The sequence below is a fragment of the Armigeres subalbatus genome, unplaced genomic scaffold (genome assembly GCF_024139115.2).
Source record: "Armigeres subalbatus isolate Guangzhou_Male unplaced genomic scaffold, GZ_Asu_2 Contig1707, whole genome shotgun sequence".
NCBI lineage: Eukaryota > Metazoa > Arthropoda > Insecta > Diptera > Culicidae > Armigeres > Armigeres subalbatus.
Window position 1 is genome coordinate 1 of NW_026942514.1, and position 55,417 is coordinate 55,417.

At 39.4% G+C, this 55,417-nt stretch overlaps 1 protein-coding gene across 1 annotated transcript; it reads right to left on the reverse strand.

Moving 5' to 3' along the window:
* Nucleotides 1–16,941: 16,941 nt before the first annotated feature.
* On the reverse strand, nt 16,942–34,222 carry LOC134203236 (T-box transcription factor TBX6-like). The gene is made up of 3 exons (XM_062678116.1): nt 33,956–34,222; nt 33,661–33,798; nt 16,942–17,911 (listed from the first exon to the last, which is right to left on the reverse strand). The coding sequence occupies exons 1-3, from the start codon at nt 34,217–34,219 to the stop codon at nt 17,114–17,116; spliced, it is 1,200 nt and encodes a 399-aa protein (XP_062534100.1). The 5' UTR covers nt 34,220–34,222; the 3' UTR covers nt 16,942–17,113.
* Nucleotides 34,223–55,417: the final 21,195 nt, after the last annotated feature.

A 55,417-nucleotide genomic window follows, 5' to 3' on the forward strand; every position in this document is an offset into this window, starting at 1 on the left:
CAAAAATTACATATTGGTTAGTCTGCCAATTTCAACTCCTTCAAGTTCCAGCAGTTAAAGTCAAATTTCTTCTTTTTACCGTTTTCAGTACACTAATAGGCCCGGAAAGCAACTCACAATCAACTTGATTCGCAAACTTCTGCAAGGGCTGTGAGACAAAAGGTCGAAATACATCATTTTTTCATTTATTTAGTTAACATCTAAACAGATAACACTGAATCAACAATTTGACGCCACAATGCACGGTTCGAGGCCGCATCTCTCCATTCTCGGTTACGCCCCACGCTCGCCAAGTCGTTTTGCACCTGGTCTGCCCATCTCCCTCGCTGCGCTCCACGCCGTCTCGTACCTGCCGGATCGGAAGCGAACACCATCTTTGCAGGGTTGCTGTCCGGCATTCTTGCAACATGTCCTGCCCATCGTACCCTTCCGGCTTTAGCTACCCTCTGGATACTGGGTTCGCCGTAGAGTTGGGCGAGCTCATGGTTCATTCTTCGCCGCTCCACACCGTCTTCTTGCACACCGCCAAAGATGGTCCTAAGCACCCGTCTCTTGAATACTCCGAGTGATTGCAAGTCCTCCTCGAGCATTGTCCATATTTCGTGTCCGTAGAGGACAACCCGTCTTATTACCCAGTCAACACAAGATCGTATATGATGTCACATAAGATGCTAAAGTGGAGGCCATATAGGTACTTCCCCATACAATATGTACGTATATCGCCTCCACCTTAGCATCTTATGTTGCACTGTATACGATTTTGTGTTGACTGGGTAGCGTCTTGTACATGACACATTTGGTGCGGTGGCGAATCTTTTTCGACCGCAGTTTCTTCTGGAGCCCGTAGTAGGCCCGATTTCCACAGATGATGCGCTTTCGTTTTTCACGACTAACGACTAACGGTCGAAATACAAAAGGTCGAATGAACAAAATTTAAAAAAAATCAGTTTTGTACACATATTGACAACAAGTTTGGCCACATGCTTCTGCAAGTGATTTCTCCTTATTAATTTCATGGACAATTCTTTAAACAATTTACAATGGGTATGCAGTAGACACCGAGCAAGTATTATATGGGTTTTCCTAGTTTCGAGATGGTGTAGATTGGACTGTTCTCCCAACTAATTGTTCCACATAGGCACCCCTTAAGCTTTATCGATGTTTTCATGATGAGAATTGGTCATCGCTCTCACCGACAGTCTGGAGGTTGGATAACAAAATCGTCCAAAAAGGTGTCTTATAATTTTGTTTTCTTGCCCTCAAATAATTTCTATCTATTCTACACGCCTTCTAAGTAGATGAAACAGTGACCCATTCTCACCCCCATTTGACCCATTGTCACCCTCGACAACGGTATTTAAAATATGTTTTAAAAATAGGCCTGAGACAAAAACGACTGAATATCATGTGAAATAATGGTAAACGTATGGTTCTTTGTTTTATCTTGGTCTTGTTTTGTCGGATTGAGCGAAAATCTATGCATAAAACAATCAGGATGACCCTCCCTCTTCTAGAGGGGGAAGTTTTGAGGTGTGGCATAAGTCATTTTTTGAGCAAATGTTTAGTATTTTGAATTTTTTAACGTTGTGAGAGGTGTTTTATTAAAAATAATTAATGATCAATGTGAATGGTTGACAACATCGGTCAAATAGACATAAATTGACCTCCGGATGACCTCAGAATAGGTACCGGAAACCCGGAATATCCGGTATAAACGGCCAGCATAGAATCACCGAACATATCGGTCTTCCGACAGCTTAAAATTCTCAGAATCTCATAGGTAACTTAGAAAACGCCATAGTTTCTTGGTAGGGTAAAACTCGTCGTATGACAAGGGGTAAAACTGGCCATTTGATGACCACGGAACAGGTTCCGGAAATCCGGAATCTCCGGTACAAAAGGCCAAGATAAAATTACATAACAAATTAGATGTCCGACACTTTAAACTTCTCAGAATCTTATGAGTAATTTCGGAAATGCCATAGTTTCTTGGTAGGGTAAAACTGGCCATGCGATGGCCACGGACCAGGTTCCGGAAACCCGAAATTTCCGTTAAAAAATGGCCAACATAAAACTACAAGAAAAATTAGGCTTCCGACACCTCAAACTTCTCAGAATCTCATAAGTAACTTAGAAAACCCCATAGTTTTTCAGTAGGGTAAAACTGGCCATGCGATGGCCATGGAGCAGGTTTCGGAAACCCGGAATTTCCGGTATAAAAGGCCAACATAAAACTACAAAACAAATTAGGCATCCGACACCTCAAACTTCTCAGAATCTTATGAGTAATTTCGAAAATGCCTTAGTTTCTTGGTAGGATAAAACTGGCCATGCTAGGGCCACGTAACAGGTTCCGGAAACCCGAAATTTATGGTAAAAAATGGCCAACATAAAACTACAAAACAAATTAGGCTTCTGACACCTCAAACTTCTCAGAATCTCATAAGTAACTTAGAAAACCCCATAGTTTTTCAATAGGGTAAAACTGGCCATGCGATGGCCACGGAACAGGTTCCGAAATCCCTGAATTTCTGGTACAAAAGGCCAACATAAAACTACCCTCTCAGAATCTCATGAGTAATCTAGCAAACGCCTTAGTTTGTTGGTAGGGTAAAACTGGCCGTACGATGGCCATGGAACAGGTTTCGGAAATCCAGAATTCCCGGTAAAAATGGCAAACATACAAAATAGATTAGGCCTCCGACACCTGAATTGAAATTTTGTTATATTTAAAACTGCCTAACTTTTTTTTTTTCAATTGACTTATCGCTTGACTGATTATCCCCTCAAATTAAAGTTCTTACTACTGACTTACCGCACGACTAAGGAGGGCCCCAACTGCGAGACATCGTATATAAAAAGCGGATTAAGGTTACTGCCCGACGGAGCTCTCGAGTTGTTGTATACAATATTTCCGACTCTGGCAAGCCTATCTTAACTCGAAACAAGACGTTAACCAGGTAAGATATGAACCAAAGCACAGAGCTACCATGTTCCACTGTAGCGCCGCCCTCAAACCTATATACGCAGTTTCAATCTGCCATCCTGCGTCCAAGATACACATACCGTTGGAAGTAAACTATCCCAAACTCGTTAAAACAGATTTTTTACATATTCAAAGATTTTCAAAAATGTGTAAAATCTGAAACACCCCCAAATTTGCCCAGATTTAAAAATAAGCATGAGCATGATGACCGTGCATTTAAATATAACCAGAACAATCGGAATGGCATGGTTTAGTGAACTTGTTGAAAAAGAACGCGCGGAATAGTGAAATTTTCATGTCGCAATATTTTCCGCGACGAGTAGTATATTCGTTATTTTTTTTCTGTGTGTTTAAGCGCATTTTTCGGAAAGAGATATTACAAAATTACAAAAGGGATCTTTTAGCAAATTTTGTCATAGGGTAATTCGCCAAATGTTGAACGGCTAATTTCTTCGCCTATTGTTGAACGCACGTGCATTTCTTATGGGAGTTCAACAATAGGCGACAAAATTAGCCGTTCAACATTTGGCGAATTACCCTAGTTGATTCCAGAATGCAATGACAGAACTATAATAATAAATGCATTAGCGTTCGTTTAAATAAAACATCGAACTAGTACATTATTGAAAAGAAACAATGTGACTGGATTCCACGTCGAATGAAACATGTTGCGGACGCGGTTGTCAAACCCATATGTAGATTACATACGCAGACATCACCTCAATCAGTTGACTGCTACCTGCAGGCGTAACAATTCTCAGCCAAAATTAGCGAGTGTGTATACACTATAGTGTCTCTTAATCGGATTTAAACTTTCTACATACTTACATACACAAGAAATGCACAGTTGCAATAATGCAGCCTTATTGGCTGATTAAATGGCTAATCGGTTCGTGTTGTATGCACTTTTCAATCGAGCATTGATTTAAAAGTACTATAAGGTTGCAGTACACAATTCTAGCGGGCGATTAGCGCTAAGCATTTGATTTCAAATTGGATTTATATTTGCATTGTTAGTTAGAGAAATCATATGACTTTTTTTTTAGTGATGATAAAATCAAATAATTTTTGTTCAGTGGAAAGTGTCTGAAACATCATACTAGAATATTGATCGCAAATTTACAATGGAGCTGAATCATTACCGATTTCAATCTTACATTTAAACCAGTTTCAAATTATTTTTTGAAGTTTAAGTTGCAGAACTAATTGTAAATATTCATAAACTGTACTTAAAATAAATTCAATGACCAAGATTTTTTGTGTCTCCCCAATATAAACCACAACGAATGGCTTAAAATCCTCGTGATTACTTTGTATTTGGTTATCTTGACCGTTTACCAAAATATGCGCATTTCAATTCAGGAAAGTTCAACTCTCGTAGGCAAAAACTCACGTGAATCTTAACTCCCAATTCAGCAGTATTATAATATACAACATAACAACTTGAGCTTAGTAGGTCAGCAAGTCACAAACATTAGGTTTCTTTTGTTTATCGCGTACAAAAATCTCAGACGAACCTCATTGGATAGGATAGACCATGATTGGTATTAGCATTGATGTAATCAGTTGGCGTATGCATGTAGAACAGCGCAATTAGTTTGTAGTTAGTCACTGGAGCCCACCGCGGCCGTGTAACGATTATATAATTGATAGGTAAAGCAATGTTGGAAGTGGGGATTATGCTTATTCCTGCGACAAAGAAGCCAGCCAACAAAGAACAATACTTGGCGGTGGCGGTAAGGAAGAATGGTGCAATATGCACATCCTTGTTTTTTTTATTTTTCTGCTTGAATTTCTGAATACATTGTGCCATCCATTTCAGATCATTTCCTCACACTATTTAAAACGGCTTATTCTGGCATAGTATTATGATTGATCCTCACGTGAAAGCAACCATGCGTTACCCATCGACAGCACAAACTTAAAACGTATCAAAAGCATTCGGTTTCATTGTAGCGGCGAGTTTTAAAGTAGATAGTCATAGGTCATAGTGCAGTCCTGTAGTCCTACAGTGCAGCAGTGTACAACTCAACAGATGAAGCGTAATAAGTGAATTCAATTAGTGATAGTTATTAGTTTAAGTTGAGACTAGGGACATTGATTAGATTATTAGTCTTCTTGTTTTAGAGGCTCAATCTCCTTGGTGTTTTCACTTCACTTCAAGTAGTAAAAAAGCGGATGTTTCCAACAAGAAAAACTGCCTAAGCAAAGTCTGTTCAATGAAAATACTAATTTAGGATATAACTTCCATAAAAATATTTAGTTTATAAACAAGACTTCCAGAAACTATTATGAAAACTAAATGTTACTGGGGATGGAGCGAATTCAGAACGAGCCCGAGGAAAGTCAGATTAAATACAAAATTTGATGTCAATATTATTTAATAAAAATAATATCGAAACTTGTTTTCAATGCTTAAAAGAATAATCTAATAGAATACTCATTTTGATGTTGAGAGATATCCCTAATCCATGCAAAACGAGTCACGGCACTAATGTTTCGTCCAGGGTGGGACGACCCTACGTTGTGTTTAACTTCCATTTGGTTTCCGGGCGGTGATCAAGTAAAAACGACTGCAGACTGAACTTCAACTGTTGATTTATTACCTCCAAGAGGCAGCGTGCCAGCTCGGAGGTTACGATAACGATACTGTACAGAACATGGTTTGAGGAGTCGCCTTTTATAGGCGACTTATAGTATGACGAGACAATTATATAATATTACAACTATTGGGGACGTGTGCACAAACATTCAAATTTAAAATCTAATTGGACTTACAGCGCGCCAACTGCTACGCACATAACGCGAGCAATTGGCGCGAGAACAGAGAACAACGAAAAATACACATGAATAGCAGCTCACACGCTGCACTGTTGGGCTTCAACAGCAGCTACGACGGTGAGCGCAGTTCGTGATCGAACAGATATCATGACAGAAAATTTAGATTTTAATTTGATTTCAAACTTTGCTCGGGGAAAAAATACCCGTTCTTCTGACCAAGTTTTCGTTTAGCAGATTTAATTGTTCGCAAATCATATCGGATATCTCTCAACCCCATATCTCAAAACAAATGTGCGTGTGAATTACACTGGATTCTGTTTTTACACGATTTACATTTTTTCAATTTTCCGCTCATCCTAAATGTTAAACGTATATTAATTATCATGTGATTTTTCTTTGATTTATTCTGGATTTTTTGAAACATGTTGCGAAGAGTTTGGTGGCAAACTGAAGTCACACGATCAAAAATACGAGCGAAAAAAAATCGTGTAAAAACAAAATCCTGTGTATAGTGAAATCATTTCATGATTGATTTGATTTGATTTTAATGATTTACGAATTCATATATCTTGGAACACTCGTAACATGTGATAATGACTGAAAAGCTGTGTTGTGGTATTGTGTTGTGGCGGAGGAATTCTCGGAAGAACTGACGGTGGAACTCTCGGAAGAATTTCCAGAGGAACTCCAGAACTCTCGCAGGAATTCCCGGAGGAATTCTCGGAAGAACTGCCTGTGGAACTCTTGGAATAACTCAAAGAGGAAGTCTCAGAGAAATTCCCGGAAGAACTTTCGAAAGTATTCCTGGAGGAATCACCGGAGGAATTTCTGGAAGAACTACCGGAGGAATTTCTAGCCACGGCCTGAATGAATTCCTCAAAGAAAGCCTAAATGAATTCTCGAAAGAACTCCTGGAGAAAATTTCGCAGGATCTCTTGGAGGAGCTGTCGGTGCAACTCCCGAAGGAACTTTCGAAGAAATTCTTAAAGGAATTCCCGGAGGAATTCTTGAAGGAACTCCTGGAGAAATTATCTCAGGAACTCCCGGAGGAACTCCCGAAGGAATTCTCTAAGGAACTCTAGGAAAAAATTCCGTAAGAAATACAGGAAGGATTCCCAGAGGAACTACCGAAAGAATTTCTGGAGGAATTTTTGCAGGAGTTTCTAGACAGATTCCCTACGAACGAATTCCTGGAGCAGCTCCTAAAGGAATTATTTGTGAAACTTCTGGAGAAACTTCCAGAGAAAATCCCGAAGGAATTACAAGAGCAATTCCTGGATTATCTCCCGGAGAAACTACAGGAGAAATTCTAGAATAATATGCCGGTGGAACTCCCGGAGGGATCCCTGCACGAACTCCCGGAGCAATTCCAATAGGCACTCCCTTGTCATTTTTTGGAGGAACAGCCTGAGGAATTCTCGGAGGAACTTTCGTAGCAATTTCCGAAACGAACTTTAGGAGGAATTCACAAAGTAACTCTTGGAGGAAAAATTCCGAGACGAGCTATCGAAGGAATTCCTGAAAGAAATTCTCGAAGGAATTCAACGAAAATTCCATGACAAACTACTGGAGAAACTGCAGAAGGAATTCCATGAGAAATTCTTGGCGGAGCTCCCGGAGGAGGAAATTCCAGAAGAAGTCTCGGAGAATGTCCTGGAGGAATTCCCGGATGGAATCCTGGAAGAATTTCTGTAGAATATGTCTGATTTAGTCCGAGAAGAATTCCCGGGTGCATTCTTTGAAGAATTGCCTGGAAGATGTCATGAAGGAACTCCAGGAAGATTTCCCAGAAAATACCGGCAGGATTTCTCAGATAAATATTTGAAATGTTCAGGCCCAGTGGATATCCTGAAGGATTGCTTGAGAGAAATCCCGGAGGAATACCTTAAGAAATTCCTTGAAAAATCCATGAAGAATCATCGGAGGAGTTCCCGGGGGAATTCCTGGAGGAATACCCAAATGAAATCCTGAAGGAATTACCAAAAAAAAACCTAAATGAATTAAATGAATGCCAAGGGAAATTTACACAGAAATTTCTGGAAGATATCTCGAAGGAATTCCTGGAGGGATTCCCGGACGAACTCTCGAAATAATTCCTGGAGGAACTTCTAGAGGAATTTCCAAAGGAATTCCTATAAAATTTCTGAATATTTTTCGGAAAATTATCAGAATGAATTCCGTCCATGGCTTGTGAAGGCGATGAACCGTAAACGCGATGGGCTTTCGGCCTTCGAGGTGGCGACGGAACAGCTGGACGCCATCATCGACTTTTGCGTCATCGAAGCATAATATCAGTAAGGAACTCAAGAGGAGCTTGCTGAAACTTCGAAAGTCGATGGTGGACGCCAAGCTGGAGGGAGCGGTTGGGACGGCCAAGTGTAAACCCGTGAAATCCGTGGAGTCGAGGTCTACCCAGACTGAGGCCCAAGGGTTCGCGGACTCGGGCAAGGTCGAATCGACAGAGGGCGTGCCAGCGAAGACGGTGGTGCCAAAGTCTACCCAGACTGAAGCTCAAGTATTTGCGGGCACGTCGGGGGTGACTGCTCCAACGGAGCAGACACAAAAACAGGGGAGACAGTCTCCAGAGGATGAGCTCCCTGGGGGCCGCTCCAAAACGCGGAGGGTTACTACCACGAACAAGGGTAGTGCGGCTGGGAAGCTGAACCCCGGCCAGGTACCTCCAAAACCGGAGGAGGAAGGACCTGGAAAGGTTCGTCTACCCAGGAAAGACGGTGGTAAGGGGTTACGGCAGGCTGAGAGCTCTCAGCCGCACCAGACCAGGGAAATAGAGGGGGATGACGACTCCTGGACCCTGGTCAAGAACAAGAGGAAACCGAAGACGTCAAGGGCCGAAAAGTAAGGGTATGCGATAACACACTTTTTCCTAACGAAACGATACGAAACGAAATTTAAAATGTCTATGTTGATTCGGATCGAAACGAAACGAAATAAAAATTTCTTTCAGGACTTCGAAACGATACGAAATTAAGGTTCAATTAATTCGAAATTTTTCGAAACGAAATTTTATTTTCTTTCCGCGGATTTTTTATTAAATTGGTTTTACATTATGTACGCAATCCTGATTCCACTTTTTCGAAGTTGAATAACTGCTTTGCGACTAAAAGAGTTACAATAACAGAAAAGGCACTATGTGATCAATCGCCACATTCTTGCCGTATATACCATTGGCGATAAGACAATACCCCAGCATTTGTGTCGCTTTCAAAGGAATTTATCGTGGAGCGTGTGCTCCCGAATTTGATCAATTTTATATCAGTTTTATATCAGTGAATATATAAAAAGGAAGAAATTGTGGGATTTTTCATATGCGGATTCAAACCACCCCATATAAGATTCAAACCACCCATACAACACTCCAGTAAAATGCTAATATCTTTGCCAAATGTACTTTAATCTTCTTATAATTTTCAGCGTATACGCAGATAGAGAATTGATATAACTAGACCAACATTTGAAACGAGCGTTTTAGCCAAAATGTTTATTTATTTATTATCAGACTAAGGCCGGAGTGGCCTGTGCTGCACATAAAAGTCTTCTCCATTCAGCTCGGTCCATGGCTGCACTTCGCCAACCACGCAGTCTGCGGAGGGTCCGCAAAGCGTCCTCAACCTTATCGATCCACCTTGCCCGCTGTGCACCTCGCCTTCTTGTTCCCGTCGGATCGTTGTCGAGAACCATTTTCACCGGATTACTGTCCGACATTCGGGCTACGCGCCCGGCCCACCGCAGTCGCGGTGTGAACGATGGATGGTTCTCCCAACAGCTGATGCAACACGTGGTTCATTCGCCTCCTCCACGTACCGTCCGCCATCTGCACTCCACCATAGATGGTACGCAACACTTTCCTTTTAAAAATTCCCAGTGCGCGTTGGTCCTCCACGAGCATCGTCCAGGTCTCGTGTCCGTAGAGAACTATCGGTCTTATAAGCGTTTTGTAGATAGTCAGTTTGGTACGGCGGCGAACTCTATTCGATCAGAGCGTCTTGTGGAGTCCAAAGTATGTGCGGTTTCCAGCCACTATGCGCCTTCGAATTTCTCTACTGGTATCGTTATCGGCGGTCACCAGCGAGCCCAAGTACACGAATTCTTGAACCACCTTGATTTCGTCACCACCGATACCAACTCGTGGTGTGTGGCTTACATTGACCTCTCTTGAGCCTCTTCCTATCATGTACTCCGTCTTCGACGAGTTGATGACTAGTCCAATCCGTTTAGCTTCGCTTTTCAGTCTTATGTAGGCTTCCTCCATCCTCTCAAAGTTACGTGCCATGATATCAATGTCGTCGGCGAAACCAAATAACTGAACGGACTTCGTGAAAATTGGACCACTCGTGTCAATCCCTGCCCTTCGTATTACTCCCTCTAAAGCGATGTTGAATAGCAGACACAAAAAACCATCACCTTGCCGTAATCCTCTACGCGTTTCGAAGGGACTCGAGAATGCCCATGAAACTCGAACTACGCACATCACCCGATCCATCGTCGCCTCGATCAACCAAAATGTATTCTTTCTTATTCTTCATCTACATATACTGTATATATAACATACATTTGCTCACTAGAAGAATCCTGTGCACCTTTCTAAAATACACGAAGATATGTATTTCCGATTGAATTTCACAGACCCATAGTCTTATATACAATCAGCTCGACAAACTGAGCTCTTGTCTGTATGTCCTTGGCGTATGAGAACAGCTGTTATGGTCAGTATGAGCTAAGAACAATCTTAAGTAACGAATTTGCAGCAATTTTAATGATCTTTTAACCCGTTCTGGATTTTTTTTTTGCAAATTCCATGCGAAGATCTAGAAATGCCCACAAATCTGCAATGTTCCTCACATATTGTGCAATAGTCAAAGAAGAGCTTATAAGCTTAATTAACTGTACACATCGTAATTGCTAATCATGATTGGCCGAGAAACAGCAAATATGCACAGCTCACCAATTAAATAATATTCTTGAAGAAGTTATTCTTATTGTATACTTGCTTCGTAGTTTCAAATTCATGACCAATAATTATGCTGGTCACGTGCTTTTTAGTCAATTTAGGATTAGGAGAGGAAAATTAATTTTACACTCATTGTTATACGAGACCGAGGAATGCTCTGCATCTCCGTGAGCGCTACGGGAAAGGAATCATTGGTTAGTTGAGAAGGTAATTCGTGTGAAACCCCCAAGTATTTATTGTAAATGAAATTATTAAGAAAATTTTTTTGAGCTTTTTAGTGGAATGTCTTCATTTCAGACGAAAACTGTGTTTCAAATCAATCCAACACAAGATCAATCTGCTTCGTTTAATAATCTTCTACAATACGATCGATTCCGTACTAAATAATGTTGTGCTCTTCGACGCAGACATTAGTTTTATCACTTCACGTTCTCCCACACTAGCTGGCGTGATCAGCATCAACACGATAGATTGCACACTGGTTAAACAAATTTCTGCTACACGAGTTAGATTTTTTTCACTTCGCGTTCTCCCGGACTAGCAACCGTCCCATGACCAGCATCCACACGATCGTTTCCGCATTCATATATAAGAAAACTACATACGAATTTGTCGACTAAGAATGGGGTTATTTAGTAAGCGTTAATAGGAATATTAAAGTTTTGAAAACAACTTTACGATTTTGTTCAGCGGCGCAGCCAAAATTTTTGATAATATAAAGTATGGTTTAAGTTGAAAATTGTTTCGAAACTCCGCGGAATTCCGTTAAATTTCGTTAGAAGCTAGTTTTTTCTAGCGAAATTTTTGTAATTTTACGAAACTAAACAGAAGGTGGCGCGTGGACTCAAGGATGGCTAGTTCAGGCGCAAATAAGAGGTGGTCCAAGGGATCGGAGTCGGCTTCATGGGTCATACCGGTGGTCATTCTCTGTGGTCGAACTCGATCCTTTTAACGAACAAGTGGCCGCGTGAAGAACAACATGGTATCGTCGCTTCCGCGGCGTCGGTCAACCGGGCGTCGGTCTCTACGAATAGGAGGGGGGGTGGTTCGGTTGTGGGCACCCCCACGTATCGTTTGACAGAAAGCAGATACTGTTATTCTGACATCTGTCATTCATTTGCCATGTAAACAAGAATACCGAACTAAATAGACACCTCTACTTTGAACTATGAACAAATAAATATTTTTCTACATAAAAATCAACACGAAAATTTTGTTTGATTGTGTGATTGAATTGAAAAAGTGATTTCTAATGCATGTTCATACGGGAAATTCAGTCTATTTTGTGGTTCAATAACGATTGCCATCAAAATTTCAGCTCGAAAATTTTTTCATCACTTTCCTGAAACGCTGCAAAACTATCAAGTATCAACAAACTAATTTTTATTCCGTTTTTATGCATTTTCTTCGAATTATTCAGTCATAATTAATTGTAATAAAAAGTTTTATTATTTATTTGTTTTTAAGGCGCATCTAACCATTGTATAAGCGCTTTTTGGAACTAAGCGTTGACTAATCTACACACAACAAGTTGCATTCGACGGGGAATTTAGTCTTATTGTTTGCCATTTGAAATTGGACCTTTTAGACATTACCTTCCGAAGTTGTTGACAAATTTTCATTTATTTTCATAGGGCCCCATAGAAGAAAACTCGAAATTAAAAAAAAAATATTTTTGTGCTTGCGATGTATATTAATGAATGCAATATATGTAAATTGATGGAAAAAGTTAAATCCAACTTCCTAAAGTGCTGTTTTTGACCTTTCTTAAATGATTGTTTTCGTTACCTTCTTCAATGCATGAGAAAGGCATCATCACTGCTAGGTGGATTAATCTAGGTTTTATTGTTTCATGACAATTAAAACTAATAAAATACTTTTGACGTAGAATACGTCTTTCGGGAAAACATAGGGGGGTCATTCTGCAGAATCAAATTTGAGACCGTCACGAAAAGTGGTCAGAAAGTATGGGCTAATAACTCAACCATCTTCCAACCGATTTTGATGAATTTTATATCAATCGATGGACAAGCTCTTTAAGATTAACTATTAATAACAATTGAATAAAGGCGCTAAACTATTGAAAAAATGAATTTCGTCAGGCACTGTTGAAAACTTGTTATACACAGTTAATTGCCTACATTTTGGCTATTAGACGCTGCACTCTAATACGTAATTCTACGTTGATTTTGCGGTCATATCTCTGATACAACCTCCTACTTTTTTCCTTAAAACTATGTGGATTCCATTTGTTATTCTTCATTATTAGCCGGATTTTCAAGGGTGCAAACAATCGAACCACAAAACTGAAATGTCCAAAAATTCCAAATTTGCGAAATTGACAATAAAATCTATAACCAATTTCTTCTCTAGTAGTAAGATTGTACGTCTAGCTTTCCATTTGTAAAAAAATGTAGACATAATCACAACTAGAACCAAAGTTTTGGACACAATTCAATAGGGTGCCCAAAACCGAACGTCCTCCCCTATGCACTTATGAAGTAAAAAAAAGTTGGTTTCTGTTAACCAAAAAACAAAATTATAAGTTGAAATTTTAATATTTTAAGGAATTAACCATTGAAATTCCATTATTGAATGTAAAAGTTCATTGAAATCTTTCAAAACTATTCCAATAGGGTAGAGAACCATTTGGGCAGCACCCCCTATTGCCGTCAGCAACGTTCATTACTCGAGCGCATTACAACCGAATTACTTGTTTTTTAGTACATGGTTACCCAAGTAACATTTTAGGTTTTATGATTCATTACAAGAGTTTTTGAATCCTACTGCAATAAAACCCTAGTCAAGGTAGATGTTTCTTCATCGCTTACACCAAAACCTCTTGAAGAGCAGCATCTGCCTAGTTGGCCCACCCTTGAAATGGTTTTGAAGAGTTAATGTAAGACAGACTTTAAAATCAGAATATGACAAAACATGAACACGAACTCGGCATTGAAAACCTTTCGAAATCGATTTGATAGCTACTTTAAAAGTAAGTTGGTATTACTTAAAACCATTTCTAAGCTACTTGATCTCGATACATGCGGTATTCTCTAGATTAAACTATTTCGCTTCGATAAAATCAACTATAAAATCATAATAATTAGATATGATATTCATGAAGATCGACTGGCTGTTATAAATGCCGGTTGGCCATTTTTCAACTTATATGATGACCATAATTAGAGGAAATTTGACAGTTCAAGTAGATCAGAAAAAAAAAACAAAGGGCATATGGATAGATGTTACGGATTGAGGAATCTAATTGGTCATTTATTACACGTAAGTACAAAATAATGCACTCCGCTATTTATCGTTTGTGTCGGCTACTTTGTGTCACCGTTAATGTCGCCGTTAATGTAAAAGTGAAACGTTTAAGTAGACTGAGACGGGTCTACGCACCATGTCATATTTCCTCTATGTTAAGAATCTATACAATTTTTCGCCTCGCGATTTCGGAAGTGCAAATTTCGATATGATCATGATTATTGTAGCTGGAAATGTGTCAGCATATACATTGTGAGTAAGCACGCAGCTTCATTATATTTCGAAGCTATATCTATGGTAAGAATGATGTTTCCAGCTCTTACTTAAAAGTTAGGCGAATCTATTTTTGTTTTTTTTTTTCAATTCAAAGTTTGCGTATTATGAGGCTTTTTATTTAGCAATCATAAATGATCTCAAGTTAAGCCAATTGGTTCGAAGGTAACTTTCATAGTTACAAAAAGATTTTAAGAATTCTTTGATAGTGACAAATAAAACAAACATTAAAGAGCTTTATTGCTATTTCCCAGATGGGCTTAATCAAAACATGGATTGCCCTAATAAAACCCTGTTTAAAATTTTTTACTATCCAGAATTAATTACCTGCTTCAAAAGGTTTTGACAACAGCTAGAAAATCAATACTAATTTATGCGTGTTAAATGCTTTTTCTAAACTGAAGAGCATAGCTATTGCCACAATAAAACCACAATAAAAAACTTCGAATGCCAAAGAGTTGTGAGAATGTTACTTGGGTAGTTTCTGTCGATATCTAGTGATATACATACAAAAGCCATTTGGTTGGAACGCGGTCGAGTTATTAACGTTACGGGCGGGAATAGGGGGTGCTGCCCTAATGGTCCTGTCCCCTTTTTTTTTAATTTCCAAAAAATGCTAACAGAAATTTCCAAAAATAAAATATAAGGTCAATATAATGCAAACAATGAAACTGATAAATAAAATTCTACTTAACGAACAGCAGCTTGATTTCTCGACGACTAGTATGGAAAATCAGCGGCCAGCGTAAAACACCACCAACAAAGATAAACGAATAATCCCTCCATTGCCTCTTGTCCAATCATTTTCACATTTAAATCTTCAATATTCTTCAAACTCCGTTGTTCTGGAATTCTTCACATCTGAAATAAGGAAAAAATAAATTCACAAATGTCAACGCATAAAAAAACGATCCATCACAGTCGAGGCCTAGTTCGCAATTTCCTCATCAATGTGAAAACTTTCTTAGAGATCATAAACTAATTACGCAATTGTTCATTGCCTTCCCATGGGGGAGGATGTCTATAATTTTCTTATGCTCCATCAACTTAAATAAAGAAAATGTTACTTGTTAATTATTCATAAATAGTGGGAGAGAAATTTTGTATAGAAAACCAGTTTTAGAGCATGGCTTGGTTGGCGGTACATCTTTACTTGTCATAACGAGGCACTGAAGACGCCCTTACTGTTAATGCATCTTATGGCAAAAGAAATTCAACCTTGTGAAGGACATCTAATCTGACTAAGAACTGCGTTCAGATTAGAATAAAATCTTCTTTTTCGAATCTTGAAGAGCACAAGACTCCTTGCCATGCAGTATCGAAACCCTGTTGTGTTTTATAAGAAGCTTCTCCAGACAATTGCTTCGAGTGGTATCTATTCACTACTCTCCAGAACAATAGTGCTGGTGCTCGAACTACACCAAAGATTCTCTCCACCATTGTTCCCTTGTACGAAGCTTAGTCCTCTTCAGCTCGTTCATTCCTCAAGTAGGACCTTCATTGTGAACCATTCTACGGTGAAATTAAATTATTCGGTAGCCTGAGCAGCTCAGGCAAATATTTGTTCACTATGACAAAGAAACTGGCATGCAAAGAAACTTTCCTTTTGAAAGAAAGAGTTCTTTCTCTTGTCCTGGACCTCAGCCCTAAGACTCCGAAGAGCCACTCAAATAATAAGTCTTAAAATTGGAAGATAATTGTCATCCAGTTTAAGTAGCAACCGATATCTCCGATGGCCACATTCTTCCAGCAGTACTTACCCAGGAACATGAGGAGACGATGATCGATTCCAAATCTCCAGACAACAGAGACCCACTCTTGAAGGTCTTGTCTTGAAATAATGAAATCCACTCGAAAACTGAGCCAGATTTCATTATTATGTTAATACCGGAATTTAATCCATTTTAATGCAGATTAGACCCTGACCATAGAGGGCTGCCGCCGTCGTAAATCGGTCGGGCAGCAACCGGTGTTGAAAATGAGACTAAGGAGGAAGCAAACGCCTCGTGACAGGCTGCTGCTGTCGTGTGGAAAGGTCCAAAAGATAGCAAAAGGATCAATAGATGAAAAGGGATTTAGCGATGATACCCATTTTTAGGTCTCTCGAGAGGACTCGTTGTTCGGATGGTGAAAGGAGCTTAGCGGCAGTGGAGCGTGCGCCCGTGGGTGTATTTACTGCCGGCTTTTTCGTATGAATTGTTTGGATGCTGAAGTGTTTTTGGATGCGTTGGAATCCTCACGTGACAAGCGCAGCACATTAGGGACTGTAGTTAAGATAGGTGATGACTTAGTACTGCATGTTGAATTTTTAGAATCTGACCCAAATTACTCTAATGAAAACAATATGGCACTTGATTAAGTGAACCTAATTTTTTTCATTCAACAACAGGATTTTACATTTTCTTTCAATTTTCTATAACAAGCAAAATGAAATCTGCATAAAAACTTAGCTTTTACAGTTCTTAAACAGAATTGATTCTTTTATAAAAATATAGGCAAAATTTTAGGGTTCTGTGCAATTGATAAACGAGTTTTTCAACCTTCCGGGAAACAAAATATTCAAAACAAGCCCCCAAAACATGAAGTTTGATATGTGCTACTTGGTCAATACCATCTATCTAATAATTAACAGGGAGAATTCGAAGAATCATTAATATAGTGAGTATTTCATAAAATCAAATAATATCATTTATTCAAAGCAGTAAATCTTATTCACAATCTCAATACATTCACAGAAAATGCAAAGGCACTTGATAATGAGGTGTCCGAGGAGTTCATAAATATACACACGGGAGTATTACATCAGATATAAAAATCTAAATCACACAGGTATTCTCCTACAGAAGCAATATGGATGCAATACTGAAATTCACTTTTTTACTGTCATCGTTCCCATCTCCCCGCTGTTCGATAGGCGGATCATCCTCAGCGTGGCTCCTCGCCGATGAAGACTCCACCACCGAAGCGGGTGACGATCGAACCGGATGCACATCCTCCGAGCTCAGCGGTTGTGTCACACTGAAGGCGGACGATCGGTCCGACTCGGGAATGGATTCCGTGGGTGATATTTGCGGTGGCACCGGTGCCGGACTCAACTGATGATTCACCGTCACCGGTAGAAAGGGATGTCCCAGCTGATGGGGTGCATGTTGCGGTCCCAACCCTTGGTGCGGATGGTACGGGTTCCGGGCAAAGTACGGCATCATCAGATCCATCCAGCTGGGATTGAACATTTGATTGTACTGACGCATCAGTAGTTCGTTGGCGGCGGCAGCTGCCGCACTAGAACCCGGCGGAAACCTTCGATGCATCTGCAGTCGCAACGCGTCGGGCCCCATTCCGTGCTCCAGTCCACCAATTAGCAGCCGGCCGGGGTCCATCGATTCCGACAGCTCGTTTGATCTGGCCCGCTTTGCCTCATGGAGCTGTTGTAGATCGTTGCGATCCTCGTCATCTGTCATTTGGCCACATGTTCCGGAGGACGACAACGATGACGACGAGGAGGATGACGTTGATGTATTGCTGCTACCACTGCTGCTGCTGCCTAGTTTCCTCTTGCAGCGCGACTGGCCCGTCTCGCGGAATCCTTTGGCAAACGGGTTGTTATCGATCTTCAGTTTGGTTATTCGATCGTTCTGCAAATGTTGGAAGAGAGAGAACAAACATAGAGGGATGATAAGATCGGTTTATTGGACTAAAATATAAACTCCCCCTAAAAAATTAGAAATTTTCTATAAAAAAATAGGAAATCGCTAATGAAAAAAGCATGAGTAATAAATAAATAAATTAATAAGCGTTTAAAGTTTATAGAAAATGTCATCATATTTATTGCTTTTTTTAAATGGAAATTTTCTTATTTTTTATTGCTCTTTATTGATTATTTTATGGAAAATTTTAATTTTTTTATGAAAAAAAAAATATTTTGTGGAAAATTTTTTATTGCTAATATTTATTTTTTTTATGGAAAATTTGTTTTTTTTTGTTCGTGGAATATTTTCATTTTTTAATGGAAATTCTTCTTTTATAATTGCGATTTTTGCTTTAAAAAGTGTTGTTTTTTGTTTTGTGTAAAATTCTTAATTGTTTATGTTATTTTTGCATGATTTCCGAAAATTTTATATTTATTTATTGCTCATACCCTGATTTCTTTATTGGCAATTTCCTATTTTTTTATGGAACATTTTTTAATTCCTAATGGACATTTTATTTTGCTGCCGGTTCATTGTGATTCAGAGTGAATTCAGTTCAACTAATGTGTATAGGGTGTCCATAACACGTGAATGTACAATAAATATTTGACAAAATGAAAAATCGAAAAGTATTTTTTTGCAATTTCTGATCATAATATCTGGTTTACAGTTTACCGTTGAGTCATAAAACGGCCTACTTTTCCATACCAACGAAATAGCTGCTTTAATGAACATTAGTAACTCAAATGGGTTGCATAATATTCATTATAACACTCATTTGGGTCCTATAATGAAAAACCAACATCAGAACAGTAGTTACATGACTACATTTAGCTGAATTAGGTTGGGTAAATGTTCGAATAGTGTATTCTCTGCGTCGCGTAATAAATGAAATAGACAAATGGACATGACAGCAAAAATTTCCAAAAGCAAGTACATCTATCGCTTCACGGTTTATCGAACAATGCAATGTGGCGCGGCAACATGGAATCTCTGCAGAAACATAATTCATTGGCAAGAATGATCATGTGGAGTAAATTCTGGAAGGAATTAGACGAATACAAGCATAATTTTGGTACAGATTTGTCATAAAGTCCATTTGTCGTCATTGCAAAAAAAGCGTGTGCAACTCGTTGCAAAACTCGTTTTTTTAGCACTCGTAGTTTTTATCTAACTCGGCAAGCCTCGTTCGATAAACGTACGACTCGTGCTGAAAAAAATCATCTTTTTGCAACTTGTTGCACAAACTACTATTTTGCAATCACCGATCCTGGTTCACAGTTCGTCTTTGAGTGGTAAAACGGCCTACTTTTCCGTACCAACGAAATGGGTGCTTTAATAATCACTATGCAACTTAAATGAGTTGCATAATAGTAGTTTGTGCAACAAGTTGCAAAAAGATGATTTTTTCAGTACAAATTGTATGTTTATCCAACGCGGCTTGCCGAGCAATATTATTATAGTACGGCATTTTAAAATGCAGTCTCATCCCAATTTTGACAACAAAACCAGATTTTTGTTGCCAGAAATAAAATAAAACATGTTGTACCGAAAGGCAAGGGATTACTCCTAAAACGAATTGTTGCTAGAAGGCTCGGAGATCCATAGTATTATATACTGATCGACTTAGCTCGACGAACTGAGGTGATGTCTGTGTACAAATTTTGAAGACTCGCTTTTTGGGAACTTAGCATTACCCGGAATGCATTTCGAAATTATTGAAAAATAGTGTTTTTTTTTTCAAAATCGAAATTTTTTTCAAGGTTGGTGGCAATGCATATTAATGCAAAAACATGCAGAATATTATAGGAAAAATACGATCTATTCCCGTAATGTGCTTTTTTGACCTTGTTACCTTGACCTTTTATGTTTTTTTTATTACATTTTATGATGCACGAGAAGGGCATCATCGCTACTAGGGGGATTAATCTGGTTTTTCATCTACCTTTAATTTGGAATGGTCATTGACTGTGAAACGTTACGGAGCCCAATTCGAAAGCGAAAGCACAGCAATTCGAAAATTCCGCGTCTTTTGAAGGAAAAATATTTAAAAAATCTGAGGGCACCTTTCTAATTTTATCAAAGCAAGTTCTTGGAGAGGGATCAATTTCCCTCGAATATTTTAAAAGTCGATTTTTGACACCACTCCAAAAAATCGATTGTGTATCAATAACAACAATAATTTAAGGACTGTCATACATCAGTAAACTTAAATACTATATTTCTTAGAGTAGAGAGTCTGTGTGGAAATTGCGTATGTTTATTTATTTTTGGAAATCAGAAAAGGGAATCAAGTCTACCCAGTCTCCCCTATTGTATGGCGCACTGTCGTGAAATTCCCAGAGGTTTTTTGGAAAAATATCCAATATGCTTCCTAAACAAATTTCTATACAGTGAACCTTCCATGAATCGATGTTCTTAGACTCGACTCATGGAAGCAGATTATGCCATATTAAAAAATATTTTCTGGGTTACTATGATGAACCCTTCAAACAGCTTTCCGAAGATTTCCTATTCCACATTTCGATATTTCCATGAGTCGATGGTCCCTTCAATATCGACTCATGGAAGTTTGACTGTACTTCCAAAATGTGTCGTTGGTTGACCTATATTTGGCGCAGTAGGCATAAAACATGGTGATAAATTTTCACTCAATATGGACATGAAATTTTTTTTTGTTAGAAAAACTTTTTTTCCTTAAATGTGTCACAGGAACATTATTCCCAGAAAAGTTAGATAATTGAAATACCTATCTGCAGGAAAAAATCATCGATTTCTGAGATGAGCTTTTTTTGGCAATATCGATTTTAATTTTTTAAATTTTTTTTTTCAGTGTAGCGATCGGTTTTTTTATTTTCTAGATATTTTTCCAAAAAAGCTTCTGAGAATTTCAAGACAGTCCGCTATACAACACTTTTTTATAAGTCTTGTCAGTTTAGAGATACATCGATTTTAAAAAAATAATGAAAAAAATAGACCCTCATCAAATGTTACTCTTGACAATTGTTGAAAAACTAAGTATGTAGTGTGGCTTAGAAATACAATATCTTTATGCCCACCAAGTTTCATCCGATTCTGAGATGGTGCTGCCTACCACTGGTCGAGTTGGCGCGAAATTCGTTATGTATGTATGTAGTTAGCCACCATCCTGGCTGGAGTCTTGCTCAAAAAACAATTTTTCATGATTCTTATACAATAATGTCACTTTTAGGGAACCGAAAGACCATGGTTGTAAAAATTAAATGCTTCCAATCATTTGAAGGTACGAACACATAGGATGTTCAGTCACAAATGTTATAGTAGCTTCGTATTCTAATTCAACAGTTCGTAGAGCCAATCATAGGACTGTCCCTTGTAGTTTTTTGCTCAGCTATGTCAAACTGGTTTTTAGAGGATTTTATGTGGAGTATGGCCCCCAATCAGTTCATTATATAAAGATTCGCTTTGGATTCAATCTCTGGTTAGTTTTAATCCATCGGGGAAGCGTCGTTTGACCGAAACTCATCCGGCTAAAAGCCATTTGGCCAAAATCCATTTGGCTGAAAGTCATTTGGCCGAACAGGTCATCCAGCCGAATAGGTCATTTGGCCGAATAAGTCATTTCGACGAATGGAACATTTTGCCGAAAAGGTCATTTTGCCGACTAGGATATTCGGCCGAATAGGAAATGTGGGACGAATAGGACATTTGGCCGAATAGAACATTTGACCGAAAGGGACATTTGGCCGAATAGGCCATTTCGACGAATGGGACATTTAGCCGAAATTGTCATTTGGCCGAATAGGACATTTGGCCGATTCGGAAATTTGGCCGAATCGGAAAATTGGCCGAATAGGATATTTGACTAAATAGGACAGTTGTCCGAAAGGACATTTGGCCGAATAGGTCATTTGGCCGAAAAGGTCATTTGGACGGAAAGGTCATTTGGCCAAATAGGACATTTGGCCGAATCGGACATGTGGCCGAATAGGACATTTGTCCAAAAGGGACATTTGGCCGAAATAGTCATTTGGCCGAATAGGACATTTGGCCGAATAGGACATTTGAACGAATTGGATATTAGCCGAAGGATTCTGCTACCTGTTGATGGTGTTGGTTTGCGTGGGAGAGCTATCAGATTCGTCAAATAGTGGTTTGAATCTTTGTTTCTTCTTCTTCTTATTGGCATTACATCCCCACACTGGGACACCTCATAGCTTAGTGTTCATTAAGATCTTTCACAGTTATTAATTGCGAGGTTTCTAAGCCAAGTTACCATTTTTGCATTCATATATCATGAGGCTAACACGATGATACTTTTATGCCCAGGGAAGTCGAGAAAATTTCTAATCCGAAAATTTTGTCTTGAAATATCTTTTGACCAGGTGGTATAGATTCTTCGTCGTCGGTAAGAAGGGTTCGCCAGATGAAATATCCTGTCGGGGATATCAACTGATTTCCTATTAAATATTTATTCTTTTTATGAACCCATCATTCTTTGAACAATGTGAATTTTTGAAATACCACAATACACTCAATATTTTTATTACACGGTTGGTATTTTTTAATTTCCCGGTCAACCTGATTTTTCACAGCTTTTTAAATACCACCTGAATTTTCTTTGATTTTTTGTGAATTTTTTCATGGGGTTAACTCATAGAGTCATCAACGCTGAAGGACGTAAATAACTAAAACCCACCCGTGTAAAAAAAGTACCGGGTGTAAATCGTTTATTTTCAAATTGGTTTTGACTAAAGACCACCTTAGAAAGTTCCTTTCTTTTGAACATCTATTCGACGAAACGTCATTCGACTAAATGTATCAAGATTATACGTTCTAGAATCCGCTTTCGACCAAATAGACGAAGATTCTTCTTTCTGAAATTCGATTTTGACTAAATGTCCATTCGACCAAATGTTCATTCCACGTGATGTCCTTTTGACCAAACGTAATTCGACCAAATGTTCTACGCTTCTAGTGGACTTAAAATTCATTTTCGACTAAATGGTCGAAAAAACGTCCATTCGACGTAATATCCTTTCAACAAAATGCCATTCGGCTAAATGTCATTCGACAAAATGGTATAGATTCGAATAGGACAATTGACCGAACAGGACATTCGGTAAATTAGGATATTTGGCCGAATAGTATATTTGGCAGAATAGGACAATTGGCCGAATAGAACATTTGGCCGAATAGGACATTTGACCAAAAAGAATATTTGGCCGAGTACAACTTTTAGTCGAATATAACATTTGATCGAATACCCGAGCAAAGGCAGATAACTGAAATGATATCAAACTGATAACACGATTAGTTATCCTTATTATCATCTTGATATTTAGTTATCAATCATGTGATTAACTGATAACTGAATAATAACAAAATTTATTATCAATACATATTTGGTATTTTCTTCTAAATTTCACGTCGTTCAGATATCGGGCTAAGCTATTCTTTCAAACGTATTGTACCGCGCATAAAAAAAATCTACTCATCCGCCTATTTTTCGACGCAATAAAAAATAAGGTCCAAATAGTCGCCTAAGAAAAACATACCTGTAGCAAAAAAGCTACTTTGATAATTTTATCGCCACGTGGTGGTGATGAATGCTTTGATAGCACGTGCTGCGGATAAATTTTACAGATCTGCGGAAGCCTTGAAATCATGAAAGTTGTCATTTTGCTCAAGGCACTATACTAACTTCTACTAAATGTACCCGGACCTATGCTATGAATATGTGTGTGACAAGAACTGTTTTCAAACACTAAACTGAAATTTTCATCTAAGCAGACGGTGATTTTCCCCGTTACCAACGATTTGTTTATTTCTCTGTCAACAAAGCAATTTGCACAAAAGTTGAAATTTTCTTATTTGTTTTATACTATGGTTATTAACTTTACTTTCATTTCAGGTGTCGTTGAATAATGAAACATGTATCTGAGCACCAAGCGTTGTAATAGTACTTAAAATGGCCTTGCTGCTCCCGGAACATATTATCCAAGGGCATGTGCTCATTCAGGAACGGTGAATAGTCTTGACTCGCAATATAATTCGTCTTGAGATTCACAGGGCTTATATATGGAGAAGCGGAAAATTTAACTGGAAGTGTCGGATAATCAAGAAATTACAACGATGTAGTGTGTTGTGGAGAAAACAATCACTATTGACAATTTAAACCTAAGTTTGAAGGCAAAATATAAACCCCGGCAAGACCATCTGGAGTCAAACCTTTAATAGTCGATGTTAAAAGTACGGTCGACTCATGGGAATATCGAGTTGTGAAATAGAAAATTCTTTGGAAGCTGTTTGAATGACCATCACAGAGTAGCCCAAACAATATTCCTAACTAGTCGGCAGTGTTTATATATGCATATGAAAACATGAAACATTCCACTGTGAAATACAAGGTAGTGGTTTAGTTTGAACAAAACCTATTACCGAAATCGGTTACCAGCATGGCGCTGCTAGCAACCTAGATTGACAATAAGAGAGAGAAACTGACTTAAGCCACAACTAGAAAAAAAGTATTCAATGAAAGGATGATGAACCGTATTTATCCTAATTGATTGCCGATTCGCTATTTTGAATTAAATTATGGTAGTTCAACCAAAATGATAACAATTCTAGTTATCAATATAACTGGATAATTAGGTTTGTTATTAATAAGTTATTCTGCTTTGCACGTGTCAAGCCTTGGTGGATTATAAATAGTCTTCAGTAAATGCAAGATTGTAGAAAGCGTAATGCTCTTCTCTTCTGCTCCTCAAGAAAGCGCGATTGGGTGAATGCTTAGAGACAACGCCGTACAATCACTCGATTCGAGTTCAATTCCAAGTGAATGCCAACATTTTTTTCAATGCGTAACGAAGTCGGCAAAGAAGATTTAACTATTTTGGTCGATAAAACAGTGATGGCTGATAACTAAATAATAACTAAATCAGTTATTTGAGTAAATAACATGTATAACAAAATGTGTTATCGATTTGGTATCAGTGATAACCTAATTTGTTTTCATGTAGTTATTTCAGGAACAAAATTCTGGTATCATTTTTGTTATGTTGGCTCTTAACTCAGCCAAAATGATAACAAGTTCAGTTATCAATATGTTCGATAACCGGATAATAGAATTTGTTATCAATTAGTTATTCATTTTTGCTCGGGTAGAACATTTGGCCGAATAGGACATTTGACTGAATAGGATATTAGACCTATTACGACATTTGACCGAATATGTTATTTGGCCAAACAGATCATTCGGTTGAATAGGTCATTTGACCGAACATGTCATTTGGCCGAGTAGGAAATTTGGCCGAATAGGTCATTTTAAATATGAGAAATGAGGTGTGAAAAATGAGACGCCTGTTTATTTTTCTCTCCGCTCACTGTAAAAAGTGGAAAGTGAGAAGTGAGTAGTGACTGTGAAAAGTGAGTAATAAAACGTCGCACTTCTCATTTCCCACTACACACTTCTCACTGTGAAAAGTAAGTAGTGAAACGTCTCACTTCTCACTGTGAAAAGTGAGTAGTGAGACGTCTCTCTTCTCACTCCTTTTTTCTCACTTCTCACTTTTTACAGTGAGCAGAAAGAAATGAGAAGTAAGTAGTGATACGTCTCACTTTTCACACCTTATTTCTCACTTTTCAAATGACTTATTCGGCCAAATCACTTTCGGACAAATCACTTTCGGCCTAATGATTTGTTCGGCCAAATGATATATTTGGCCAAACAACTTTCGGCAACAAACATTGTAAGTGTACACACTTTAAATGAATCGCAGAATTTGGTAAAATTTTACCGAAATCTAAGTATCAAAACTGTTCGATAAATAATGTTATACATTTTCTATGATTTTGACAGTTGAACAATGAAAAAGTCATAGAAAATCTTTGAAATAATTATCGAACAGTTCTTCTTTTGAGATTTTGGAATTCTGTGAAATGAGTTTAGTGTGTACCTTTCACTAGGAAAAGGATATCATATCTAAAAACTTTTAAACTTAGGCTTAGGAGGCTTAGAAATCCATCTTAGTGATCAAATCAAATAATCTGGGAGTGATTTTGGATGTCAAATTGAACTCGAATTCTCATAAATATCAAGTGTTTTCTGGATATTTTCCAAAACATTTGGAAGGTTATGGGGCTTAAAAATCTAAAGAGATAAATTGGAACTTACATTATTCGTCTAAAATTGAAATATTATGTATGCAGCTGCTTTTGTTTGGAGATCAAAAACAAAAGAGGCTATTGAACAGAAGAAGCTGACCAAACTGCAGAGGTTACTGACCGTTGCTATAAAGAGATCGATGTCTAGCACTTGTTAGATGCTTCTAAAACTGAAACCGTTGCATAAATTTGTGAGATTATAAGCTTGTCACAGCGTTACGCTTCATACAAATTTTAGAACCGATTGTAATTTGTGAATAAACCCATAGTGTACGAGTAAGGCAAAAGATTCTCTTCAGCTTAAAAATTGCTTCATATTGTCTCACATAAATGAGAAATGGGAATGCAGGCTTCATATTTCCATATCATGACCATATTTCGATTCTATGACAAAAGGTCGAATGGACAAAAGGTCGAAGGGACAAAAGGTCGACGAGACAAAAGGTCGAATGGACAAAAGGTCGACGGGACAAAATGTCGAAAGGACAAAAGGTCGAATGGACAAAAGGTCGACGGGACAAAATGTCGAAAGAACAAAATGTCGAAAGGACAAAAGGTCGAAGGGACAAAAGGTCAAAAATACAAAATTGGTTAAAATTGAAAAGCCATAGTATTGAGAACAATACAAAGGAAAACTATGATGTAAGTACCGTCATCGGGAATGACACTTGGCCAAATAAGGGTCAGGTTTTTCAATAAGGGTCAGGTCAAATTCAGCACAAGGAAAATGTAATATAAGATACCTTTTTGAGCGATTCAGATAGCCGACCTACAGACTGTTACTACACAAAACTCTACCACCAATATGCAATATGCATAAGCACATTCATTCATTTATTTAGTTTACATCTAAACAGAAACCACTGAATCAACAAGAGTCTGCATTGCCTCGGTAGGTACAGGTTCGATGATCGCCCTCGATATCGTTCGCCTGGCTCTGCTGTTGCGCCTCGATGTTGACAACTCCAAAATGCTGACATCGATGGGAACGTCGATGGAATTCCACAAAGTCCGGTCGGCAACGACGTTAACTCACGGTTCGAGACCGCATCTCTCCATCCTCGAATACGCCCCACGCTCGCTAAGTCGTTTTACACTTGGTCTGCCCACCTCGCTCGCTGTGCCGGATCGGAAGCGAACACCATCTTTGCAGGGTAGTTGTCCGAAATTCTCGGAAGATGCCCTGCCCATCGTACTCTTCCGGCTTTAGCTATCTTCTTGATACTGGGTTCGCCGTAGAGCTGGGCTAGCTCGTGGTTCATTCTTCGCCCCAACACACCGTCTTTTTGTACACCGCCAAAGGTGGTCCTAAGCTGGGAGCTGCGGATAGAGTCGAAACGATTGTCAAAAAATCTCCAAAGCAAGCTGTCAAAAAGTATCCATCGCATCGAGAGAGTTTGTAAGCATTCTGAGCGCAGCACAGAGGGACGAATCCTTAGAAAGAGGGTCAAAAGGTCATTTTTCAAAATTATGTATTCTATTTTTTAAATATTTTTCTCGCATTATACAGGTAATGAAACATTGTAAATTACTTTGGTTGAGTCAATTTGACGATATTGTGCCCATTTGGGTACCTTTGAAGTTGGCATGAAAACTGTTTTTAACACCATTGATAATATATAAATATGAAGTGTGATATCTTTGCAATATTTTTCAAATTTGTTATTCAATCATTTCAAACTCAATACATCTTCAAAGATAACATAATCAACTATCAATTGCATACATTGTATCACAAATTCATGAAATGTTCACCCTTGGCTTATGGAGTTGAATTAAGGCTTAGTTTGAAATTTACTCATTTCGTGGTGTTTTCATGTGGTCAGAAAACAATTTACCCATCATTACCCAGCGCTGAAAATCGCATGGCTACTACTTTACATTATATATTTGCAAACTAAACCAAATTCAGGGCCCGCCAGGGCCCGCGGGTTTTTTCCAAGGCATTTGAAAATGACGTAAAATATATGAAAATTTATGTATATGTACTGAATGCTACAATCACAACAATCGTTATCAATGTAGTTGAAAATGATAAAATTTCATCACAGTAAGTATTATAAACCCATTTGTTCTCATTTTAAGCCATATTTGTACTTTTGACCGTCTTTTTTTCAATCCGTCCCACTGTGCGCAGCCGAAAGAGTACACGTGTAAATCAACTCATACTAATTATAGTTCATTTCTAACAAAACTCAATTATTTGGTGTCATTTCAAACCTATCGAGGAATTTTAATAAGTGAACAGCATGATTTAATTTTACAATCGGCACAATAATTTATGCAATGCAGTAAATCAATGAAATCTTTGAAATTATTTTCTAAAAGATAAACATAATGATAGTTCGATGTGAGAAAATCGTACCGTGTACATTGAACACTGAGAGCTACTGAGAGGAATTTTTCGGGTCTCAAGCAAAATATCTTGAAAATTAGAAACGATCGAGTCCGCAGCTCCCAGGTCCTAAGCACCTGTATCTCGAATACTCCGAGTGCTTGCATATGCACAATCATGATTATATCCTGGAACACTAATGCAGGATCGTTCATGCTGTGTACCATGAGAAATATTTTTTCGTTAATGTTGTACAAAATGCAACATCACGTATGTTTGAATGTTAATTAAAATGATTCGTACGGTTGAATCGCCGAATAATGTGCATAATGTAAACTGTTATGTACGGCTTAAGGCCAGTCTTTGTGTACATGCTTCAGTGTTTATTTCTTATTTAAATCCAATAACAACGTCACGCTGAATTAAAACCAATAACATCCCCATCTAATACATTATGATGAGTGGAAAATGAATTTGACACACATTTATACAAGAGACTGACAATCTTCTGATTCTCCATGATCGACATCGAAATGTAATGTATAGGAATGTATAGGAAGTCACATTGGCGAAATAATTAATTATACGACACTGAATCAAAGATACAAAAACCAACGTATTTCAATCAAACATGCACTAAGCGACACGTGTTACAAGAGCACGATATAACAAGTATTATTTTTTCGGTTATCGTCCCGAGAACTAATCAAAATCATAGAATGCTCACCCTGGCTGCTGAATATTCACTGTAAATTGGTTAAAGAACTGCCCATGAAATAAAGAAGGAGAAATCTCTGGGAAATGTAATAAGCTAGATTTTTTTCAGAAACATGTTTTCAAACTTGTCGTATATTTAGTATTTTTCATGTATACAGAATTATAGATTTTTAAATTTTGCCCGTTCGACCTTTTGTCCATTCGACTTTTAGTCCCTTCGACCTTTTGTCCCTTCGACCTTTTGTCCCGTCGACGTTTTGTCCCCTCGACCTTTTGTCTGTCCTGTCGACCTTTTGCCCTTTCTACCTTTTGTCCCTTCGACCTTTTGTTCTATCGACCTTTTGTCCTTCGACCTTTTGTCCGTCGACCTTTTGTCCTTCGACCTTTTGTCTTTCGACATTCTGCCCCAAAGCCCATATTTCGACGCTAATGAACTAGGCCTGTTGCGCGAGTAAGACGAGGCTTTTCATGTTTATTTCACACTATCCGGTAACCCTATCCAGTTTGAAAGCGCCAAGAAGGCGTACCATCAAAAGTTCATTTTCCATCATAATTAAGAGCCTAAAAGAGTTATTTACCAACAAACGCTAACCAGCCGTCATCATCAGCCATTGGATGTTGAACCTCGACAAAAAAAACCAACTCCAACCATCAACAACAGCAGCAGCTGTCCAGTAGATTCGGCATGTTTATGCATAAGTTCAACCAAAAGCGGCTTGGCGGCATGGCAGTGGCGTGAAAAGAAACCAGTGCACCATCGGGTTTCCCCCCATCCATCCTCGCCTTGAAGTCCAGCCACATCTCCGGTATGTGATGAAAAGCCAGTGAGCCCAAAATATCTTGGGACGGGTGAAGCGAACAAAAAATCCATCGCAATCGAACCACGACTGCCAATACTGGACAGAGCCAGAAGAAGAGGGGCAAAAATGTCGTCATGTATCATGTTCTTTTATCACCTTTCAGCTTTGATATGATCGTACATCAAAAATGAGTTTCCATTCCGCCAAAATAAATCCGATCGAACTCGGTGAGTGAGCATTACGATCAGAGGGGACCCCGAAAAAAGCCGCCTTCCGTAGTAAAGAGACACAACCGGACTGGGTGCTGGCGACAGGGCAAGATGGATGGGTGGCGGATATGGCGGCTACGTTTCATAAATAATGTGACACAGCACAAAGACTGGAGTGGAGCAAACGACGACGGCGGCGACGACAAAAATCAACCAAACCGATCGAAGCGTGGAGAAACAATATTCATGCTGCGAGAGCGGCAGAACAATGATAAAATGATCTGATGACCACTTCGGAGATTATGTAACGGAGAACGGAGATTAGGCTCCGTGGTTCAGGAAGCAACATTGCCAATGCGGCGACGGCGGCACTTTAGTCGTTTGAGGCAAGATTATCGCTCGGTTTGATCCTGATCTGGGATTTCCTCTTCTTTGAAGCTTTGAGGCGGTGCGGCGGCGGCGGCATCTGTTATCAATCAATGTTGGTTTATGAAATTGATGGGATAAACTGCAGAGACTTATTTGTACAACGACGATGGTGGCGCCACCGTAGAATAAAGGAGGTATAGATGGAACCAAAATGAAATTCACTCTCACCAGCAGGGACTAATTACCTTGAATTATTACATTCCAATACAAAAATTATAAGCGTAGATCAATGGATTTTTAACCTTTAAATTGAAAAAATTAAAAATGATGGCAAAATATATGGTTAGGTGCCGTACACTTACTACGTAAATATTTTTCTAAGTTTTTCGATCCCTTCCTGCTTATAAGATTTCTTTCATACAGGTAAACTTCGATATAACGTACATATCGATTTCAGTTGTACGTTATAGTTATAGTACGTTATAGTTGTACGTTATATCGAATTGTACGTTATATCGAAGCATGAGTAATCATCCTTATTTTACCCTACTTAAATGTTGTACTATCATGTACTTTATGGGCGAATATATTTTTTTTATATAAGGCTCAGCTAGCAGTGTTAAACAGCTTTTCTTGCGAACAATTCCTACAAAATTGTTTGTTACTAAGAAAAATGACCCGAGGAATTGAATTCTTCATTATATATCTATATAAAGCACACGCTTAAAGGCACAGTAAACACAAGGCTAATTTATTGAGCGATCTTTAGTGGATTTAAACTAGGGCACGATGGGGCCAAATTGGATATGTTCGCTGAAATTTAATTATATACGCTATTACATTATTTTAAAAAAATCTAATATCACGACAAATTTAAATAATTTTATTCCAAATTTCCGATGGAATTTGTAGAGAAATTCCGGAAGAAAAGTCTGGAGAAATATAGGATTTTTCATCGGAAATTTCTTTGATATTTTTGTCAGAGATTCTTTAGGAATTCCATTCTTCAATAAAACCATACAAAATACCTGAATTCTATGCGATATTTTGTTGGATGTATTATTCCAGAAATTTTAATACTTACTTGAAGGTATTTCCAATAGAATGTTTGAAGGAATTTTTGATGGAATTTTCAACGAAATAGTCGAACATTTTCCATGAAATTCCAAATGTTTCGGAAGATATTTCCGGAGAATGTTTAAAAAGATTTCGTGAATATATTTCAAAATGCATGATTCGAAGTATTTCCCAAAGAATTCCAGAAGGAAGTTTTGAATGAATTCCGAAGGAACTCCTGAAGAAGATTCTGAAGTAATTCTTAAAATTCAGTCTTTCAATTTTCGAAGAAATATTGGACGAATTTAAAAATAATTTTTATTTTTATTTCCAAAGTTGTTTCCGGAGGATTTTTCAAAGAAAACCCTGGGGAAATTTCTGAAAGAAATCTTGAAGCAATGCCCAAAGAAATTCTTGCAGAAATCTAAAAATGTCGGAAGTTCCTTCTGGAGTTCAATTAATTTTTTTTTAGGGATTCGTAAGTATGGCCAGCGCTATGCTGAGACTCCCTGAACCAATGGCCTCAGGATCGGCACTCTCGCAATCAAATGTAGGGAAACCACAGAGCTTCACTTTGCGACACTTTATTCACTTCTGTCTCCACTTCCTCTTAAAGGTAGTAAACCAGTCTCTAGAGCCCATCTTCCTGGCTGAACTGCGACACTCCATGTTTCCCATCCTGTTCACTGCGGGCTTACCAGTGGTATCGCCGGGGTGGCTTGGGGATCTTTCTCGCTCCTTGCTCCTTGCTCCGTTGCAACTCGACCAATAAGAAGGCCGATCGACTATCGGCGGAAACAATGCCGGATTAGGCCGCCTACGGAACCAAGGAATGACGGCGGTTATTTCTGGGGTTTTCAACCCAAAAACAGGTTGTCCTCAACGCCTTCTCTTGTTCCACACACTTTCTTCTCTACTCTTCAACTTTCAACTTTGGTAACTTTGTAACAACCGTTCGCTTCAATATACACCCGATTCTTTTTTTACACGGAGGATGCGTTCCGTGTAAAAAAAAGTTTTCAATTCAAAATTTGAAAATCCGTGTAAAAAAAGTATTATGATTTTTCGACGAATCATGCAAAATGGGGCAGCTTTGGGATGTTTTTTACAAGGCCGGGTAAAAAAAATCCGTGTAAAAACAGAATCGGGTGTACTTTGAAATAGTGACCGCATCCCAGGGTCTCATGATCTCCTTTTCCAGGTCAGTCACCTCGTCCCATAGTATAGACCCAATTAGGCAAACCCTTCAATGGCTACTTAACGAAGGTGCTTCTAGCCCTCTGATGTTGGGTTGGAGGACTATGGTGGGTGGATGGATGCGGTCTTATAGGGTGGTGAAGGCCAATCATGCCCTGCTCTACTGCCGTTGGTGAAGTACTGGCAAAACCTAGAGAGATGGGCGCTCACATCTGGAACCGTTAAAATGATCCGGATCTCTAAAGTGAGTGAATGATTCGTGGATTATAAAATAAAAAGTTTATTGTTTGTAATCCATACGCTTGCCAACAAGAAAAGGTGAAGTTTTTGTTCTTACGCTTTAAAAATGTGAGCCTGAATGACGAAAGTTTCACTATTTTGCATTCTTCTTGCGTTTTGTTCTAAGGATCCGATCCGATCATTAGAATGAATGACCCAGTTCGGATCCGTTCATCAAAGTGATCCGTTTTACCCATCTCTAAACCTACACATAAAGACAATTTGACCTAGTGCGTAATTTTTGAACGCGTCATTCGAAAAAATTGATACGTAGTATGTGTAAATTTCATCATATTTGTAGTTCACTGCTAAAATTTCAGCTCAATCGGTCATCGGGGTACAAAGTTGCAGCTTGTCAAAGTTGACCATTTTGTATGACAAACGGCTTCCGCTGCTATTATTCTGAACACAGGTGTATGTACGTAGATATGTGACCCAGGATCAGACAAGTTCCAAAAGGTTTAAATGGAGTCAGCAGTAAAATAATAATTGAATCAACTTGAACTTGAATTGAATCAAATATAAAGTTCAAGTGCATGTAAATAATTTATGGAATTTTATACTTGAATAAAATGATGATAGCCTTACCTGATAAGCAGTAACAGCCACAAACTCCGTCTCAGGGAACACGAACGCTTGCTGGGCGGCCCACGGAATCTGCGATGGATCTGCAGTTCTGATGATGTGTATTCTCGGTTGATATTTGTGCATGCTGGTCAGCACAACCTATGAAGCAGAAAGAATCATCGCTATAAAACGGGGTAATGATAGTAATCTCATCAACCGTATTATAATCCACTTTCTCGTTAGAACGATTAGCAACTGTACAATGGCTAATCGGATACGAGTAAATAGCAATCGCCTTCCATCATCTCAAACTTACATGTCCATTGTTGTCCAGCGTGTTGTTGGTAAGCTTCACCTTGTTAAATACAATCGGTTGTGAGGCCCAGTGCGTCCCGAGGGCGGGGCTATCCGGATGAAGGCAGAACCGTTGCGGACTCTGTGGCTCGGCGCCACCCGCCGGAACCCATTGGGACCCGCTAAACTTGAACCGACAGTCGCTAATGGGCATCATCTCCAGCAGTACACAGTAATTGGTATCCGCGTCCAAACCATCCACGGTAAGACGCATCGAAGGAAACATTCGTCTACCAGGAAGAGAAGAGGAGAAAAGAAAAAGTTGCTGTGAATGAAATTCAGGCGGAAGTAAATACGACAAACGACCAAACTGTTCTCGGGTCCTCCTCTATTAATCAATAATAACCATCTTGCCGCTTATTCTGTGCTGGTCATCTGCACCCACTCGGCCATTTTCGAAGCTCTTTGGCAGCCGATTTCCTGTCGCCCATAAGAGAAAGGGCTCTTAAGCACACAAACTTCCGATGAACTAGGATGTCATCAACGAGCACCTCTATCGTTTGGAAGGCAATAATTATATGCCAGGTTATCGTCAAATTTATGATTCTCTAGCCACCTACCAGGGTGCTCCTCTCCACTAATTCAGGAGAAAAAAAAATAGCAAAACAAATCAAACAAAACATCTTGTCTGTTAATCTGGGCTTGTCTCAAAATTTAATAATTAAATGCGGTCTTGAAACAGTGGAGTTTAGTATTGAATCTTTTATGACGAAAAATATAAAATTACGAGTCTTTTACCCTGTTCTGAACGTTTCAATTTCATGAGCTGCAATACTTTTCCACTGCACACCTCCTAAGCATTATAGTACCAACGAAATTAGCACTGGAAGACAGTTTTAAACAACAAGCTGCCAAGCCGTGATACCAAAACGCCAATAAAACGCAGCATAATTTGTGAAAGCGCCTTCAAACAACACAACTGCCCACTGTCCAAGACCAGTCAGGCTCGTTCATCGTTCCGATCAGATCAGAATCAAAGGAAAAACCAACAAAACCACCATTGACAGGCTGCAGTTCAGCAGGGGGCTTTGGGACAGAATGTCGAAAGACAAAAGGTCGAAGGACAGAAGGTCGACGGACAAAAGGTCTAAGAAACAAAAGGTCGATGGGACAAAAGGTCGAAAGGACAAAAGGTCGACGGGACAAAAGGTCGACGGGACAAAAGGTCGAGGAGACAAAACGTCGACGGGACAAAAGGTCGAGGGGACAAAAAGTCGAATGGACAAAATTTAAAAATCTATAATTCTGTATACATGAAAAATACTAAATATACGACAAGTTTGAAAACATGTTTCTGAAAAAAAAATTAGCTTGTTACATTTCCCAGAGATTTCTCCTTCTTTATTTCATGGGCAGTTCTTTAACCAATTTACGGTGAATATTCAACAGCCAGGGCGAGCATTGTATGATTTTGATTAGTTCTCGGGACGAGAACTGAAAAATTAAAACTTGTTAGATCGTGCTCTTGTAACACGTGTCGCTACGAGTGCATGTTTGAGTGAAATACGTTGGTTTTGGTATCTTTGATTCAGTGTCGTATAATTAATTATTACACCAACGCGACTTCCTATACATTCCTATACATTACATTCCGATGTCGATCATGGAGAATCAGAAGTCTCTTGTATAAATGTGTGTCAAATTCATTTTCCACTCATCATCATGTATTAGATGGGAATATTATTGGTTTTAATTCAAAGTGACGTTATTATTGGTTTTAAATAAGAAATAAACACTGAATCATGTACACAAAGACTGGCCTTAAGCCGTACATAACAGTTTACATTATGCACATTATTCGGTGATTCAACCGTACGAATCATTTTAACACTCAAACATGCGTGATGTTGTATATTGTACAACATTAACGAAAAAATCTCTCTCATGGTACACAGCATGAACGATCCTGCATTAGTGTTTCAGGATAAAATCATGATTGTGCATATGCAAGCACTGGAGTATTCGAAAAACGGGTGCTGAGGACCACCTTTGGCGGTGTACAAAAGACGGTGTGTAGCGGCGAACAATGAACCACGAGCAAGCCCAGCTCTACGGCGAACCCAGTATCCAGAAGGTAGCTAAAGCCGGAAGGGTACGATGGGCAGGGCATGTTGCAAGAATTCCGTACAACTACCCTGCAAAGATGGTGTTCGCTACCGATCCGGCAGATACGAGACGGCATGGAGCACAGCGAGCGAGGTGGGCAGACCAAGTGTAAAACGACTTGGCGAGCGTAGGGCGCATTCGAGGCTGGAGAGATGCGGTATCGAACCGTGAGTTAACGTCGTTGCCGACCGGACTTTGTGAATTTCCATCGACGTTCCCATCGGTGTCAGCATTTTGGAGTTGGCAACATCGAGGCGCATCAGCAGAACCAGGCGAACGATATCGAGGGCGATCATCAAACCTGTACCTACCGAGCCAGTGCAGACTTAGCATACTTGTAATGTAGTTAAGTTATCAGTTGGTTGTGTACAGTGAAGGTAGTGAGAAGTTTAATTTTTTTTAAACAGAACTCCGTGTTCTCGAATTATTAACTCGTGTATTGTGGCGTCAAATTGTTGATTCAGTGGTTTCTGTTTAGATGTAAGCTAAATAAATGAATGAATGTGCTTATGCATATTGCATATTAGTGATAGAGTTTTGTGTAGAAATTAGAGTCTGTAGGTCGGCTATCTGAATCGCTCGAAAGGGTCTTATATTACATTTTCCTTGTGCTGAATTTGTTGAAAACATGGGCCAATCTGACCCTTATTTGGCCAAGTGTCACCCCCCGATGACGGTACTCACATCGTCACATATAGTTTTCATTCGTTTTGTTCTCAATACTATGGCTTTTCAATTTTAACCAATTTTGTAATTTCGACCTTTTGTCCCTTCGACTTTTGTCCTTTCGACATTTTATCCAGTCGACCTTTTGTCCATTCGACCTTTTGTCCCGTCGACCTTTTGTCCCTTCGACCTTTTGTCCATTCGACCTTTTGTCCTTCGACCTTTTGTCTGTCGACCTTTTGTCCCTCGACCTTTTGTCATAGATTCCAGCAGGGAAGAGCAAAAAAAGCACACAAAAGACTCGCATCCCAAAAGCCATCAACCAGCCAGAGTAGTGTGTGGACCTCACCGAGGAGAACCGTGTATAATTTCTGGGGCCTTTCCTAAATTATTATTTCATCGCTACAAATCAATTTTAATGATACGTTTTCACAAATTTTCAGTGATGTACTACATTGCTGTTTTCTCTCCGTTTTCTCGGTCGGTTTGCTCGTCCGAGGGTCTCTGCAGCAGAGCCCGTGCTTTGGGTTTGTTCGGGTATGGGCAATTTTCCTTACCATGGCCCACGACCCATACCACGACGGCACCCAGACGTCAGCGGCGAAGACAGAGAAGGAGGTAGACAATGGCTCCATCGGGGCATATTTGACAACATGTGTGTGGTGGCTCATTATGTGGTTGGTCAGCATAAAATTGCATCATTTTGCGTTGAAACAACACTCGGCAAGGTTGAGGTGCAGTGGAGAATGGCAGGCCCAGCCAGTGGCTTCTTTTGTGCCATGTGTGATAGAGATATCCATGATCGACCAGCTAGGGGAGAGTGTTGCTGACGCACCAATGAAATATTATCATTGGTTTCATTTCTATAAATTTCGGCGTCAAAAATTGCGTGTCATAAACTGTCTTCTTACGAAAGAGCCTATGGCAGTGGCAGAAGAAGATTTCTCACGCCCCATGAGGAGGAGGTGGAGGCTCTAAACATCCTTTATGCAATAAGTGTGCCGCTCTTTATGTAAGTATGTACGCAACTGTGACATTAAAAAGGAATAAGCTATTCCAGCCCCCACCGACGCACTACATATGTAAAAACGAGTCTTTCTTCACATAATTGCCATTGGAAACCAAGATTTTTCCGCACAGCTGTACCTATAAAACAAGTTGTAATCCACTGGTGCTCCCCGCAATTGAAACTTTTTAAAAGAAATTTATTACGGAGTATATCCCCCTGTCATACTATGGTCACAGTTTGCGAAAACCGTCTCTCATGTTAACTATGTTTCATATGGTGTGAGATACTTTTCATTTCTTACTGGATTCCATCCATGCCCCCAATTTATCTGAACCATCAGGGTATTGTACGAAAAAACTCAAAAAAACACCATAACAATAACGTTGCGTTGGTTCAAACGCTTTTGAAGTAGAAAATTAAATAACCATCTGACCGGAATAGGAAATTTTCAAAACCCCTTGCCGTCCTCCCTATTTCAAATGTTTTGTATGAACCATCTGAATATTTTGTATGGATCATCCATTACACTTTTAGTACACCTTTCACCCCCACCGCTGTGTCGCGTAATTTATGGACATTCCCCAACATAATGAAATCTATTAACATTCTCCACCGTTTACAAGTGATGCCTTGACATACATAAAAACTCGTTTTAGCTCTTTTAGCATTTAATGAGTCAAAAATTGCACCCGTCTAAATAGTAGGGGAAGTGGTTCGGCTGTGGGCACTTCCACGGATCTCTTGACAGAAAGCAGATATTGTCATTCTGACAACTGTTGTTTGCTCATAACACAATGTTTTGTGCTAATATAGTAAGCCAGATAAATCCTGAATTTTTTACTATAAATATTAATCTTTTTATTTAACGTGAGGATAAAAACGAAAGTTTCTTTTGACCTGCTGACCTGACCTGCTTTTTCTTTTGGCTTTTTTTGCATGTCTATACAGGAAATAGTTTTGAAAGTTTGTAAGGTGCGTTTTAGAACAAATCCAGCTACCTATACCGAAACCGGCTTACGCGCCAATCTGAATAGGCTTTCAGAATGCTAGCTTGGTGTTTTGCGCCCGACTAACTACTGAGAATGTAGCTTAGGACTGGTTCTGTGGATCACTCGAACGTCCGATCGAATATTCTCAACACTACCTCAATTTCTCTCTCTAATGTCAACGAATCAAAATCAAGTTGTACACGGGTACGTATCTGTATTCTGTATCAGAAATTAAATCAATTCGAATCTAAATCAACGAGAGTCCCCCAATAACCCAAATCTTACGAGACAGTAATTTGTAGCAGTAATACAAACACTTGGTTTTCAAGTTGACAATGTATTGTAGGTTATCTCTCTGGCTTAATGCTACGGGGTATACGGATGGGTCCTAAACCTAACCTGCTTGGATGTTTGTGTGTGGTTTAATCTATAGGTTGCGGCCGTTCTCCTCCTTGCTGATGCTGGGTTCTTGGTGCGGATGAATTGCTGTCGGCAATCGTAGTGAACGCCAACTGGGCGGGAAGAGATGGTGTGCACGTGCGAAATCGGTTCGCTGTCAAAGCGAGACCACGCGGTGGCCGGGGGTTTGTTCAATCCTAGCACGGATAGTGGAACCGAAGGGTACGGGTACCAAATCAGGAGATTTCCGACTTCTTCTCACTCGCAATGTTGCTTGGAGATTTCCCACCGTTTTCCTGGGAACAAAAATATTCCAAACGGAAAAGCCACAATTTCGTGGCTAATAGAATCCACATGTTAAAACACACCCAACTTTTATCATAAGAAAACTTTTCCTACCTTTTCAGAATTTCAACCGTATCACACACTATTAAAATTTTAAAATTGAGATGATAACGACCTATGATGGACCTAGTTTAGGAATGTAAACAATTAAATATATAATTTGTGTTACTAGGTATTACTTAGTTTAAACTACCTTTCTAGGAACTACCGGAACGTAAAAGTAACTTTAAGGTCGCAGGTTTTGATAGCTACCGATCACGATCGAACCAAACTATCAAATGATCGCGTGATCTAACTTCGAAGTGGACAAAGGTCTATTTCTTGACCTAACTTACGAACACTTCCGCGGAATTCCTGGCGGAAGTTAGTGGATTTTAGCAAATGTCTAAAGCGTTGTCTCTTTCACCCTTATGTCCAACTGACCCGACCTATCCTTCTATCTCATTCTGTAGATAGTTTTCTTTATAACATTTCGTTCGCGATTTATCCATTCGTACTCCCAGATTTTAGCTCTGACCGTAGTTATAAATCTTTTTGCAAACTCTCACGTCCACTGGTATGAATATTCATTTCACCTTTTCATCGTGCAGTGTTCACTGTTCAAGTGACATACTGGTTTTCTAGGCGAATTCGATTTAGTTAACTGGCATACTAATCGCTTGTCTCTCAATATAAAAATAATACAAAAAATAATACAGTAAGTACACAATATTTGAACCGTTACAAGTTACAATTTACATTACAATTACGTTACAATTTCTCATCAAATTTCAGAGGAATTAGGATTGAAAAAAAGCAATTTATTTTCCAAATTCGAAGGTATTTTTCGTGGAAATTAAATTAATCTTGACCAAAAAATGAAGAAAAAAATGTTGTGGAATTCAAAGCCCTTTTACATGTAAATTCAAAGGAATCTAACAAAACAAAAATCAGAGGAATTTTCCGTAAAATTTTATCTAATTGCCATCGAAATTTGAAAAAAAAATCGTAAGATCCAAAAAATTTCCGGTGAAAATAAAAAAAAAGTTCCGTTAAAATTCACAATTTTTTTAAAATTGAAACGTTTTTTTCTAATTTCTCGTAAAAAACAAAGGAATTTTCTATGCAAACTGTAAGAAAAAAATGGAAAAAGAAATAGAAATACATCCGTCGAATCTCAAGCGAACTTTTTGTGGTGATGCTCCGGAGGATCCGTAAAATTCCAAGGGTTTTTAAGTAAAAATCCGAAAAATATTTCTTTGGGAAATAAAATGAGTCCCGTAAACATTTAAAGCAGTTTTGCGAACAAACTCAAAAAATCGCATTAAACAATGATTCTAGGACGAATTTCGAATAATAATAATAGGAAAGGAACTCCCGTTTGAATTTCAATAGAAATCTAGGAAGTAGGTAATTAAAAAAAAACAGAATTATAAATAACATTCGAATTTTTTTTTTTGTGCACTAATCTCATCACACTGAAATGACATTTCGGAATACTGTAATTTGACATTGATACGAAAATTGTTATTTATTATTACAAAATGTATTAAATTTTTATCATCATCATATGACTTTCTGCATTCGTCAATCAAGCCAGGCTGCGTACCAATTTTCAGTGTCAATAACCTTTTCATGAAAAACCATTATAGATAAAAGAGAAACTCTTATAGATAAAAACGAGGAATTCCCAAACCAGAGTCACGAAATTCAAAGCTCAGGGAATTCAAATTGTGCTTTCCTCGTATAATGGGTTAGAGTCAAAAGGTCGAAGGGAAAATTCAGAGCGTTTTGGTCACAACTTTTCCTTCCTTCCTTTTTCGTTCGTCCTTCTTTCTTCTACTTTTACCATTTGTGCTTTTCGACCTTTCGTCATTTTCGACCTTTTGTCATTTCGACCTTTTGCCCTTTCGACCTTCTGTCCCTTTCGACGTTTTGCATTTCCGACCATTTATACTTTCCACCTGTTCTCTTTCGACCTTTTGTCTTTCAACCTTTTGTCATAGATTCTCGTACAATGTATGTTTAGAAATATGTTTCTGAAGCTAAATTTGCTCGTAACACTTCCAAAAGATCCTTCTCTCCTTCTTTATATCCTGGGCAATTGTTTAACTACATTACAGTTAGTATGCGGCACCAAGCGTATAGTGTACGCGTTTTCCTTGTCTGGTTCCGAGACAATGAAATTGTATGTATAATTAGTGCTTGGCGGATCGTTTCTGTCGAAAAAAGCGCGATCTTTCACAATGTACTGAAGTCATCTGACGAGCATTGTGTGAAGTACAGGGAAAATGGACACGCAGAGTCCTTTCTTTGTCCTAACTGTCCAGACAGCAAAAAGACACCAGAGCGCGTGATATTCTGCTGTCCACGATTCATGGCAGAAAGAATTGGGATATTAACGGGCAGATCGAAACCCTTTTGGAAATTAACGAAAATTCTTTTTAGAAAACCTCAAAATCCAATTCCAGCGCTTAACCTTCCGCAACTCGCATCAACTTTCATAACACGGGATCTCACATGTTGTAAAAAGTACAACCATTCGAAAATCCACCATATTATATCAAAGTGATTTTTTTGGGAAAATAATAAGAGGATATATACTCTCATTAAGGACATTATTCAGGTCCAGTGAATCTTAAGCTGGTCCTCCGGAAGATCCGGAACCAACGGAACACCGGTGAAAATAGTTAATTTTCTTAATTACCGGCTCGATGTGTCCTTTAACATACCTAAGAATCCCGGCAAAGTGAAAATGAATACAGTATTCATCTTTGACCCCATGTGACCCTGTAAGTCAAGGAAATAATTGATTTGGAACTCATCCACTTGGCGGTGCTAGTTTATATGAAACTACCAGTTCGGTTCGATTGTTCGATATCTCGCGATCTATGGAATTTAGAAAGTCGCCGTAATCTACAAACTTGTTCGGGGGCTTGAAACCAATATGTTGCGAAACCATTTGGTTTAGAATTCACCCGCAAGGCGGCGCTAGTGTATATGCGAGATCAGTGTCGTGATTTTGGCCCTTAATTCACCGGATGCCGTCGCGAACCGTATTCATGCGTCTTGAAAAACAGGGAGCTTCTTGATTTGCCACGGTCACCAAGCTTCCACCCTTCACTTATTTTTTCAGGCCGTTTTAGTGGAAGGAGAAAGGTCCATTCTTCTGGTATTTCTTGAACAATTTCTCGCATATTGATGCTCTTGATAAATCTGCAAGCTTGATTTTCTTCATAAGATGCGTTCGTCACGCCATCCGTTGTAAGAATGACTTCTTGCCCGTTGACACCCGCCTTTTATACTGTTTGGCGTTGGCAACGACGATGTGTTATTTGTTATAATTAACCACGCCTACCAAGATGCAGCGAGCCAAACTTTGTTTTGTTGATCACACCTCTTGTGATGCAAACACCGAAAATATCATAAAGTGGCGCATTAAGATATTTTTTGCAATTCCTGATCATAATACCTGGTTTACAGTTGTCATTTGAGTGATAAAACGGCCTACTTTTCCATACCAACAGAATGGATGCTTTAATGACCATTATGCAACTCAAATGGGTTGCATAATATTCATTATAGCACTCATTTGGGTGCTATAATGGAATACCTACATTGGGACAGTAGTTACATGACTATACATTTAGCTGAATTAGTTTGGGTGAGTGTTTAAATAGTGTACTCTAAGCGTCTCGTAATAAATGAAATGGTTTGTTGGACATAACATCACAATTTTCCAAAGACAATTGCATCCATCGCTCATAGCTTTTCAAGCTATGCAATTTGGCACGATAAGATGGAATCTTATTGTTCTCTGCCGCAACATAATCTATTGGCATGAATCATTAGACCTCTTCATGTTTTAAAAAAATATCAAAAATTCAACCGGTCAGCACAGAATCACAATTCTTATGCTAAAATAAGTCTCCTGTCAAATTTTCAGCTAATTCGGATAAAATTTCGAGGTGGCTCAAGTCAATTTAGTGTTTTTGGGCTATTTTCAATTAAAAAAAAAAATCTAATAAGAGATATAAACGTCAAAAACTATCGCAACAACCTCTATACGGAAGCTTTGGCTGTGCTCTACAAGTCTTGTGAACATTGCGATTCATTCTGTTCACGTTTGGTCCATGTTAAAGTGATTTTCAAGCTTTTAAGTGCATAAAAATACTATTTCCCCCAAAAGTCGTTGTTCTACAAAATTCTTGAATTCATGACAAATAATTGCTAATTTATTATATTATGATTCCTCTTTTTTCCCTGGAAATTTGAGTATTATAATTGTCACTGTGCGATTTATCGTTAAATTCTTAAAAATCAGAAGCTGAACATTTGTCATAAATTTGCACGCTAGGATTTATTCAAACTAGTTGTTCGAACAAAACATAAATCAAATCATATGATATTTGATGCTTAAAACAAACGACATCCAAATTTTGTTAATTTCACCATATGTCTGCATGCTTTTAACATTGAGTGCATCGTAGTAACAAGTGAAATCAAAGCTTCTTTGTTTGAACAACATGTTTAAAGAAATCTCAGCGTGCAAATTGATGACAAATGTTTAGCTTCTGATTTTGAGGAATTTAACGATAAGTCGCACATTGAAAATTATATTACTCAAATTTCCAGGGAAAAAAGAGGAATAATAATATAATAAATTAGCAATCATTTGTCATAAATTCATGAATTTTGTAGAACAACGGCTTTTGAGGGAAACAGTACTTTTATGCACTTAATAGCTTGAAAATCACTTTAACATGAACAAAACGTGAACGGAACGAATCGCAATGTTCACAAGACTTGTAGAGCACAACCAAAACTTCCGTATAGAGGTTGTTGCGATAGTTTTCGACGTTTATATCTCTTGTTAGATTTTTTCCAAAATTGAAAATAGCCCAAAAACACTAAATCGACTTGAGCCACCTCGAAATTTTATCCGAATTAGCTGAAAATTTGACAGGAGACTTATTTTAGCATAAGAATTGTGATTTTGGGGTGACCGGTTGAATTTTTGATACTTTTTGAAAACATGAAGAGGTCTAATGATCATGTGGAGTAAATTCGATTGTACAATTTTGGTATAGATTTATCATATTAAAGCCCATTTTTAGTCATTGCAAAAAATAGCGTGTGCAACTCGTTGCAAAACTCGATTTTTTCAGCACTCGTAGTATTTATCCAACTCGGCAAGCCTCGTTGGATAAACGTACAACTCGTGCTGAAAAAATCATCTTTTTGCAACTAGTTGCACAAACTACTATTTTATTGTAGGACGAAATTATGTAACAATTTGAATAATGCTGTATTTATTGATCAAGCCTTATTCTCTACAATCAGTTTGGTTCAATATCTTTGGATCTGTGGCATTTAGAAAGTTGCCTTCTTCTACAAAGTGGTTCGGGGATCACTCGCAAGGCGGCGCTTGTCCCTATAAGAGATCAGTTTGGCTCGAGATCTGTGGCATTTAAAAAAATGCCGTCTTCTACAAAGTTGTTCGGGATTAGAAACCAATATGTTTAATTTAGAATTCATCCGCAAAGTGATGGTTTCTTCGATATTTCGGGATCTTTTGGATTTAAAAAGTTGTCATTCTGTACTAAGTTGTTCGAGGATTGGTAATCAATATGTTTAAAAATTATTTAGTTTAGATTTCATCCACAATGTGGCGCTAGTGCATATGTGACCCCCAGTTAAGTTATATACCCCCGGATCTGTGACAGTGAGGAAGGAACCTGTCTTCTTCACAGCTGTTCCGGGATTAGAAACCAATATACTGAAACACTGTTTAGTTTGGAATGTATCTCAGGATCTGTAGGATTTTGAAAGTTGCCGTCATTTACAAAGTTATTCGAGAATTGGAAACCAAAGTGTTGAGAAAATCGGGCTAGGTAGTTATATGGCTGCCGCTTCCGCATCATACACAGGATGTCGTGAACCCACTAACTGATATAATTTGAAATGAACAAAATGCTCGTTTCCTGCATCCAATTAGAATTCCGCCAATAGCTTTCCTGACACTTTGGCAACTTGTTAACCAAGGCGAACCTCTGCCCCTCGAACCTAACTCTAAAATTTCAATAAAATTCCGCGAGAACTCGTGGCAAGCGCAGAGGTATATACGGGTTTCAGTCCCCTACATTGACTTGCATTGACCTAACAAATGAGATCACAAGGTATTGTACATTGAAGATAAGTGCTAGTCCTCAATAGGCATCTGATGGTTCTCTGTGCAAGAACAGCTAATCTGGACATAATAGAGTATTAACTACGGGCCGTTATTCAACCTCAAGATCAAGAAATCAACGGGTGGAATAGCTTATTAATTTTTATTTCGGCGGCGGTAGAGTATATGTAACTACTATTTTCGTTAGATATCTCCGGATCTACGAGAATTCGGAAGTTGTCGTCTACTTGTCCGGGCATTGGAAATTAATATGTTGAGTTTGTATGGAATTTAGTTTATATGGAAAACATCTATTTGGTGGTGTTAAATTGATTGGGTAGGTATGATACTACAATGAATTACTTTTAGGAATTCAGATGGTCTTGAAAAATACATCATTCTTGTTGAATAACTCTACTTAGGTATTCAATAACTTCCGCATACCTTATCAACATCAATGACTATTATTTTGGTATTATGATAAAAAAAAACTCATCATTCATTTGTTATTATTATACCACAGATAAGTTTACCTATGGTAAAGGTGATGACCTTTATAGAATTATTGTGTGGTAAAAAGAATTGGCTATAGATTAACACTCAGGTCATTATTAGAAATGGTTTGGAAAAAATGCGCTGCTCCTGGACAAACTTTACGGAATGACTTTTTACGACGTTTCGGGTTATCTGGAAGACCGTCTGGTGCCCACCTGTGGTCATGACTGAGGTGAGAATCAACTCTAAGATCACCTTCAGAAATGGTTGAGTAAAAATTGCCCTGTTCTAGAATGAACTTTACAAAATGACCATTTTGTAAGCGTTCCGAGTTTTTCGGAAGACCATTTGGTGGCCGCCTGCGGTCATAGACAGTAAAGAACTGTGAATTAACTCCAAGATCCCCGTCAGATGTAGTTTAGAAGAAAAATTGCCCAGCTTTGGGACAAACTTTACCAAATGACCATCCTTAGCCGTGCAGTAAGATGCGCGGCTACAAAGCAATACCATGCTGAGAGTTTATTTATCATCAGACTAAGGCCGGAGTGGCCTGTGCTGCACATAAAAGACTTCTCCATTCAGCTCGGTTCATGGCTGCACTTCGCCAACCACGCAGTCTGCGGAGGGTCCGCAAGTCGTCCTCCACCTGATCGATCCACCTTGGCCGCTGTGCACCTCGCCTTCTTGTTCCCGTCGGATCGTTGTCGAGAACCATTTTCACCGGATTACTGTCCGACATTCTGGCTACGTGCCCGGCCCACCGCAGTCTTCCGATTTTCGCGGTGTGAACGATGGATGGTTCTCCCAACAGCTGATGCAACTCGTGGTTCATTCGCCTCCTCCACGTACCGTCCGCCATTTGCAACCCACCATAGATGGTACGCAACACTTTCCTTTCGAAAACTCCCAGTGCGCGTTGGTCCTCCACGAGCATCGTCCAGGTCTCGTGTCCGTAGAGAACTACCGGTCTTATAAGCGTTTTGTAGATAGTCAGTTTGGTACGGCGGCGAACTCTATTCGATCGAAGCGTCTTGCGGAGTCCAAAGTACGTACGATTTCCAGCCACTATGCGTCTCCGAATTTCTCTGATGGTATCGTTATCGGTGGTCACCAGTGAGCCCAAGTACACGAATTCTTCAACCACCTCGATTTCATCACCACCGATAGAAACTCGTGGTGGGTGGCTCACATTGACCTCTCTTGAGCCTCTTCCTATCATGTACTTCGTCTTCGACGTGTTGATGACTAGTCCAATCCGTTTAGCTTCGCTTTTCAGTCTGATGTAGGCTTCCTCCATCCTCTCAAAGTTACGTGCCATGATATCAATGTCGTCGGCGAAACCAAATAACTGGACGGACTTCGTTAAAATCGTACCACTCGTGTCAATCCCTGCCCTTCGTATTACTCCTCCAAAGCGATGTTGAATAGCAAACACGAAAGACCATCACCTTGCCGTAACCCTCTACGGGTTTCGAAGGGACTCGAGAATGCCCTGAAACTCGAACTACGCACATCACCCGATCCATCGTCGCCTTGATCAACCGTATCAGTTTATCCGGAAATCCGTTTCCGTGCATTAGCTGCCATAGCTGGTCCCGATCGATTGTATCATATGCGGCTTTGAAGTCGATAAATAGATGATGTGTGGGCACGTTGTATTCGCGGCATTTCTGCAATACCTGACGTATGGCGACCACCTGGTCTGTGGTAGAGCGTTCACCCATAAATCCCGCCTGGTACTGCCCCACGAACTCTCTTGCAATTGGTGTTAGTCGACGGCATAAAATTTGGGAGAGTACCTTGTAGGCGGCGTTCAGCAATGTGATTGCGCGGTAGTTGCTACAATCCAGCTTATCGCCCTTTTGTAGATGGGACACACGACACCTTCCATCCACTCCTGCGGCAGAACCTCATCCTCCCAAACCTTGGTAATCACCCAATGCAGCGCTCTAGCCAGTGCTTCACCACCGTGTTTAAACAGCTCTCCTGGTAGTTGGTCAACTCCAGGGGCTTTGTTGTTTTTCAGCCGGCCGATCTCCTCCTGGATTTCCTGGAGATTCGGAGCCGGAAGTCGCATGTCCTGCGCGCGTGCTCCTAGGTTCATTACCATACCGCCACCGTTGTCTGCCATATCGCCATTCAGGTGCTCTTCGTAGTGCTGCCGCCACCTTTGGATCACCTCACGCTCGTTCGTAAGAAGGTTCCCGTTTATGTCCTTACACATATCGGGCTGTGGCACGTGGCCCTTACGTGAACGGTTCAACTTCTCATAGAACTTTCGTGTGTTATTAGCGCGGTACAGTTCCTCCGTCTCTTCACGGTCTCGATCTTCCTGCTGGCGCTTTTTCCTCCGGAAAATCGAGTTTTGTCTGTTCCGCGCCCGTTTGTATCGTGCCTCGTTCGCCCTCGTGCGGTGTTGCAGCAATCTCGCCCATGCTGCATTCTTCTCCTCAACTAACTGCTCACATTCGCCGTCATACCAGTCGTTTCTCTGATCCGGAGCCACCGTGCCTAGTGCAGCGGTTGCGGTGCTTCCAATGGCGGATCGAATATCTCTCCAGCCATCTTCAAGAGATGCTGCGCCTAGCTGCTCTTCCATTGGGAGTGCCACTTCCAGCTGCTGCGCGTAGTCTTGGGCTAGTCTACCGTCTTGTAGCCGCCCAATGTTAAGCCGCGGCGGACGACTCCGACGCGTGTTGATCACCGTCGAGAGTTTTGAGCGCAGACATACTGCGACGAGGTAGTGGTCGGATTCAATATTCGCACTGCGGTAAGTGCGTACGTTCGTGATGTCGGAGAAGAATTTACCGTCGATTAGAACGTGGTCGATTTGGTTTTCCGTTACTTGATTAGGTGATTTCCATGTGGCCTTGTGGATATTCTTACGGGGGAAGAAAGTGCTTCGGACTACCATTCCGCGGGAGGCTGCAAAGTTTATGCATCGTTGGCCGTTGTCGTTCGATACGGTATGCAGACTATCCGGTCCGATGACCGGTCTATACATTTCCTCCCTTCCTACCTGAGCGTTTATGTCACCGATGACGATTTTGACGTCCCGCAGTGGGCATCCATCGTATGTCTGCTCCAGCTGCGCATAGAACGCTTCTTTCTCGTCGTCGGATCTCCCTTCGTGTGGGCTGTGCACGTTGATGATGCTATAGTTGAAGAAACGGCCTTTTATCCTCAGCTTGCACATCCTTGCGTTGATTGGCTGCCACCCGATCACGCGTTGGCGCATCTTTCCCAGCACTATGAAGCCGGTTCCCAGCTCGTTGGTGGTGCCACAGCTTTGGTAGAAGGTAGCCGCTCGATGCCCGCTTTTCCACACTTTCTGTCCTGTCCAGCAGATTTCCTGCAGCGCTACGTCATCGAAGTTGCGGGGATGTAATTCATCGTAGATTATCCTATCGCAACCTGCGAAGCCTAGCGACTTGCAGTTCCATGTTCCAAGCTTCCAATCGTGATCCTTTATTCGTCGCCTAGGTCGTTGCCGATTGTATCGAGTCGTATTATCTTCTATGTCGTTCGTAATAGTTGTTTTTAAAGGCGGCTTATTGGGCCTGCGCAAACCTCCTGTCTCGTCGGAGGGCCGTCGTGTCAGGGCTGTTTAGCGTCCCACCTAACACCAGGACTTGGGCTTGTGCGCTTTGAGCGGCACACAGTCGCTTTGGCGGAGCCTACTTGCGGATACATGCAGCTTTTTATAGAGGTTTAACAGGGCCCACTGTCAAACCCCACCACATCCTAGGCAGGCGCCACAACTCGCAGATGGCCTGGGGAGGGATCGTCAAGCCCTTGGACATAGTCCCTGCTGCCCCTGAGAGTGACTGTGTTTGATTCCCGGTCGTTCTAGGAAATTTTCTGGTTGGAAACTATCTCGACTTCCCTGGGGACAAAAGTATCATCGTGTTAGCCTCATAATATACGAATGTAAAAATGGTAACTTGGCTTAGAAACCTCGCAGTTAAGAACTATAGAAATGCTTAATGAACACTGAGCTGCGAAGTGGCAATGTCCCAGTGGGGGATGTAATACCAATAAGAAGAAGAGTGTGGTTGCTACTTGCGGTCATAGCTGGTAAAATACTATGAATTAACTCTAAGATCACTGTCAGTTATAGTTTAGAAAAAATTGCGTTGCTCTGGGACGAACTTCACAAAATGATCATTTTTACGTTTCGGATTTTCCGGAAGGCCGTCTGGTGGCCACCTGCGGTCATAGCTGGATAAGAACTGTGAATTAACTCCAAGATCCCCGTCAGATGCTGTTTAGAAAAAATTGCGCTACTCTGGGACGAACTACCAAATGACCATTTTTACGGACGTTCCGGGTTTTACGGAAGACCGTCTGGTGGCCACCTATGGTCATAGATGAGTGAGTACTGTGAAATTACTCCAAGATCACCGTCAGAAATGGTTTAGAAAAAATTGCGCTACTTTGGGCCGAACTTTACCAAATGACAAATTTTACGGACGTTCCGGATTTTTTGGAAGATCGTCTGGTAGCCGACTACGGCCATAGATGAGTGAGAACTGCTACATAACTCCCAGGTCATTGCCAGAAACAATATAGAAAATATCGCGCTACTTTAAGATGAAATGTTTAGACAATAAATGAATTATTCATTATTGGTAACTTTTCCCCGTGAACCTGAGCCTTTTATTCAGCTATATATACCCGAGCCTTCTATCAAATCGCTTTTGATATCCTCGCCATTGATAAAGAACTAATATTGTGAGGAATACATGATGATTTGGAGCACATTGGTCAACAGACTAAAAGGTTATCCCACTTTTACTCAATGTGTTGTACTTTTTATAACAGTGCGAGTCCTGGAAGGTTAAAGAGGGGAATAAAATTCTATGACCGAATGGCGCAAAGGCCCAAAAACTTGCTCAGCAGTTTGAGAGTGCCCATAATTTTAGTCTAGGTCTCACTAGTCCAATTGAGGATCAGGTTACACGGAGCTTCGAAGACATTCTCAATCGAGTGAATGTTTTTGACTTTTCGTTGGGAACTAATTTGGATGAAGTAAGATCGATCACTAGAAAATTTAAAAATATGAAAGCCCCGTGTGATGATGGTATTTTCTACACATTCTATACATTTCTACACATTTGTCAAAAAACTTTCTGAGAGCTCTTTATCCTTTTTGGTTGGTTTATTTAACAAATGTTTTCAATTGGCATACTTTCCAGATAAATGGAAAAACGCCAAAAATCCAGCTGAGCCCAATCAATTTGCTTTCTTCAATAAGAAAACTGTTTGAAAAGATTATTTTAAATATAATGATGGTCCATATTAATGACAATTCTATTTTTGCTGATGAGCAATTTGGTTTTCCCCATGGGCATTCAACCACTCATCAGTTATTAAGAGTTACGAATTTAATTCGGCTAAACAAATCTGAAGGATATTCGACTGGAGTTGCTCTTTTTTATATGGAGAAAGCATTTGACAGTGTTTGGCATGAAGATTTGATTGTAAAATTGATGAATTTTAATTTTCCTCTGTACATTATTAAACTGATCCAAAATTATTTATCAGATCGTTGCTCTGCAGGTGAACTATATCAGAATTCGAAATCTGATAGGTTACCTGTAAGAGCTGATGTTCCCCAAAGCAGCATACCGGGGCCCATATTGTATAACATTTTTACTTCTGACTTACCTGATTTACCACCAGGGTGTCAAAAATCTTTGTTTGCAGATGACATAGGTCTCTCAGCCAAAGAGCGTAGCCTTCGTGTCATTTGTAGTAGATTGCAAAAAAGTTTGGATGTTTTCTCCACTTACTTGCGAAAATGGAAAATTTCCCCGAATGCTTCCAAAACTCAGCTTATAATTTTCCCACATAAGCCGAGAGCTTCTAATTTGAAACCTTCTAGCAGACATATTGTCACTATGAATGGGGTTCCAATTATTTGGTCTAGTGAAGCCAAATATTTAGAACTTCTGTTAGATCAAAAATTAACTTTAAAAAATCACATTGAAGGCATTCAAGCCAAATATAACAAATATATTAAGTATCTATATCCACTTATAAACAGAAAATCAAAACTTTGTCTTAAGAACAAATTTTTAATCTACAAACAAATTTTTAGACCAGCCATGTTGTATGCCGTGCCAATATGGAATAGTTACTGCAATACCAGAAAGAAGGCACTTCAGAGGATTCAAAATAAAATTTTGAAAATGATTTTGAAATTGCCCCCGTGGTATAGTACCAATGAACTTAATAGAATTACTAATATTGAGACATTGCAACTAATGTCCAGCAAAATAATTTCCAATTTTAGACAAAAATCGTTGCAATCTTCTACTGCATCGATAAGCTCCCTTAGTATAAATTAGATTAAATTTAGTTGAAAACATTGTAATTACGACATGGTTCAATTCAACAAACAAAAAAATCCCAGCTGCCAGAGGCTATTGAAATGTATTAGGTAGTGTCTAAGAGATGAATGCATGTATTAGATGAAAAGCAAATAAAATTAGCTAAAAAAAAGAAAAAGAAAAAAAATTTATTTGTTGTTATTTGATGCAGACGTCACCTTTTCAGATTACGGTAGTTTTTTGACCGAGTAAATTCTACTGTGAACCAGCCTGTGGGTTGACTTAAAGTTCTCAAAGATTCGCAAAAATATTCATTCATGGCAAATTACTTCGGCTAACGATGCTCTGATTGGTCCCTCTCAGGTGCTTGATGGTGCAAACTTGTGGCTATAATTTGACTCCGGGTCCTCCAAAAAATGCGTAGGCAGATACAAACCAAACATTTGCCTTCCGTAGCAGCAACGCAAGGTAACATTCAATCGTCTTTCAGCAGCCAGCAGCAGTCCAACGTATTATCCACATTATTTCGAAGATATAATTGCTCATTAAAAAGTGTTGAAAATTACATACAATCAACACATTCGAATTACAATTACCAGTGATGATTTGATTAGAAGTAAACAATTTCCAGCTTATGGTTTACGGTAACGGGAAGAGCAGTGACGAGCTGGGCTGCTGTAGGTGAGAGACCCTCAAGTGAGGGGATAGTTATGTGGGATGGACCTCGCGTTGATCACCAGCCAAAAGCCAGCGTACCATGATGTGAGCTAATACCTGGTAAAACAATCAACTCAATCAGAGATCTGGTATTAACTTAACTGATTTGTGGAATGTCTATTACGGACCACGTCTTGACGAGCTGGGTGGATTTGAGCTGGCGTTTCAACGCAGACTGATTGTTGCTGACTGGGTTGTCTCGTGGGGAAGAGACAAGCGAAGGCGAGCAAATCAGTCGAAATTATTGGATATTTTGTTTTATTCTCACTTTTTTGTGCTATTGGATTGTTTTACTGGTACGCATTATCTCGGCTAACAAGCTCACAATTTGTTTTTTTTCTCACTCGATTTCCGATGCCCAACGATATTTTGACAATCATCTATTATTTCACAGGATAATTATCGGGCACTGTGGTGGAACGCAAGCAACGACTGGCAGAACGAGGTTGTTGTTTTCAAAATTGAAAAATTAAAAATAAACTCCACATTTGCCTCGAGTTAGAGGTTTCGCGGCAAGCACTACAGCCACAGAAGTAGGGTTGGGTTACGGCGCCGGTTTTTATTTGTGGTAACGACCAAATTGAACACTTATCAAATGTTTTTTTCTCTTATACTATTTGCTAACAAATCGAATCTGCGTGATAATAGCAACAAGATCTGGAATGAGATTCAAAATTCCAATTTTGAGGCTTGATCGTAATCATGTTATGCACCCTACTACGAATCGCCAATCAAATTTAACACAACCCGTCGCGGTGCCAGAATTGCGGAGGTCCGACCTTGTCCTACCGTACACGTCGACGCAGACACATTCGGACGCGAAGGCATCCTCACCGGTAGGCGCCAGCTCGGTAATAACATTTTACAATTTCCTCTTGGACCCCTACCTCGCGCGGTTGAACGGGGCGAAGTGCTGTTCGGTGGAAGCGCCCCGCGTTTTCATTGATATTTATCGTTTCACAGTTTGGTTTCTTTTGTTTCAATGCTTGATTCCCGCGGGTGCCACCATCATGGGACCAGGCTGGCTTCTTGAGTCCATCGGCGAAGGGTCGAAGAGGAAGGGTGGGAGCGATTTTTGACGGTTAGGAATGAGTATTGAAATAAATCAAACGAATAAAATATTAATTTCGTCTGGAGTTATCCAGACGGAGCAGCAGCGGATGGTTAGGTTGCTGGATGTGGGAATAGAAATCGTTAAGTGTATTTGACGCAATACAGTAGATCATCCCTATATCTAGTTCTATGTTTTGCTTTTGCGATGCAAATATTTGCTTTTTATTAAATATCTCATTTAAAGCACTAAATCAAAGCACGTCCTGCGTTACTTGTTATGCGGAATATGAATAGGTATAGGAAAACAGTTCGGATAAAACGAGAAAAATCAATTGAATAGAAAGATCGCATATCACTCACAATTTTGCTAAATATATTTATCCTTTTACATATTTAAAAAAATGTTTTAGTGACAACATTCAATGTGGCTAACACTTTGGAAATTTATTCCCATATCTACTTGCCCTTGACTTATTTCTTTACTATTCATAAAGAAACAACTTGTGAACCTTCATTGATTTTCAATTACGATTGGATCCAAGGAAAGACAGACCAATTTATTAGCAAAACAGTATTTTTTGTCACTTTCCAGTTGCATCTGCGGTACTTACTCGCAAACATCATTACAGAGCATACATAATTCATATCGGCTTACAGCCACACAAATGGTTCTTAAAAAGCTGAACCCACTTTATTGCTGGACGTATTACTTGTGAAGTTGTATCGACTGTGATAGTTTTTGCTTGGTATCGTTTCCCACCATTCCGTAAGGATTAGTTTTTGCTCGTTTATCGTTGATGCAATTAGCTGCCAGCCATCTGTATGCAAGGCACTGTAGTATGCTGGTGAAAAAAAAGTGTCGAAAGCTGCTGACTTTCAATGTTTTTCAGAAGAACATTGCAAAGATTGCTCATGCATATGTATAAGTACAAATCAAATTAAATGAGGACGTTGAAAATATTTTTGAAACGCTATTTCCTATTACTATTTGATTAGCAAGGAGACAAAAACTCAAAGATGCAACCCAATCGGTAAGGATGAATCTGTTTTCGTTGTTTATCCTGTGCTCCTGAGGTTGACTGAGCATTACGAACCCTGGAGATGTATATAATTTTTAGACCGTCATTTGAAAAGAATGATAAAGGAGGATGAACAGCACTCC

What these genes read in the sequence shown, in the direction of transcription:
- LOC134203236 (XM_062678116.1), bottom strand. Translation starts at nt 34,219, where the DNA reads ATGTTTCCTTCGATGCGTCTTACCGTGGATGGTTTGGACGCGGATACC. An exon ending in CGCTGGACAACAATGGACAT is followed by an intron (nt 33,799 to 33,955) that starts GTAAGTTTGAGA and finishes TCTGCTTCATAG; the next exon opens with GTTGTGCTGACCAGCATGCA. An exon ending in TGGCTGTTACTGCTTATCAG is followed by an intron (nt 17,912 to 33,660) that starts GTAAGGCTATCA and finishes CAACATTTGCAG; the next exon opens with AACGATCGAATAACCAAACT.